The sequence below is a fragment of the Elephas maximus genome, chromosome 2 (assembly GCF_024166365.1).
Source record: "Elephas maximus indicus isolate mEleMax1 chromosome 2, mEleMax1 primary haplotype, whole genome shotgun sequence".
NCBI classification, from domain to species: domain Eukaryota; kingdom Metazoa; phylum Chordata; class Mammalia; order Proboscidea; family Elephantidae; genus Elephas; species Elephas maximus.
Window position 1 is genome coordinate 202,059,067 of NC_064820.1, and position 71,581 is coordinate 202,130,647.

General features: G+C 47.8%; 1 protein-coding gene across 4 annotated transcripts; it reads right to left on the reverse strand.

Annotated features, from left to right (window-relative positions):
- Positions 1–6,766: 6,766 nt before the first annotated feature.
- Positions 6,767–49,524, reverse strand: TBC1D9B (TBC1 domain family member 9B). 4 transcript variants are annotated; one of them, XM_049874554.1, is made up of 22 exons: positions 49,323–49,523; positions 45,733–45,843; positions 41,759–41,877; positions 36,277–36,505; positions 35,063–35,321; positions 33,308–33,515; positions 30,033–30,245; positions 25,894–26,064; positions 25,261–25,411; positions 24,541–24,755; positions 22,129–22,246; positions 20,477–20,762; positions 18,831–18,960; positions 18,603–18,701; positions 17,519–17,587; positions 16,193–16,433; positions 15,752–15,817; positions 13,477–13,548; positions 11,004–11,066; positions 10,378–10,484; positions 8,146–8,257; positions 6,767–7,435 (listed from the first exon to the last, which is right to left on the reverse strand). In XM_049874554.1, the coding sequence occupies exons 1-22, from the start codon at positions 49,438–49,440 to the stop codon at positions 7,392–7,394; spliced, it is 3,201 nt and encodes a 1,066-aa protein (XP_049730511.1). In that variant the 5' UTR covers positions 49,441–49,523; the 3' UTR covers positions 6,767–7,391. The 4 variants fall into 4 exon arrangements, with proteins under 4 accessions (XP_049730511.1, XP_049730510.1, XP_049730507.1 ...); XM_049874553.1 differs by having other exon boundaries at positions 8,141–8,257; XM_049874550.1 differs by having other exon boundaries at positions 7,343–8,257; positions 49,323–49,524.
- Between the last annotated feature and the right edge of the window lie 22,057 nt (positions 49,525–71,581).

The window sequence follows — 71,581 nt, forward strand, 5'->3', positions numbered from 1 at the left end:
GGTAACGCCCAATTCTAGCAAGGATGTGATGAAAGAGGGTAACCAACTCATAAGGTGTTGGTAGAGCCGTGAAATGGACAAAACATTATGGAAAGCAATCCGGCGATTATCTATTCTAAGAAGATAATCTGAATCACCCAGATTTATTTTAATAATATTATCACTAATAGCTAATTAATAATAATACTTTATTACTAGCTTAAAGGACCTGGCAGTGTACTTCTAAAAAAACTGGCTAGTGAAAACCTTAGGAATAGCAGCAGAACATGGTCTGATCTAGTGCTGGAAGATAAGCCCCTCAGGTTGGAAGACAGCCAAAATATAACTGGGAAGAGCTGCCCAAAGCAGAGTCGACCTTAATGACGTAGATGGAGTCAAGCTTTTGGAATATTCATGTGCTGATGTTGCATGACTCAAAATGAGAAGAAACAGCTGCAACCATCCATTAATAATTGGAGCATGCAATATATGAAGTATGAATATAGGAAAATTCAGAGTCGTCAAAAATGAAATGGGATGTGTAAAAATCGATACCCTAGACATCAGTGAGCTGAAATGGCCTGGCACTGGTCATTTTGAATTGTACAATCATATGGCCTACTATGCCGGGAATGACAAATTGAAGAGGAACAGCATCACATTCATTGTCAAAAAAACTTTTGAATATGTAGCCCTGGTGGCGTAGTGGTTAAGAGCTCAGCTACTAACCAAAAGGTCAGCAGTTCAAATCCATCAGCTGCTTGAAAACCTTATGGGGCAGTTCTACTATGTCTTATAGGGTCCCTGTGAGTCGGAATCGACTTGGCAACAACAGGTTTGGTTTTCGTTTTTATCCTGAAGCACAATGTTGTCTGTGATAGGATAGTATCCATACACCTAGAAGGAAGCCCAGTTAATATGATTATTATTCAAATTTATGCACCAGCCAGTAAGGCCAAAAATGGAGAAATTGAAGATTTTTAGCAACTTCTGCCATCTGAAATTGATCAAACATGCAATCAAAATGCAGTGATAACTACTGGTGATTGGAATATGAAAGTTGGAAACAAAGAAGAATCAGTAGTTGGAAAATATGGCCTTGGTGATAGAAATGATGCTGGAGATTGAGACCAATGACCTATTCATTGCAAATAGCTTTTTTCAATAACATAAATGGCTGCTATACACATAGAACTTGTCAGATGGAATACACAGGATTCAAATCAGCTACGTCTGTGGAAAGAGACGATGGAGAAGCTCAATATCATCAGTCAGAACAAGGCCAGGTACCAACTGTGGAACAGACTATCAATTGTTCATATGCAATAAGAAAATTGAAACAAGTCCACGAGAGCTAAAGTACAACCTTGAGTGCATCCCATCTGAATTTAGAGACCATCTCAAGAATCAGTTCGACACATTGAACACTAATGACCAAAGACCAGACAAGTTGTGGGATGACATCCAGGGCGTCATACATGAAGAAAGCAAAAGGTCATTACAAAGACAGGAAAGAAAGAAAAGACCAAAATAGATAACAGAAGAGACTCTGAAACTTGCTGTTGAGTGTAGAGTAGTTAAAGCAAATGGAAGAAATGATGAAGTGGAAGAGCTGAACAGAAGATTTCAAAGGGTGGCTCAAGAAGACAAAGTATTATAAGGAAATGTACAAAGACCTGGAGTTAGAAAACCAAAAGGGAAGAACACACAGCATTTCTCAAGCTGAAAGAATGGAAGAAAAAAAATTCAAGCCTCGAGTTGCAATATTGAAGGATTCTACAGGGGAAATATTGAACAGTGCAGGAAGCATCAAAAGAAGATGGAAGAGTACACAGAGTTACTGTACCAGAAAGAATTGTATGATGTTCAACCATTCAGGAGGTAGCATATGACGAAGAACTGATGCTATTGAAGGAAAAGTCCAAGTTGCACTGAAGGCATTGGTGAAAAACTGGGCTCTGGGAGTTGACAGAATACCAATTGAGATGTTTCCACAAAGAGATGCAATGCTAGAAGCACTCGCTGATCTATGCAAGAAATTTGGAAGACAGCTACCTGGCAAACTGGCTGGAAGACATACATATTTGTGTCTGTACCAAAGAAAAGTGATCCAACAGAATGTGGAAACTATTGAATAATATCATATGCAAGTAAAATTTTCCTGAAGATAATTAAAAAATGGCTGCAGCAGTCCATCAGTAGTACAGGGAACTGCGAGAAATTCAAGCTGAATTCAGAAGAGGATGTGGAATGAGAGATATCATTCCTGATGTCGGATGGATCTTGGCTGAAAGTAGAGAATACCAGAAAAGTGTTTACCTATGCTTTATTGAACCTGCAAAGGCATTCGACTGTGTGGGCCATTACTTTGGTGTAATGAATTACTTAATATGGCCTTCTAGCCGTAGCCTTTGTGACTGACACACAATGATTGGGACTATGTTAGTAAGGTATATGGAACCCTAATGAAGAGATTGCTCAGTTTTGCCATCCCACTAGGCTTAAAATGAGCCCTCCCAGAGCGGGGAAGAGAGGATCTCACTACCACCCAGAAAGAAGAGCTGGGAGTGGAGTGCATCCTTTGGAACCAGGATCCCTGTGCTGAGAAGCTCCTGGAAGGAACCAGGAGACCGAGATAGAGGAGAGAAAGCTGTAACATCTAAGAGGGCAAGAAGCATCAGCAGAGGGCCACAGAGTGAGAAAGCTGAGTGCCTTCAGGCAGGGGGCTTGCTGGCAGAGTAGGGTGCCTCCGGACACTTGGTAGAGCTAGATTTGCTGACCCTTGGAGTTAGAGCTGATGGGCCAAGGCTTACGGGTGAGTGGGGTACCTCTGGTACTTATCGGGAGAACTAAAAAAGCTTTTTAACACTTGCCTGAGCAGAGGCTGGCCTGTGGGGCTGCCAAGGGGCTGAGAGGCCAAGGGCTAGAGAGAGACATGCCTGTGGGGCATGGCTGAGACTGTCCTAATCAAATAACTGTATCCTGAGAGTTCCCGAACCTGAATTATAACCTGTTACTTCCCTAATAAACCCCATAATTGTGAATATTGTCTGTGAGTTTTCTATTTCCATTGCAATGAATTATCAAACCCAGTAGAGAAGTAGAGAGTGCCGTGGGAGGGACGGATGGTGCCAAAATTGGTAGACTGTGGAGAGAGGAGGTATGTCTGAATTCCACCTCATAGCAATCAGCCTTGGGCTGTTGATCTTGATTCTCTTTCCCCCTTGTGAAGTTAGAGAAGGTCAGATGCCACCGCCACGTCATTTTTACAATAACAAATTACGAATAATATTTCAAAGAATGGGAATTTCCAGAACAATTAATTGTGCTCATGTGGAACCTGTACATAGCCCAAGAAGCAGTTGTTTGAACAGAACAAGGGATACTGCATGGTTTAAAATCAGGAAAGGTGTGTGTCAGGGTTGTGTCCTTTCACCATACTTACTCAATTTGTGTGCTGAGCAAATAACCCTAGAAGCTGGACTATAGAAGAACATGGCATCAGGATTGGAGGAAGACTCATTAATGACCTGCAATATGCAGGTGACACAACCTTGCTTGCTGAAAGTAAAAAGGACTTGAAGCGCTTCCTGATGAAGATCAAAGACCACAGCCTTCAGGGTGGATTATACCTAAACATAAAGCAAAAATCCTCATACCTGGGCCAATAAGCAACATCATGATAAACTGAGAAAATATGGAAGATGTCAAGGATTTCACGTTTCGTGTTACTTGGATCCACAATCAACACCAAGGAAGCAGCAGTCAAGAAATCACAGGACCCATTGCATTGGACAAATCTGCAAAAGACCTCTTTAAAGTGTTAAAAAGCAAAGATGTCACTTTGGGGACTAAGGTGAGCCTGACCCAAGCCATGGTGTTTTCAGTTGCCTCATATGCATGTGAAAGCTGGACAGTGAATAAAGAAAACCGAAGAGAAATTGATGCCTTTAAATTATGGTTTGGTAAAGAATATTGAATATACCATAGTCTGCCAGAAGACCGAACAAAAATCTCTCTTGGAGAAGTACAGCCAGAATACTGGCTGGTGGTGAGAGGATGGTGAGACTTTGTCTCAATTACTTTGGACATGTTATCAGGAGGGACCAGTCCCTGGACCAGGATGTCATGTTTGGTAGAGGGTCAGTGAAAAAGAGGAAGACCCTCAACAAGATGGATTGACATGATGGTCCCAACAATGGGCTCAAACGCAGCGATTGTGAGGATGGCGCAGGACCGGGCAGTGTTTTGTCCTGTTGTACCTAGGGTTTATGAGTCGGAATTGACTTGATTGCATCTAACAACTAGTCTACTGAAGTTTAACAGAAAATGGAAGTAAATGTTCTAAAGGATGGTTGCTTACGATAAATCATACCATTGTGCAGTCATTACAGAGTTTGAAATGAAAATGCTAGCATGTGTGTTGTTGAGAAGCAAGGAGGTAAGGAAAATGTAATCTCTGTGTTAAATTGGCCACTATTTATTTCCAGGTTGGGGAATGGGCTAGGGTTATAAGTGATTTATTTTCCAAATTTGCACGATAAGCATATATCAGAAAAAACAAATTAGAAAAATTATGTTCGAGAGGCTGAATATACAAAGGGACAAGGGCCGGATCATATATGACAATAGAACTCTGACTGACCTGTAGCCTCAAAGCAAGCAGCCAATAATGGCCAAGTCTCCCTGTTTTTTGCATCATACTCCCCACTTGAATCTCAGGATCAAGCCAGAGAAAGCAAAACAAACTCCTCCAACTATGACATCCCCCTTTAAGCCCAGCTCCAGCTGTCCCTTGCCAACAACCTTCAATCAAGGCATACCTGAAGCCTCCCACCCCCACTTTTTTTATTGTAAAGCTCTCCCACTCCTCTGCCTGCTTTTAAGCCGCTCAAATGCAAGTGATAGTGACTGACTCTCTTGCTATAGGAAGCTTTGAATAACTAGCCTTTGTTCTTGTTTGATGGTCTTCATTTATTTTCACAATTCCATCTCATAGCAACCCTACAGGACAGAGCAGAACTGCCCCATAGGGATTCCGAGGCTGTAAATCTTTACAGAAGCAGCCAGCTACATTTTTCTCTGGTGGAGTGGCTGGTGGGTTCGAATTGCTGACCTTTCGGTTAGCAGCTGAGTGCTTAATCACTGTACCACCAGGGGTCATTTATTTTCACGTTTGAGTTATTATAGTGGCTGAGAGCAGAAGGCAACTTCGAAGAATGTTAAAAAGATACAGAAGACACCAAAATACTGAGTAGTAGTTTTAAGTACCAGGAAAAACTCTTTTTCTATTTACTTTTTCTGCCATAAACATGTGATCTATTATAATTCCTGACAGATTTTTTCTTCTTGGAAATTAGAACGATTCAATGAATGATTTTGGTACAGTTTATATCACTTGGTAAGCAGTTTAAAAATATTTAATTATTCACACTGATGGAATAAAAAGTACTTAAAATTTTTATTTGGATTATCCACATATTATTTAGTATTAGTGTTCTGGTTGTTAAATATTTTTAACATCATCCCAGGTTGAATGATTAATAGGTGAAAGTACTACTATATATTTTTGTTATTCTTTTATTTTGTGAAAAGGCTAGCATTCTTTTATTTTTTGTTTCTTTGATGTATTCACAAGTTTATACTTCTGCATGGTATTTAAAGCATTTATCCAAACTCCAAGTTATTTCAAATCTTTTTAATTGATTACAATCAATTTAAGATTTGAAATCGCCAAGTGTGTGGGATTCTCATGTGTATCTTTACTTAATTGCATTATGTCATAAGAACATAGCCTTTTTGGGGCAAGGTCTTTGAAATTTATTGAAATTACTTTATGGCAAAGCACGTGGTCAGTTGTATAAATACTGGAGAGGAAATTATATTGTTCAATTTATTATTCATTTTTTATAGAATGAGAACAGTTGTTCGTTCAGTTTCCTTGATGTTGTTTTGCTGCATTTATTGAAGATACGACACCTCAGTTGTGAACAAAGTCAAATCATGTAAGAGCATTTGCTACCTGAAAAACCAGCCTGAAGTCTAGAGTCAAAAAGATCAGTTGTTGCTGGGGCAGGTGATGGTGACAGGAATTGGCTGCAAATAGGCAGGAGTTGTCTTTCTGGGATGATAGAAAAACCGCAAAACCAAACCCATTGCCTTCGAGTCGATTCTGACTCAGAGACCCTTTAGGAGAGAGTAGAACTGCCCCACAGGGTTTCCAAAGAGCAGCTGATGGATTCGAACTGTTAACCTTTTAGCTAGTAGTTGAGCTGTTTGTATTGCTGTGCCACCAGGGCTCCATGGGATGATAGGAATGTTCTAAAATTGGATTGTAGTGATGGCTGCACGACTCTGTAAGTTTACCAAAAATCACTGAATTCCAAATTAAAAACAAGTGAATTTTATGGTATATAAATTATACCTCAATAAAGCTGATAAATTTAAAGCAAATGGCCACAGAGATACTTTAGTAGGGACAAGAGCAGCCCCATGTCCTGCTGCAGGTCAGGGGCTCTCCCGGCTCCACCCTCTCTGATGCAGCCTGCAAGGCCCACTCTGGTTACCCGTGGCCCCAGTCAGCTACTACAGCCCAGGAAGACTGGCCTCCCCCTGCACTTAGCCCTGTGGGGCAATCACTTGGGCGGTTCTCCATCACAGGTCAGCACAGGCCCTGCTCTCTCCCTGAGGCAGGGGACTGAGTGCTGCTGAGCCTCCTGACCTGCCAGGGAGAGCCCAGGCCTATGCAGGGCAGAAGAGATTTATTTAGGCACTGGACACAGTATGGTTTTTCTTTCTTTCAGGGGTTTATTAAGGCATTGAGCAGTGTGATTTTTAGCCGTGTGAAATGAGTACAAGGAAATCTCTCTGGACTGGGGGATGTGCTTTTGAAGTTAATGGTGAGGATGATGAGCTGAAAGGGCATTTAAAGTAACACCTGCTTGCCAAGCCCACGCTGCTCCCGTTTTCTGCCTCATGTTCCTCAATCCTCTCTCGGCCCTCAACCTCAGGGGATCCTGGAGAGCACCTTGAGGATTTCACCCCGTTGGGTGCCCAACAAGTACATGACCTCCCTGCCTGGTGCCAAGTGGCAGGCAAGGACCCTGGATTGCACAGCTGCGGGAGTGTCCTGTGAACAGAGACCAGCGTGGTCTGGCCACAGTGCGCCCACGCTAACTGCAGAGGATGCAGGGCGCAGAGGGCATCGGGCAAGCGGAGGCAGATCTGAGAACCTCTGAGGCTTTGCAGGCCGTGGCCCAGGCTCAGGTGGGTTCCAGCCGGACAGAGAGGAAGCTGGGGTAGGGAGGACCTCTTCTGTGCCTCAGGGGCAGCTGCCTGCCTCCAGGGGCTCAGGAGACCCAGGCCCGGGGAATCCATCTAGGCAACTGGGTCTGCACCAGCCTTCTTTCCATTTACAACTCTTGCCTCTCTTGGGGAGATCTGGAGGGGTGCATCTCTAAGGAGAGAACAGAAAGGGGAAAGGAGAAGGAGGGAAGTAGGAAACGAGAGGTCAGTCCCCACTTCCGCAGCCTGGTCTGAGCCACTCTTGACGCAGAGCTCAGCCGGAAACCCCAGACTGCTCATGGTCACTAGATGTGCTGAACTGCCTTTCCACCTTCTTTTGGTCCTTGATCTTGAGCCCAATGTCCACCCTTTTCTCAAAGAAGTTCACCAGCACAGACTCTGTCAGGATGGAGGCCAGGATCTGCTCAAAGGAGATGCACCAGTCGGTGTCAACAGTGCCCTCACAGTGGACCGTGGCCGTGTGGCTGCTAACCTTCCCGCCCACCAGCACTGTGTCATCCGTGAGGTCTTCACACTGCAGTGAGCCTGTGCTGACCACTGAGTAGGAGGACATGGACATGTCGTCTTTGGTTTCATCGTCAGACAGAAGCTGGGAGGGCGAGCCCTGCCCCTCGCTGCTGCCCCCTTCACCCACCACCTGGCTCTCCTGCAGTGCCTTCCCAAGGTGGGTGTCTCCGCCAGCTTTGGCTTGGGGGTCCCCTGCAGCTGGTGGCTGAGGTTCCCAGGCGGCGTCCTGATGGGGCTCAGGCACTAGGGATTCCTCCTCCACGGTGGCTGTAGTGGCTCTGTCATGGTCCCCACTGCAGGCACTGTCCCTGGGCTTCCTGCCTACCCGGACTGAAAACTTTTTACCGACCTCACCGATGCGGAGGAGAAGGCTGGCCACGGTGGCAATGGCATGATACAAGTCCTGCTCCATGGGGTCTTCACTGAACATATTATAAAGTGTTTTGCACAGCTCAATAAACTGCTCCTATTTAGGAGAAAAACAAAAAGAGAACAGGGAAATGGTAAATAATGGGGCGGGCAGCACTCGTTTCAGCCAGAATGATGATGCCCGTCATTCTAACTAGCACTGTCTTGTTACTCATCTCCACAAACCTGTGCCTTATTATTCCCATTTCACAAGTTAGGAAACTGACGCTCAGAATGGCAAAGTGACTTGACCAATGTCACATCGCTCTTAAAAGGGTGAGGATGTGGGGAATCCAAAACTCATTCATTGTTGATGGGACTGTAAAATGGTATGGCTACTGGGTGGAAGTTTCTCAAAAAGCTAAACACAGAATTACCATAAATCAAATCAAAACCAAACCCACTGCTGTCCACTGAATTCTGACTCAGAGATGCTATAGGACAGGGCAGAAATGCACCGCAGTGTGTCCAAGGCTGTAACCTTCATGGAAGCAGACTGTCACATCTTTTTCCTGCAGAGTGGCTGGTGAGTTCGAACCGCTGACCTTTTGGTTAGCAGCTGAGAGCTTTAACCACTGCACCATCACATGACCCAGCAATTCCACTCCTAGTATATACCCAAGAGATGTGAAAGCAGGAATGTAAACAGAGACTTGGACACCAACGTTCACTGCAGCACTATTCACAAGAGCCCAAAGGTGGAAATAACCTAAGTGTCTATCAACAAATGAATGGATAAAGAAAACGTGATACTATTCAGCCATAAAGAAAAATGAAGCTTTGATACATGGTACCATATGGATGAGCCTTGAAAATATTATGCTGAATGAAATAAATGACACAAAAGGACAAATATTACATGATCTCACCTACATAATGTATCTAGAATAGGTGATGGTATAGAGGCCAAAGTTTATTAGTGGTTACCAGGGTGGATGGGAGGGGAAATAGAAAGTTATCGTGTAAGAGGCACTGAATTTCTACTAAAGATGATGGAAAAATTTGGAAATGGATAGCGGTGATGGTTGTACACCATGGTGAATGTAATGTCACTGAACTGTACGTGTGTAAATGGTTGAAGTGGCATAGTGGTTAAGTGCTATGGCTGCTAACCAAAGGGTCGGCAGTTTGAATCTGCCAGGCGCTCCTTGGAAACTCTTTGGGGCAGTTCTACTCTGTCCTATAGGGTTGCTATGAATTGGAATCGACTTGATGGCACTAGGTTTGGGTTTTTTGGTTTTTTTAAATGGTTGAAGGGCCAAATGTTTTGTTACACTATATACCTTACCACAATAAAAACAACAAAAAAGGACTTTCTTTTCCAGCTGCCTCTCTTTCTGCATGTAGGGATGAGGTGTGATTTGGGGCTTCTCCCTTTCTGTACGTCCATTCAGTCAGCAGAGAAAGATCTATTTCTGTTGTGACTTTCTAAATGCAGTTGCCACAAGGCTTTCTTCATTGTGTTTAGGAATTGCCTCGGGCTTTTTACATTTTTAATCAGAAGCACTTCAGCTTTGTCCTTCAAAGAGGCTCACTAGGGGCCATGAGCATAACCTGGGCTGGTGGGGTGAAATAGGGTGGAGAGGTCTGGGTTGGCACCGCAACGTCACACTTGGTATGGGGCCTCCCTTCACGGGGCACCTTATTCTTTAGGCCTGTGGGTGGAGGCATCCTCAGGCTGCAGGGTCTTCCTCAGACATAGCCAGAGCAGGGCCTAGCCCATGGCTGTGGTTAGATGTCTCGAGTCTGAATCCAGGGTCTCACTCCCTGGTGGTGACACCCTGGATAGACACCGAGGCCCCAGTCTGGGACCAGCAAATGGGCAGGAGCCCTCCCTGGTTGTGTGGGGTGGGGGCCTCATGTGCAGAAGCCTGGGCAGGGCCTAGGAAGTCTTGGAAACTAACCTTTCCCAGTGTCTCTCTAGTTCATGGATATGGATTAAATCTAAGTACATCATAACCATGGAAATACCACCTGTACCACACCTTGAAGCCTTAGACACTGTCTTTCTCAAATCACTGCTGACCGCCATCCTGCACTGAGGGCTCTGGGTGTCGGGAAGAGGGGTCCCACTCTACTGGAGGTTGCTGGAGTGTGGGGGTTCAAGTAGGGGGTGTCAGGTTCCAGTCTTGGTGGAACTCTCCAGAAATGTCTTCTGTGGGCTCTGATTGAGCCTACCTGGTTCATCTTGGGAAGATCTTTGATGGTCTCCTTCTGAGCCTCCTTCTCCTTGGCCCACATTTGGAGGTAGTGCCGATAGTCCTGAGGGCTGGTCCCCTTCTCCTCTGCATGGTGAGGAAAAAAGAGATTAACCTCTGTCTATAAAAGGAGATACAGGGGGCTAGGGGCTGGGGGCTGGCAGCAGGAGCAAAGTGGGCTTGGCTGTTCCCGGGCATGGAGTGACGTGGGCCCTATTATTAAACACCCTAGAGTTTGGGGATGGTGATGGGAAAAAACACACAGGATACCCATGGGGCTCCCCTAAGTTTTGCTGAAGTTGGTCTGACCTAAGCTGATGAAGACGGCCCAGACTTCCCTCCCCAGGGTGGTGAAAGAACCACTCAGAAGGTTGGTGGGGGCACAGCATGGGAGGGACGATGCAAGCCAAGCTAGAGGGTCCTGGCAGAAAGCAGGCAATGGTGGGGTGTACAAGCCACCACAGTGACGGCCCAGGACTGATGGAGAACTGCGCCTCTGTGGGCAGCTGCTGAGCTGGGCCAGTCACACCTCAGCATCGGAACCACCCCACAGGTGGACAGGGCCAGGCCGGAGGCCAGGTGTGCCATCTCCCCACAGGCCTGTACCTCCTCTTTTTTCTTGAACATCCTCGTTGCTAGCTCCCTCTTGCTCTTCTTGCGGGAGTGTTTCTGGACCACCAGAAAAATAAAAGAACAAAGAGAACATTCTTCTTATGTTATGATTCCTTGAGAGGTGTGGTGTGTGTTCCTCCTGCAGAGCCAGGCTCAGGTATGGGCCTTTCAGTGGGGCCCGTCCCCATCAGCACCAGCAGCAAGGGCCTGGCTGTTTCTTCTGTTGTTGTTGTTGAGAATATACACAGCAAAACATTTACCAATTCAAGTTTCTACATACATAATTCAGTGACATTGATTACATTCTTTGAATTATGCAGTCATTCTCACCCTCCTTTTCTGAGCCATTTCTCCCCACATTAACATAAACTCACTGCCCCCTAAAGTTCCAATCTAATCTTTCAAATTGCTGTTGTCAATTCGATCCCATATAGATTGTTCTTAAAAGAGCATAATGCTCAAGGCAGATGTTTGTTGCTAGTTAAGCTAGACTATTAATTTGGTTTTAAGAAGACTTCGGGGAATATTCTTGGTTAAGATTTAAAGATTAGCTCAGGGCAACAGTTTCATGGGTTCATCCATGGCTCCAGAAAGTCTGGAGTCCATCATTTCTTCATCTGATTACATTAAAAGAAGTCACTGAGCCCTCACTTCCTCTTCTTCAAAGGAAGACAAGTCTCACCACACTGTGATTTTTTTTTTCCTTCCTAGTGTGTGTCAGTCTGGAAGCTCCACTGAAACCTATCTACCATTGGTGACCCTCCTGGTATTTGAAATGTTGACCACTCTGTCTTTTAAATGAACGATGATGCACATCGTGGACAAAAAGTCCAAGAACCAATGATTTCTGTAGTTTCTGCTAAAAAGGGCAAAAATCAGAGAAGTCCTAATTACCAATTCGACCTGTAACTGCCAGACCAACCAAGAGCCATACTAGGTGGGGGGGGATGTCTGAGGACAGGGCTCTATGCCACTGTCCCCAGCCTCTCCCAGGAGGGCCAGGGACAAGCCTTAAGCATCCCCGACTTGCTCAGGTTCTGAGTACAATAGTAGAAGGGGCACCTGCTTTTTTGGTTTTGTATACTTGAAATCCAGGTCCTCAAACTGAATATTCAAATTCAAGTAAGCCTTTGGCACCATCCACAGGACTGCTGTGGATATCTTAACACATACTATTTTTATTTTCCCTCTGGGGCCAATTCCTCATGAAATTACAAGGTTCAGTTACGGCTTGTTTTGTAGGTGCGTTACACACCACCAGTTCAATCGTCAAAACCCCAGGGCCCAGAATGCCCCTTCTTCCCTGGTCAGATGCTCCCAACGGGCACAGGGTTGTGTCCTAAGAGGTATCCAGGGTATGTATTTTTCCTTTAACGAAAAGATGATGTGGAACGTTAAAAAGTTTTCCGAGGCAAGCACCTACCAACCATCCCCTCTCCAGCATCCCCATGTCTGGCTCCATCTGTTGTTTCACGTTGCTACAATCACAGTATTTTGAATTCTTTTTCTAAGAATGTGACATTAGAATAAGTTGTGCATGTGGCCCAGAGCTGATGCCCTAATGCCTGAGCCATGCTCCATCATCCTGTTCTTGTTCACTAACCACCCCCACCAGACACTGAGGACAGAGGGGCAGACCAGCTCTTGGTCCTTTTCAAGGTGAAGTCCCGAAGGGCTTTTTGACCACATGGCGGGTGGCAGGAGGCTAAGCCAGAGGCTCTGGGAAAGCCCAGTGCCAGGGAGCATATCTGGCTGCTCCTGGGGACTGACCTTGTGCCTCCCAAGGCAGGAAAAGATCCAGATCTGAGGCCAGAGAAGAGACTGGAGGAAACAGCAGAGAGGAGGGCACAGGGAAGGTAGGCCAAGGTCCAAGGAGGCAGAGACACAGAGAGACAAGAGTAAGAACACAGAGGGGCTGGCTGCCTCAGGGAGAGTGGGGGTGCCCCAGGAGAGTGGCTTCACGGAGTGGGGGCGCCCCTAGGAGAGGCGACCTCAGGAAGAGCCTAATGCCCCTGGAGATGCCTCAGGGAGGGTGGGGGCGCCCCCAGAGAGAGGCCTCACGGAGTGGAAGTACCCTGGTAGAGAGGCCCCAGGGAGAGTGGGGTGCTCCAGCATAGAGGCCTCAGGGAGAATGAGGTGCCCCAGGATAGAGGCCTCAGGTAGAGTGGGGTGCCCCAGGAGAGAGGCCTCAGGGAGTGGAGGTGCCCTGGTAGAGAGGCCTCAGGAAGAGTACAGCACCCCAGGAGAGAGGCCCTCAGGAAGAGGGGGCACCTTGGGAGACAGGCTGTCTCAGGGAGAGTAGGGCCCACAGAAAAGGCCTCAGGTAGAGTGCCCTGGGAGAGAGGCGGCCTCCTCTTGCCCTCAGGGCAGGGCCTAGGCCTGTAGCCCCTCCCCGGGCAAGGTCCACCTCCGTGGACCAGGAGGAGACTGGGGCAGCCTGTGGCGTGGGGTGGAAGAGCTGGCTCACCTTCTGAGGACCTGTCCTCTGTGAAATAGCAGGCGGCCTCCAGGGCTGATTCGGCCTCCTCTGGGCTCAGAGCTGTGCTCAGGGAGGAAGGAAAAGTGAGGGCGGGAAGATACAAGTGGACTCTAGACTCCAAGCATACACTTGAAGAGAGCATGACTTGCGAGTCCTGGACTAAGGCTTCGCCTGCCCCCACGGCCAGTCCCATGACTTAGGGCCCACTTATCACAACACTTGGCAACGAGCTCACGGCAAGGGCTGATCTTAGTTATGGGTTACTTTTTCACTTTTACATTGTGATTGAAGCAGCCGCTACGAAGGGTGGGCAGTGAAGTTGGTCTCCCTGATAGCGATCCTCTCAGACACCTTCTGCTCCTATAGACACACTCACAGACCTCGGCCATGCCCAACATTCTCCTGTCACATTACATACTGGCCAACCTCCCCCCGTATTAGCTGATAGTGGTTAGGGCACTACATGGGGGTGCCGACCCACACAGTTCTAGGAGGGGGCTTCTGCGTCCATGGAACAGAGCTAGACAGTGGGAGAGGCTTCATCACTGCCGCTCATGAAGGAGGGTGTGTGTGGGTGTGAGCCACAGTCACCTGAGCCAACATCCCCTAGCCCTGCAGGGTGGGGCAGGGCAGGCAGAGGCTGGGAAGCAGCCCTGTGCACCCTTACCCATAGGATCCAGCCTAGATACGGTTTGTCCAGCACTGGCCTCCTCCCTCGGCAGAGTCAGACTCAAGAGGCAGTGGAGACCAACCTTCCACCCTCTCCTGGAGGTCCCAGAGGCTACTGCTCCTGGCCTCATTAAAGGGGAAAAACCAGCCACTGGGGAGAACACAGCTCAAGAGCAGGGCTTTTTGCTTCGTTGCACAGGACAACCACCCGGGGACTGTTAGGGGTTACGCTGAAGTCCCAGCCCCTGTATCTGTGACTGTGACCTTGTTTGAGGACATAGGGTTTTTCTTTGTAGATGATATCAGTCAAGCTAACCAGGTCACACTAGAGTAGAAAAAAAGTAGGTCCTAATCCTATATAATTGGTGCCTTACATAAGAGGAATATACCCTGGTAGCACACTGCTTAAGTGTTTGGTTGCTAAACAAAAGGTTGACAGTTCAAACCCACCAGCTGCTCCACAGGAGAAAGATGTGGCAGTCTACTTCTGTAAATATTTCAGCCTTGGAAACCCTATGGGGCAGCTATACTCTGTCTTACAGGATCACTATGAGTCCGAATTGACTCAACAGCAATAGATTTGGTTTTACATAAGAGGAGGAGCCCTGGTGGTGCAATGGTTAAGAGCTTGGCTGCCAACTGAAAGGCTGGTGGTTGGAACCACTGTGCCACCAGGACTCTGTAGGACACTAAGACAGGAAGCTTTCAAAAACTACCTGTCTGGGCCCATCCCTGAACAATCAGGTCAGAATCTCGGGGGTGCAGGCCAGGCACCAGTATTCTGAACATCCCTCTAGCTGACCCCTAGGGCCCCAAAGTCACCATGCAAGGGATCTTAGGTGGCTGGGTGCTATGGAAATGGGATAACCCCTTCCTTGGAGAATTCTTGAGTGTCGCCTGCCTTTCCTGAGCCAGTGTGAGTCCCTGGCACAAAGCAGGACCCTGGTGAGTGTGGGATTCGGCCTTTCCTCTTTGAGTCTCCCTCCCCGTCCCTGGCTTGGACCTGACCACGGTAGCTGATCTGTGCCCCCAGGGCCAGTCTCTTGGTGTCCCTAGTAAGGCCAAGGTCTGCTTAGAGAAGCCAGAGAGAAGCGGGCCCCCTCATGCCCACTTGATGTGATCCCTTGGGTAACCCTGCAGCCCTGGGCAGTGCCCACAGGCTGACTGTCTGGAAATACACAGGAATCCTTAAGAAACTTAAGACAAACTCAAGAGGCCCAGGTTCTGAATGTGAATCCCCCACAAGTCCCTCATGGTGTTTTCAGCTGAGCTGCCAGTTCTCTGTCTGGGACCCTTGTTTGTGGGGAGGGTCTACCTTGACCTCCTTTCTGCCACCCAGTGATGCCCAGCACTGACAGGACTCTCCTCCACATCCCTCCCCAGGTCATGGCCCTGCTCTCAGAGTTCTGCCTCCTCCTCCCCTCCGCCGCAAACAGCCTCATCGGGACCAGTGGCCTCGATCACGCTCTGCAAGCCCACTGTGCTCTCTCAGGCCCGTCAGTCACACAGAAGCATGTGTGCCCTGGAACGCCAGCATCCCAAACTCTGGACAGGTGAGAAGCCCACACCCAGGAGTGGGTAGGGAGGCTCTCACCTGGGGGAAGGTGCAGCTTGTACAGCACTTTGAGCTTCTCTGTCAGGTCCCCGTGGTACATCCCACCTGTGGAGAAAGCCCAGAGGAGAGCCCATTGGCAAGGGCTCCAAGGCCTTGCTGCTGGCTGCACTCGGGGCACCTCCCACCTTGTAGCTGGGCCCCCTGGAGCCCTGTTTCCTGCTTCCCCATGAGCACTGCCAGAAAGCCCAGCCTTCCTCTGGGCATGCAGACCTGGGGTGAAGCAGCCCTGGGCTGAATTAGGAATGGGAGCTGAAAAGGAGGGGACCCACTGATGTCTGCGAGTCTCCAGCAGGTACCTCCTCAATGGAGGAGGGCTCAAGGCTGCCCTCTGCTGGCTGCAGTGGAGTGAATGGGCTGGGGAAGGCACTGGACAGCTCCCCCAAGAAGGTGAAGGTAGGGACTGTGCCCTGAAGTACGCACTCATGCCCGTCACGAACTCCTTGAAGTTGATGAGCGAGTCCTTGTTCTTGTCCAGGAGCCGGAACATGCGCCCTGCCAGCACGGGTGTGTGCAAGCCGCAGGCCCAGGGCGTCAGGTTGGCGAAGAGCTCCTGGAATTGGCCGGCGTCAATCCGGTACTGCTCCAGGCAGGGCAGGCTGGGATCCCTACGGATGGCGGTGGTACGGCTGCCTCCCCAGTACTGACTCGCCAGGTGCTTGGCCTGCAGGGGACACGGTCCGATGAGCAGCCTGGCCCCTTGCCCAGGCTGTTAGGACAGCTGAGTTGGCCAGATGGTGTGTCAAACCCCGCTCCGTCCAGCCCCAGGGGTGGCAAACTCCAGGCCAGACACTTGGCACCCACAGAACCTCTCTTGGAGGTGCCACTAACCCCACGTTTAACACGTTTACAGGTGCCGATAGAGCACTTGGCAGCTCATGCAGTGGGCCACAACCTAAGCACAGCGGGCCACGGCAGGCAAATGGCAGAGCTGGGGCTTGACTCTTCTGACCTAAGGCCATAGCACTGCAGCCACCTCACGGACTGAACTAGAGGTAGCTGGAGAAACAAAAGGGAAGTGGCAGAGAGAGAGGAAAGGCCGTGTAGCGTTTGCTGTTTGTGCCCCCTCTTCAACACCCTTTCTCCTTCTTCTGTTAACAGCACCTCAAATTTTCTGGGGGAGCTCTTCAGCCCCACTCTCAGACTGTGGGTTGAGAGGGGTACTGAATAGCCCCACTGCTGGTGACGGGTGGGGTGGCCACGTGACCTGGGTCTGCCTAGCTGAACATGCCCTCCTCTGGCCAGAGTATGTCTTAGGGAAGGGGACCCAACTTGAGTCAGTCCAACAACTGATCCTGGGTCTTTTGCTAAAATCACTTGGGAAAAAAAATTCTTTCCACTGGGGTTACCGAGAGAATGGGATGACCCTGGAGCTGCTGCCAACACCCTTCTACTCTGTAGGAAGGGCAGTCCAGGGAACACGTGAGGTGGGGACGACTGACAGAACATTTCAGCACCTGGATCCAGCCATGTCCGAGGCTGTCCAATCCTAGACTTCTCAGTTACTCTTCTGTGTAGGCTGGCTTGATTTGATTTTCTGTTCCTGAAGCAGCATCCTGACTAAACTCTAAGAATAACTAAACTCTACCATGAGAGGTTCACGGTCGTTACATCTGAACGTGCCTTTGTATCTACTCTCCTGGCAGGAGGCTGCTATGCTAAGGATGCATCAGGGGACCAGAATGGGGCACTAATACTAACTGCACCGGGGTGAAGGGGAGGTGATGTGTGCCTGCTCTTGGCTGTCACCTTAAACACCACGTACAGGTCCTCCAACTCTTCAATCGAGAAGCCAACGTCTCCAGGTATAGCTCGGACCTAAGAGGAAAGAGAAACAGGATATGCTGGTGGATTCTCAAGTTCCTGCTCCAGTACAAACGAGACACTGAGACAACCATCACCCTGTCGATAAGGACAGAGACACCAATCACCCTTTCGGTGTCTCTAGCTGGGCATACACATGAGGGTGGTCCAGTGGCTGGGGGGCATTCAGGAGCCTACCCCTTGTCACCCATTCATTCAGGTCACACTCCCCGAGCTCCTTCTTGGGGTGGGCACAGAGAAGCCTCAGTGTGGCCTGTGACACACTGGTAACTGGTCAGCCTTTCTCTCCTGGACATGGAGTGAGTAGTAGTTGTTTAGCTCCTGTTGCATGGATCCCTAGAAAGACTCTGGTACACGGTCTATGGAAGGTGTTCTAGAACTTCCCAGATAATTCTTTTTTACGTTAGTCACAGTTGGTTTCTGGTACTTGAGACCAAAGTGCTCTCACAGCTACTGACCTGAAAAGAAGGGTTGGGAATACTGAGACAAAGCAAGAAGTCCCTGGCTTGGTGGGGTGGGGTGGGGTGGGGATGGTGGGCAGAGAGACGGTGAACAGGTCACGGCAGCACAGGGTGGCAGGTGCTAGGCAGAGGGCATCCCCAGAGATGACCTGACTCCTTCCAGGGATGAGGAGAAGGCTTAGGGCGGAGACACAGCATGCTGGGCAGCAGAGGGTGGCAACCCCAGGGGAAGGGACGAAGACCAGGCTGGTAGGGAACAGCCTACAGGTAGTGGGGCATCAGAGGTGTTTTTCCACAGACTAAACCGTGAGCAAAAAAATGACTGGGACCTCTCCCACTGCCTCAAATCCACACCTACAACCCTGGATTCCAGTCACACACCACATCCTCAAATGTAGACCCAGGACACCCAGGCAGGCTCCCAGGCAGAGCTCTGCAGTCTACCCCGCTTGCAAAGGGGTCTGCAGATGTCAAGCTGCCCTCTCCCCAGGGCTTGCACCCTACCCTGACCCCTGCCCGCAGCCCTAGGAACGGAGCCTCATCCATACCACGCTTCGCTTGGCTGTGTCTTCCAAGGACTGGATCACTTTCAGCCTCTGTTTAAACCGCATCTGTTCAATGTCGTTAGCCCGCAGGCTGCTGAATTTCTGCAGGCCAGAGAGGACTCAGTAAGACAAGGCGTGACCACAGTGCCGAGCCACGGCCAGCCTTCTCACTGCCCCGTGGAGCCCATGTGCCCTGGAGCACCCTAGCCAACTGGACCCAGAAGTGCTGACCTCATATGACACTTTCAGTAGCTCAAAGATGTCCACCTCTGCAGGAGGGTCGTCACCGCTGGTCAGCAAGGCATGGAGGTGTGGGATAGGAGGAGAAACACTTTGCTTGTTGACCACATTATCCAGGTATCTGCAGTGGCACAGGACAAAAGGTAGCTATCAGTCTAGACAACCCATAGGCACACAGGTCTTGTCTGCATGTAGACTCCCACTGAATGAGCGTGCAAAGGACTGGGATTCCTCAAGGGAGGGGACTGGGATTCCTTGAGGGAGGGGGGAAATGGGCTGAGGATAGGAGAGAGGCGCGTGCCCTGGCAAGGCAGGATCTTCGCTGGAGGCCTGAGGAGAGAAGCCCCACCATGAGGCATGATCACCAACTCTGAAGAGTAAGGCCACCTTCTGGGCTGCATGGGCAGGAATCCCTTATAGGCCCAGACCCTACCACACCAGGATAAAGTCTTGTCCCATCTGGAAGGGCAGAGGCTGACCTGGGGTCAGACACAGGGCACTGGGCAGAGCCGCTGGCTGCTGCAGGGCTGCAAATCAAGCCACAAGGGTCCCCTGGGGCCTGGGGGAGCCTTCTCCTTCTTGCCCTGCTGAGCCACTGCCCACCCCAGCCAGGAAGAACCAGGCCCACAGGAGCAAAAAGGCACATAGTAGGAGGGACCTACTATGGCAGTACCTGTGAGTCATAGCCTCCAACAGTAACCAGTTGCCATACCAACTGGCCCAGCTTCACTCCCAGCTGCCTGGCTCCTGAGGAGGGCCCAATCTGTCTAGTAGTGACCAGCCATAGACGCTGGTCATGGGCTGAGTGGTCTAACATGAGTGTGGACAAAGTGCTACCTGAGCCTTGAGCAGGGATGTGTCAACCCCACAGCACCACAGAGCCCCAGTCCAACAGATGCCTGGGCTGGCTCCATGGCGGCAAACACGTGCAGGGACAAGCAGGACTGTGCAGCCGCAGAGCATGGGGCCGAATGAGGCCGGGAGGGGCTGGAGGAGGCCAGGCTGGGGAAGGCCAGGGTCAGATCCTGGTTAGAGAGAGACCTGGCAGGTGTACACCCGGAGGCAGGGTAAACGTGGTGAAGGAAGCCGGGGTCCAGGTGAGGGTGTGGTGGCTGCACTGGGCAGTGGGGATGGCAAGAAGCCATGAGGGATGGGACATGGGATGCAGGGAGGACAAGACGCAGAGGCCTAAGCTGTAAGTGAGGCTGGCTGGGTGTCAACGTGTTCAATGTTGGAGAAGGCCATGGAGCCACTCCTTCGGGGTGGAAGGGGGGACACTGCTGTTGAGCCAGGGAAGCACAAAGCAGGCTGCTTTCCTGACCCAAGGGCACTCCGCCTCCCTTGGCTGTAGGCCTGCCATCCCAGCCGTCTCTTGATCACCAACAGAAGTCACCTTGTTTGGACCTCAGCTCCCGGCCACGCCCTCCAAAGTGTCCCTGAGAACATGGCTATGTGGTGGCCCCACTCGCCATGTACTTGCCACTGCCTTGCTGTAGTTTCCCCAGCATTTATTGTTCTCCCCAGGGTGGAGGTTCTCTCCTGCCCTGGGAGCAGCCTGGCACATGGTGACCACAGTCACTGCGGGACAGTGTGTGGCCGCTCCCTGGCAGGAGGGAGGTGGAGCAGGCGGTGGTCACCTGCCCAGGACCGTCATGGCCTCGCCCTCATCCATGCAGCCCAGCAGCTGCTCCGTGTTGGCATCCAGGATGGCCAAGGCCACTTGCAGAACCACCTTGATGCCCTCGTAGAAGAAGCAGTCAACAACGACCACGGCGCTCTCGAAGGGCATGACGCTGAGGAAGAGGGTCAGGAACCAAGAGAGTGAGATGCTGGAGATCACCCCCAGGTCTTGCATCTTCTCTGAAAGCTGCGGCAAGAAGTCTCTCGTAAGCTCCTCGAAGATGCCTTGGTCCACCAAGGCACCTGCAGAGAGGATGGAGGAGTGTGAATGGGCTCCCACACCCAGGCCACAAGCAGGCATATGTGGAACCCCAGGGCCTGAGGGACAGCAAGCTGTCCAGCCTCACATATGGTGAATGGCTGAAGGGAGCAGGGAAGGTGAGAAAGATGACAAGAAAAACAAACAAATCCCGTAAGTATTCTGTCTATAAATTCATATCATTGTGTGCAAAGAACTACTTCTTCTATTACACTTGGTTTTTCTTTTGGGGAAATTCTCCCTAAAAGAGCCTAAGTAAACAATTGCCATGGTGATTTCTGTGTGTCCTGTCATAACTCTCGGGAAACAGGATGAGACCTTAAAGGACTACAGGAATGATAACTCCAAAAACTAAACGGCAGGTACTATGGATTGAACTGTTTGCCCTTAAAAGGTGTGTTGAAATCCTAGCCCCTATACCTGTGAACTTGACCTTTACTGGGGAAATAGGGTTTTTCATTACAGATGTTATAAGTCAGGTTAACATGAGGTCATACTGGAGTAGGGTGGGTCATATTCCCTTCTGGAGAGAAGAGAGGGAGTCACACAAGGGAAAGATAGCCATGTGGGGATCACCTCCAAGCCAAGAAACGCTCAGAGCTATCAGAAACCGATAGAGACAATGGAAGATCTTCCCCTAGAGTTGAAAGACAGACAGCATGGCCCTGCTGATACCTCGAAACTGGACTTCTAGCCACCAGAACTCTGAGAAAGTAAATTTCTGTTCTTTAAAGCCACTCACTTCGTACTATTTTGTTATGACAGTCCTAGGAAACTAAGAAAGTTAGGGGAAGAACATCTTAAAATAACAGACTTAATTACACAAGTGATTACATGTATGTGTAAGCCAATTTCCACTGAATAACCCAGATCTCATGGGCTGAGTTCATAATTATTGAAGCTGGGTAGTAGGTACAAGGGGGTTTACTATGCTCTCTACTTGTGTATGTTTAAAATTCCCTATACCAAAAAACCTTTTAAAAAGTCAGATGGGAATTTAGGCCCAAAACCGATTTAAAAAAAAACCGAATATGTACTATCTTCCATCACTGCCAGTCACTGGTAGGGATCCACACAAAGTGTGGGCCGCAGTGTGGAGTATTTGGGGGCTGTCTTTGTCCCTCTAATTTCAGTGTGTGATTGTCTCAGTTTCCTGATCTGCAGATGGGACTGCAGGATGATGGTGAGAGCTGTGGGAGCTCACGCAGAGAGTGCTCAGCACAGTGCCCCGCCAGAGGAGGCCACTGGCCCATGGAGAGCCATCGCCAGCTGGAGCCTCAACTCAGGGCTGGGTGGAGGGTGCGGGGGACATGCCTCCTTCTTGCCCTGGCCAGCCCTCAGGACACTCACCCACTACCCTGGTGTTGTAGTAGTCGGGCAGCATCCGCTCGCAGAGGGCCACCAGCAGCCAGAAAGCCTCCTCCTCACTACCGTAGAGCAGGAGCACAGACGTCACGATGTTCATGGCCTGCAGGCACACGGACAGGGAGAGGCAGGTGTTACAGACTGAACTGTGATACCAAAAGGATATGTGGAAGTCCTAACCCCTGTACCTGTAAATATGATCCTGTTTGGAAATAGGGCTTTTCTTTTTTTATGTTAATGAGGGCATAAAAACAACAACGAAAAAATGAAACCCGTTGCTGTGGGGTCAATTCCAACTCATAGCGACCCTACAGGACAGAGTAGAACTGTCCCATAGAGTGTCGAAGGAGTGCCTGGTGGATTTGAACTGCCAATCTTTTGGTTAGCAGCCATAGCACTTAACCACTATGCCACCAGGGTTTCCTACCAGAGTAGGGTGGGTCCTAAGCCTAATCCCATCTCAGCAGTGTTTTATAAGGGGAAGAACAGACATAGAGAGACACACACAGAGGGAGACGTCACGTGAAGATGGAGGCAGGTACAATCGCAAGCCCAGGAGCCCCAAGGATTGCAGACAGCTACCAGAAACTGAAGGAGACAGAGAAGAACCTTCCCCTAGAGCTGATGCCTTAAATTTAGACTCCCAATCTCCATAACTGTTAGAACATAAATTTCTGGTCTTTAAAGCTGCCTGTTTGTAGTGTTTTTGTTACAGCAGCACTAGGTAACTAAGACAGTAAGGTTCACACGATTGGCTACCAAGTCAAACTGTCTTTCCAGCTTCCTTCTACAAGCAAGTCTGCCCCTTCAGGAGCACCCAGGGATGCAGCATCAAGAAACTGTCCAAGTCCAGCTCCAGGGAAATGTGCCAAAAGGCAATTTGCAGGAAATCAGTTTGACAACAGCAGTCAGAGTCCACACTCAAATGGGACCAGAGGCCCTGAGAAACCAGAGAAGGCAAGACGCTAGCACAGAACACTGCTGTGGAGCCACATCTGGTACCTGGGTGAGGAGTGGAGCCAAGCTGATGCGTGACTGTGCTAACCGGCCAGGTCCCCACACCATGGACACAGGGAGGTCTCTAACTCATGGAGCCTCTGACAGACAGATTTAAAAGAAAAAGCTCCAATCGGTTGACTAACTGATTTTCAGCACACTGGCTTTCTGTGAATGGGAAACCGGTCATTCAGAAATGATTTTTAGGGAGTTGGCCTGTTTCCCTGAGACCCAGGTGCAGGTGAGGGCAAGAAGAAGCCATATGACATGGCCAGGAATGCTCACGAGATTTAAAATCAAATGCTGCCAGGACGCAGACTAGAAAAGCACATGAAGTAAAACGCAGTATACAGCACAGGGATGAGATAATAAGCAATTTATACATACATATACAAAAAAAAAAAAAAAAAATTTTTTTTTTTTTATACAGATACACACACACACACGTTTTCCTTTCTGGTTCCCTACGTCATTTAAAGAAAATTAAAACATGCCATTATAACCATTTTAAGCGTACATTTCAACGGCGTTAACTACATAATGGTATATAACCATTACCACTACCTCCAACATTTTTCATCACCTCAAACAGAAACTCGGTACCCATTAAGGCATAAGTCCCTATTCCCTCGCCCCATAATAATGTTTTTTTTTTTTCTCCCCTGCATCATAATTTTTATTTAAATGTTTCCCTACTAGACATAAGGCACCCTGGTGGTGCAGTGGTTAAAAGTTCGGCTGCTAACCAAAGGCTGGCAGTTCAAATCCACCAGCTGCTCCTTGGAAACCCTGTAGGGGAGTTCTACTCTGTCCTTATAGGGTTGCTATGAGTCGGAATCGACTTGATGGCAATGAGTTCGGTTTTTTAGCTTTACTGGACATAAGGACAAGAAGGGCAGGAGATGTGCTTGATACATAGTGGGTATTGTATTAAGGTTTTTTAAAAAAAATTGTGGTGAACATATACGTAACAAAACATACGTCATTTGTCATTTCAACATTATTTTACACGTACAACTCAGTGACATTACTTACATTCCTCATGTTGTGCAACCATCGTCACTGTTTCCAAATTTTCCCATCACCCTTAACAGAAACTCAGTACCCTCTAAGCAATGAATCCCCTTTTCCCCTGTCCCTAGCTAGTAAACATGAATAAGCTTGATTTCTATGCATTTACCTATTCTAGATATTTCAAATAAGTAGGATCATACACGATATACCCTTTTGGGACCAACATTTCACTCAGCATAATGTTTTCAAGGTTCATCCATGTTGCAGCACGTACTATAACATCGTTGGGATTCCCTGGTAGCATGGTTGCAGGCCTAGGCCGTGGGGACCTGCTCCTGGGAGCCCTGATGGGGACATGCTGCTTCCAGGCCTTGCCACGCCCCTTACCTGGCAGTAGCCAATAGTGGGGTTCCGGAAGGCATAGGCGGTCAGCACCCGCCGAAGCGCTGCGATCCCAAGCTCGTTCTGGAAGGCAGGGTGCTCCGGCATGGAACGGTGCAGGTCTCGCTCGATCTCCTCAGTGGCCAGGCTGTACTTCCCCATGGACTTCTCCACCAGCTTGGCATAGTAGCCGGGGTGAGTCACCAAGTCATTCCAGGCCCCTGTGGAGACACTGGCAGCTGTCTCTCTACTCCTCTGGTACTCTGGGGGCCACGGCAGGGCAGGCTGGAGACGTCAGTGCACCGTAGAGGAGGCGCACCTTTGGGGTTCATTACAAGGTGTGGGCAGAGCTTCCCTCATGCACCCAGGAAGGTGCATCCACCCAGGACGTTCCCGTGGCTAACTAGCCCTCTCCCTGAAGCCTTCGAGCAGCCCAGAGTACAAATGTTGCCAGCGTCTGTCCCGAAGGAAGGAAGCTCAAGGGAGCCTACTCGGCCTGCTGTGGGTGGAAGGCAATCCCTTGACATCTGCTTCCCAGGACCCCTCCTGGCTGGAGCCTGGGTTAGGCTGCCCCACTGCTTGGAGCTCTGATTTCCCCTCTGGAATAGAAGGCAGCAGCTCCCACCTGGCCACCCAAGGAGATGGCCCAAGATCAAATAAGCTAATGCAGGAGGGGAGTGTGTCGGCTGTGCTCACTGTGCGAGGCTGGGAGTGCACCCTGCTCACCAGAGAAGAGGAGCCACAGCTCCCCTCGCAGGCCCTCGGGGATGCCCTTCAGGACCAGCTCGCGGGTCTTGGCGGTGCGGTACATGCACATGCCGCGCCCGTACTCAAAGAAGTGAATGTTCCATGACTCCTCTTTCATCTTCTCCTTGGCCTGTGGGAAAGGAGGTGAGGCTTGTGGGCGAGGTGCGGCCACCTCAACAGGCCCTGACAACAAAGCCCCGCCCCCACTACCTCCCAGCAGTGCTGGAAGACTCCCACATAAATCATCTACAAGGGCTGACCAGCAACCTCAGATTTCATAGTCACTACTGGAAATATGCAGGCTAGGCCCAGGCTAACCTGGCCACATACCCTCCTAAATCATCAGAAAAGAAGACGCTGTGGGCTTTCCCCTTTCAGAGCTCCAGAGCCACACGGTGAGGATTACCCACTCATCCGCTGAGAAAGTTGGGCTATTGGCCGACACTGACTGCTCAGAGCTCCATCTTACAGTCCCAGAAGGGTAGTGCCCATAGTGAGCCTGGAGGGGGCCCGGCAGAGGCTGTACCAGCTGTAAGACACAGCCCCCAGGCTGAACCAGTCTTGCCCTGACTCATCGCTGTTCCCATCAGTGCCCTCGTCCGAAACACCAACCTTAGCGCTTACCCCTTTGGCCCCCAGGACTTCTGTGGACGAGTTCCTCTGGAAGAGCTTGAGCAGGCCCTGGGATGCAGTTGGCGCCTCCTGTGTACAGCTCTGGCAGCCACTGGGGGTGGAGGATGGGCAGGTGGGCTGCTCTAAAACCTCCTGAGGAGCTGAGGGAGACTAGAAAATAAAACAGGGAAGGCTAGCACCCAACAACTGAGGGCCCCGACACAGGTCCTTCTACGTGCACGTCAAACCACAGAGGTGGACCAAGTCACCTGGCAAGCAAGGGTTCTGGTGGGGTGTGTGTGTCCAAGAGAGAACCTGGTCTGGCAGGCAAGAGGGTGGCCCACATCTCCTCTCTGGCCAGCTGTACACCTACACTTGCCTTCCCTGTAACCCAGCCTATCTACAACGGTGAGTCAGGGTCTTGTACAAAATGGGCTCAGGGGCACACTGTACAGGACTTCTCCAGGCAAAGGAAAGAAGACCCCTCCCTCCTGAAGCTGCTCCTGACCTCTCCCTGAGACCGGGCGCCCCCTGCAGGGTGAGGCTGTCAGCGTGGGCAGCCTGACTCCACCTGCTTCCCATCCCTTGCTCCCTGCTCCTTGAGGCCCCTTCCTCCTGCTGAACCTCTGCCTTGGGCAGCTACTGTTGGTACCTGCCCTGTGCCCACTGTCCTGATTTCCCACTGGCTCCAGGAAGCAGCAATGCTGAGCCCTTGGGCACAAGGCATGTCCCCTACCCAGACCCAGCCTGTCTAAGCACCCCCTCTGCCCGCTGCAGTGCCCAGTTCAGGTGTGGGCATCAAGCCATGCCTGTTGGGACTGTTGGGAGAGAGCACACAGCAGGAGAGGAGTGGGACCCTGGAGGTCCTGGGGCCCCCACAAGCCCAGGCACAGAGCCCCTGGGAAAGGCCATGCAAAGGGATGGACCCTGAGCATGGAGAGTGCTGGATGCGCCACAGGGCCATGTTCACTCTGATAGTCAGGCCCTATAACTTGTGTTGAGCCTCCTAAGGGCAGAGGCAGCTCAACAACCCTGCTTATGTACCCTTTCACCCAGTTCTGCCTCACCCTTTCTTGAAATTCCAGATCAAACCCCATCTCTCCGAAGGAACCATTTTCCATAAAAAAGAAATTTACTATGATGAAATATATATAACAAAACATTCTCCATTTCAACCATTTTTACATGTACAATTCAGTGACATTAATTACATTCACTACGCAGTGCAACCATCACCACTATCTGTTTCCAGATTTTTAAGAGCCTTTCCTTAATGTCTCCAATACACATGGACTCCACCCATCCTCTCCCCACACAGTACTAATCTACTTAATAATTTACTGAGCATCTACTACAGAGCTCAGAAATTTAAAGGTCTCCATGGGCGAGACCAGGCAGGCTCTAGAGAGCTGGAGAGCAGAGGCTACCTCTCAGCTCCAACTGGCTGCCGCCCAGTGGGAACACGGGCCCTGGAATGCCAGCACTGCTGATCTCTCCAGGGGACTAGATATGTGGGTTTTTACATGAACTCTCTTAATGTATTAGTGTTTCACAAATTCAGACTGAACACTAACACACCCACTTTGCCATAACAGGAAGCAAGGAAGCTATCAAAGACCACTAGTGTTGTGTCAAAAGGACTCAGGAGCTGATCTGAGTAAGCTTCCCCTGGTTCAAGATGGGACAATTTAAACATCCTTAAGGATAACAATTTTAATGGCGTGAAACACACCTGGCTGTTTAAATCTGTAAGCTCATAATTATACTAAAATAAAATAAAAAACTAATAGGTTACATTTGGAGGACACTAGAAAACCAACTCATTATTTTGACACTGGTGAATACAAGAACAGAATAAAATATTTACTCTGCCCCTCCTGTATAAACTGTGCCTCAGGGTAACCAGTAGTTGAGAAGGGGAGGGTTATCTTTCTAGAGGTATTCCAGCTCATGAACAGGAGGACAGAATCAGAGTGCCGCCATTTTGCAGTCCTGAATGAATGACTAGATCATCAATGACTGATGGTAACACATGAAGAGGAGATGGCCAGGTGCTGTACACACAGCGCCTCTACCCTAAGGAACAGATCTGACCAAAAGACCCCAGCTGAACCTTATCTGATCAACACTCAACTACCAACTCACAAGGAACAGGAGACAAAGGAAGGTATTAAATGCATACAGAATATGCAATCAGCAAAAATCAGACTACGAGAAACTGTCCTGTAAAAATGACCCGATTCCTTCAATAAAATACTGCAAGAGAGAAATGGAGCAGAAACCTGTAAGATTAAAAGGAATTTAAGAGACAGGCTAAGAGGAAAGGCCTGGTGATCTGCTTCTGAAAAATCAGCCAAAGAAAGCCCTACAGATCACGATGGTCCAATTCCATTGTGCCTGGGGTCACCATAAGGTGGGGGCTAACTTGACAGCAGCTAATGAGGGACACATGAACCAATCATAATGCATGCATGGCCTATATGTATCTCAGTTCAAACAAGCAAACTCTAAAAAGTGGGGAAACGCGAATACAAGTGTTTGATGATACTAAGGAATTATTGTTAATTTTGTTGGTACAATAATGGTACTGCTGTTAAGTCTTTTAAGAGGTCCTTGCCTCTAGGAACAACTGCCTCCTTTGCCATGAGACCAGAAGAACTGGATGTGCCTGACTACCATTACTGAAGATTTTGATCAAAGACTCTACAGAAGAATCCTGGTCAAAAGGGCAAAAATGTAGAACAGAATTTCAAATTCTCATGGACTCCTGACTTTCTGGAGCCATGGAGGCTGATGAACCCCTGAAATTATTACCCTGAGGTAATCTTTAAACCTTAAACCAAAAATATTCCCTGAAATCTTCTTAAAAACCAACAATAATTTAGCTTAACTAAAGTGAAAAATGTCTGCTTGAGCATTATGGTCTTTTAAGATCTATACGGGATCAAGGAAACCCTGGTGGTGTAGTGGGTAAGAGCTACGGCTACTAACCAAAAGACTGGCAGTTTGAATCCACCAGGCGCTACATGGAAACCCTATGGGGTAGTTCTACGCTGTCCTACAGGGTCGCTATGAATCAACTTGACAGCGATGGGTTTGGTTTTGGGATACGGGATCAAATTGACAATACCAACACAAAAGATCAGATAGGAACCTTCCAGAGCAGTGAGTTTATGTTAATGGGGGAGGAACAACCCAGAGAAGGAGGATGAGAACAGCTGCACAACTGGAAGAATGTAATCAAAGTCACTGAATTGTACACAAAGAAATGATTGAATTGGTATATGTTTTGCTGTGTATATCCTCAACAACAAAATAAAAAAGAGGGGCCTTTATTTGTAAGCACTCCATATTGTATGACTGACAAGTGAAATGACAGGTAGACAACAAACCCAAGCTGAACAAGTCAAGCCAAACCAAACCAAACCTACTGGCAGGCCCCCTCTGGCCTGCAAACTGCTGGTCAATAGCCTCTGGCCCATCAGGGGTTCTTTGGATTTGGGAGATCTTACGGCTTCAGACACAACACTGTTGTTGTTGTTAGGTGCTGGTGAGTCAGTTCCGACTTGTGGCGACCCCAAGCACAAGAGAACGAAACAGCACCCAGTCCTGCACCATCCTCAATCGTTGCTATGTTTGAAGCCATTGTTGCAGCCACTGTGTCAATCCATTTTGTTGAGGGTCTTCCTCTTTTTCACTGACCCTCTACTTTACCAAGCATGATGTCCTTCTCCAGGGACTGGTCCGTCCTTGTGAGATTAGCAACCATGAAAAACAGAGTGCTGTCTGAGGCCTAAACAGGGTGGCTCTTGCCCTGGTGCAGCAGAAGTTCGGGAAGGATGGAGATGAGGGTGGCCAGAAGTTTCTCATGTGAAATGGGACATGAGGGTGATGCTTAGGAGGAGACAGGACCCCAAGTGGGAGGAGGATTGGGGGGGTATGGACAGGGTGCAGGGAGGCCTGTGACCTCAATGACAGGTTTCTGGCCCTAAATTAGGCTCTCCAGCCAAGGAGCACAGAGCAGGGGCTCCTCCAGCCAGGGGACCCCATCACATACCATGGGGTCAGACTCCAGGGGATGCCCAGGGCTGCCCCTGGCTCTTCTCCCAGCCCTGCTTCTCCTGGTGGCCTCCTCTCACCTCGGGGGCTGCATCCACTACGCTGGCTTTCCTTTCCCCGATGCTGCTGCCTGGCTGCTTGGAGGGCGTTTTCTGGAGGAAGTCCGAGATCCTCTGAACCAGGAAATCTCGGTCTTTCAGGTTGGCAAACAGGAAGGTCATTTTACTCTTGGTGCTAATGGACAGAGGGCTGGGCAGGACACTGGAACTGTCAGCTTTTTCAACAATGGTCACCTGAGAAGGAAAAAGATCTCCCTTGGTTATTTACATCTTGGGGATAAAATTTGGGCTTTTTTTATGGTATTATGCGAAAGATTTACTTTCCACTTTTAGAAACTAAAAATTTCTTAGAGCTGACAGCAGAGTTCACACACACACACACACAAACACCTCATTATCAACATCTTACATTAGTATTAGACATTTGTTGCAATTAATGAGCCAAAACTGATACACTATTATTAACTAAAGTCCATGCATTATTCAGATTTCCTTAGTTTTTCTCTAATGTCCTTTTTCTGTCTCAGGATCCCAACTAGGATCCCACGTTACATTTAGTCGTCGTGTCTCCTTAAGCTCCTCTTGGGTGTGACAGTTTCTCAGACTTTCCTTGTTTTGGATGACTTCGGCAGTTTTGAGGAATACAGGGCAGGCATTTTGTAGAACCTATTTGTCTGATGTTATTCTCACGATGAGACTGGGGCATGGGCTTTTGGGAGGACAACCGCATGTATTAAGGTACATATTGTTAACATGACTTATCGCTGACGGTGCAGACCCTCATCGCCTGGCTGGGCTAGTGTTGGTCAGGTTTTTCCACTGTGAAGTTACTCTTTCCCCCTTGCCGCACTGTCCTCTTTGGAAGAAAGTCACTGTGTGCGCGTAGCCCACACTTAGGGAGTGGGGAGCTGTGCTCCACCTCCCTTAGTGTGGAGTATCTGCACAAATTATTGAGTTCTTCTGTCCAGGAGAAGGCTGGGCATTTTTAGGAACATGAGGAGACATTTGTGGTCCTCAGGCTGTCCTCCCTGAACACAGTGGTGAACGGGAGGGCCTTGTTTTCCAGGCCAAACTGTATTCCTACCCTGGCTCTGCCACTTTTTGCCTGACCCTGAGCAAGGTACTTGACCTCCTTAAGACTCACTCTCTCACCTGTCAGTGGGGTGAGCACATCCACCCTGCAGGGCTGTTATAAGGATTCCAACGTACAGTATGGAGTTCCCTTATAAATGGTTAACATACATGGCTGCTAACCTAAAGACTGGAGGTTCTAGTCCACCCAGAGGCACCTTGGAAGAAAGCCTGGTGATCTACTTCTAAAAAGTCAACCAATGAAAATACCACGAAGCACAGTCCTACTCTGACAAACACCAGGCCGCTGTGAGTCGAAGTGGATTTGACAGCAACTGGTTTTAATGTAACATGTAAAGGGCTGAGCCCAGCTGCTGGCAGTTACTGGCTTCCAAAAGCCTCCCAGTTGTTCCCTATTTTAGAACACCATGAACAGCCCCCGAGCTTGAAGGTTTTCCCCAGCCCTTGCTCCAAGTGAGCACTCTTTACTAGCATGTGCATGTGAGCTCAAAGGTGCCCCTCTGAGGTGCAGAGGGTCAGGACTGACATTTCTGTGGGCACCTCTGCAGAGACCACCGTCCAGTGGGGGAACAGACTGCAGACCTATGTGAGGAGGTGATGAGTGCTGTCCACAGGGGGAGCTGGGGAGGTAAAGGGGCTCCGTTCGGCTGACGGCAGCTCTGAGATAACAACTGGGCTGAGACCTCACAGCGGTGCATGGTGGTGGGTGAGGCTAGGGCAGAGTGCCCAGGCAGAGGACACAGAAACCAGCTGAGGTGGCAGTAACAGTGACTCTATGGAGAAGAAGAGGCCGAAGAGGCTGGGCCAGAGTGAGAAAGATGGGGAGGGAGGCCCTGGGTCACTGAAGGTTTCCAGGTCACAGTGGGAAGATGGGGATTACTCTAATTTGCAGGAGAAGATGCTGGAGGATCCTAAGCAGGCACCAACATGATCTGACTTCCACTTTAAATTACTTGGGTGGCCGTAGGAGAACAGGTCAGAGGGGTCAGGGTGCGGTTAGGACACTCCTGAGGTGCCTGCACAGAGAAGGGCGTCTTACAGGTGGAGCCGGCTCTCCCCCAACACACCTGAACAGGCACCTGTGAGCAAGGGAGGCACCAAGGCCCCCTGGCTGGGACCACAAGGAGTAGGACAGTTTAGGACAGTCAGTGCTGGGCCAGGACGTCACCTCAACTCTCTGCACATCTGTGCCCCAAGATGCTGGGCCCAGACTCATGCAAGGCAGTCCTGCTGCCCCAGCTCAGCAGAGCTTCTCTGCCATCAAAAAAACTGGTTTTTTGAGTCCTTTGCTGTTGACTGCCCTCAGGGAAATTGAGGCAGCCAACTCTCCCATACCTACTCACAGTTGCACTGCAGCTTAAGGGCTCTGCACAAGTGCCAGGGAGGTCTCACTGCTCCAGGATTTTAATAAAACCACAACACGGAGATTTCAGCAATGGCCGACAGTGAAAACCCTTGCTTTGCTCATGGCATTAAGCACCGGCCTTGCCTTGCTGAGATGCGCCTGATCCAGAGTGTCAGTGCCTCCATGTGGGCAGGGTCCTCTCCACTGCTGCCCAGACTCCTTCAACAAAGCCACTGAGCCATGCCTTCCATGCCCCAGGGTCGCCGGGGAGCCCCACAAACTCAAGAGTACTTGGACTTGGGAGACGTGCCAACTGATGGCACGGCTGGGGCCTGAGCCGTAGCTATACATGTGTGTGGGGGCAGGGACATGAGGGGTTGTCCTTCCAGAGGTCACGGCAGGATAGGGTCCTCCAGCGTACCTATGGAGTGGGGCTTTGCCAAACCCCAGTGTGGGATGGGGGAAGGCAGGGCTGACAGATACTGCACAGATGAGGAGGAAGCTTCGTCCTTCCCTTTCTGTTGCAGTGTGTGCTCTCCTGGCACCCTCAGTGTGCCCTAAGGCCCTTGTACTCTGTCTCCCCAACTAGGCGAAGCAATTCCTGAAGGGTACCAGTGCACCCCACTTCCAGCCTTGAGCCTGGGGCCTGGCACAGGGCAGGTGCTTGGGGAGAGGTTGACTCAACCAGCTAGGCCCTTCTACACTGCCCCACACTCCCCAAGGATCCCGGGAGCCACCGCTGGGCACTCCCACTGATGGCCCCCCGTGAGTCAGGTAGTTCTGGGAGGCCGGTTCATGGGCCGTCCGTGCCCATGCCCCACATCCGTGTGGCCTCTGCCCCTGAGCAGAAAGCTCTCACCTCCCTCAGGGGTATGATGAGGTGGCACGTGTCCTCCTCCTTGCTGGCGAAGCAGATGTAGTTGTTGGAGATGTACATCTGGCCGGGGATGTGCAGCTTGTTGAAGGGCGTCCACAGGGTGCAGCTTGTGTGGCCATCTAGGCGCTCATCCCTGGGCAGCCGGAAGGTGGCCCGGTAGCACTCATTCTTGGCACGGGCATCCAGGTCCCTGGGAGGATGAAAGAAAAGGGGCAACAGTCAGGGTCAACACTCACATGTGGGAGGCCCAGGACCTCACTGGGCCTTAGTTTCCTCATCTTTACAGAGAAGGGTGGAATTTGGGGTCTCGGGGGGGGTCATTCCATGAGGAACACCTGACCAGGGATATCAAAGTTCAATAAAAATGTACCCTTAAGTGAGCAAGTCAAATGTAGGCTATTCATAAGACAAGCTGAGAAGTGGTTATAACATGGCCCTGGGACCCAACTCCTTTGGCAGAAGACCCAGAGGTCACCCCGGGCAGTGATCAGAGGTCCCTGCACCCAGCCCCGCTCAGACTGAGGACATCTAGGCTAGACTCTGGCCCCAAGGCTGCTTCTTTAAATTGGGGAAAGCCCAACCCTATCTAGAAACCCTAGACAAGAGCTTCCAAGTTTAAACTGAAATATGCGGTGGCTGTGAGGCTGTAGCCCAGCACCTTGGTCCTTGCCCCTTGGGTGACTCAGTCCATATAAACTCTCTCCACTCTCCCCACGGGGCCTCTCGCCTGCCGTGGGCTGCTGCAGGCGTGCCCAGTGTACCTCACTGATTGGTGCCAGGGACTGTTGAAATAACCCAGCCCTGCTCATTTCTTTCCAGAAGGTCCTAAGAGCCACACCTTCTCTCCCATGGACACCATTGCAGTCCAAAGGTGCACCCCAGAGTCTAGGGCCTAGACTACATCTCCAGCTATGACCCGGGAGAAGTAGCCTGGGATGAGGGCTCCCAGCATTTGGCGCCACACACTGCCTGTGGGATCCCAGCGCATCACTGAGCCCTGAGCTCTAGGCCGGCCCTGCAGGTTTGCTGTAACACTACAACCTGCATGCCCAAGCAGAAGTGCTCCAAGGGGTTGGCTATCCCCAGTCAGGCCAGCGATGAACTCAACCACATACATAGTCCATCTCCCCAGTCTGGTGTGAAAGGAGACCCAGGAAGCCTGGCCCCCAATTGTGAGGGGCCCTCTGGCCAAGAGGATCCCATGTATAGTGGTCACTCATAATGGGATGGAGGTTGTGTGTACTGAGCCCAGATTCACTGGAGTGTTCCATGTGTAGCCTTCTGAGGGTCTCAGAGCACCTGAGGGTACCTTGACCCAGGTGGTGGGAAGACAGGGTCTGGGGCCAGCTTCCTGGTTCACATACTGGCTCTACCACTCAGTAGCTGAGTGACCTCAGGCAAGTTACTTAACCTCTCTGTGCCTCAGCTTCCTCACCCAAAACCTTGGTAAAAGCACCTACTCATGATAGGGTTGCAAGACAGGAAGTGTAAAGTGCTTCCTTCACATTAGTGGCTATTTTATGATGCACCACTGCCAATTTCCCTGGTGCCCTCCGCATCCAATACTGTGATGACCCTTTTCCTAAGTGGCGAGCCTGTGAGGGGTGAGGAGGTTAGAACCGTCCCTGAGTCTCCATATTTGGTTGTAGGCCGGGCACCATGCAGGAGCAATGAATCTTGCCCGGGTGAACCCACCCATGCACACTGGAGGCCCTCCTGCTCCAGGGGGCAACGCACCGCTTCAGAGCCGAGATGTTCCTGCGCGGCCGGATAGGCCTGGGCAAGGCCTTGTCCTCCAGGAAGCCCTCGCTGTCCAGGAGTTGCCGCATGGCCAGGTTGGCCAGCTGCTCCATGAGTTTGAAGGTCTCGCTGATGTTGAGGAACATGGAGAAGAAGAGTTCCTGGTCCCGGGTGTCCACGCGGATGCTCTCGGGAAAAAGCAGGGTGGCATTCTTCTCCAGCCGCGTGACATCCACCCACTGCACCACGAGGCTCACTGGACATGCAGGCAGACACACTGCTGGTTACCACAAGCAGGGAGCTTTGCTAGGGGGCTCTGACTTCCACCCGCACCTGGACCTGCCAGAGGGCTCTGCTGGTTCCACTGGGACACATGCTCTGTAAGGAGGGGCTGCCCACCAGGTCTCCACAGCATTCCAGTCCCACCCAGAACCCAGCCGGGGAATATACTCTGTAAGCACGTGCCCAGTGAGAGGACGAAGAGTGAAATGAGTGCAGGCAGAGAGGTGAACTAGAGAAGACCCTGGCCCAGAGAAGCTTAGAAGTCCCAAGAAGGTGTGACCAGGACAGAAAGGACACTGCTGCCTGGTGAGGACCAGGGGAAGCTCCCCCAGACCCAGGAGGGGACCGGCATCCAGATCTTGACAGGTGTGAGGCATGCTGCCAGGTGAGGAGGGCAAGAGCAGGCAGAAGAAGGCTGTGTGCCGAGGTGGAAGGGGGGCTTGCCAGGCTTGGGAAATGGCAACTACTTGCAACAGCCAAAGCCCTGGGTACTTTTCTGGGGGGTGACAGTGGCAGAAGGGAACGGACAGGCTGGTGGGGGGAGAGGCTTGTCTGCATCCTGAGGCCAGGGTTTCCCAGAGGGAGGGACTTGCAGAAGGGGACTGCAACGGCACAGGGACAAGGCAGAGTGTCACCTGGAATCACAGAGGAAAACATATGCCCTCGAACGCATCGACTTAAAGGAAAAAGAGGAAGCCCTTTAAAGACAGTTATATGTAAAGCATCATCCTAGTGGGCTACAGACACACTAAGAGCCCCAGGAGCCAGGAGTGCCAAGCTCAAGTTTGGCTGTTCCAGCTGTGGGCTGCTGAGAGGAGACCCTCTGGTGGCTGTGTGGGGACCAGGGAGACAGAACGGGAGCCTTCACCATGATTCCAAAATGGTGCCCACTGCTCTCCCTACCCTGTGAGCACCTGGTGTGTGCTCACCTTCCTTCCCCAGCAGGAAGGAGTAGAAGCACAGGTGATTGACGGTGAGGTAGAGCCAGCCCTGCCGGGGCACACGGCCCTTCCAGTAGCTGCAGGAGTAGTAGTTGACCAGTTTTTCCCCCTCGGGCATCCCAAACTGCTTCCGCATCTTCAGCTCAGCCTCCTTGAACTTCCCAGGGTTTTCATCTCCCTGGGGCTGCAAGTTCTTGTTTTCCTCGGCAATGATACCCTGGAGGGGACGAGAGGGATTGGCTTGCCTGGGCATGTTCCCTGAGACGTGCCATGCGGCAGAGATGGCTGGTCGGGGGAGTCAGGGAAGACTGGGACACCAGATGGGAACCCAGGACTCTTGGGCTGCCGTCTCAGGGGAACGAGAACAGGTGGGCATGAAATTGGCCACTCTGGGTGACAAGGCAGCTATACTTAGGCTGGTCTGTGGTCTAGACACACGGACAGATGAACAAATGGACAGCTGTCCTCTGCCTGTGTGACTGGGCAAGTTTCCTCAACTCTCTGAACTGAGATCTGTTCGTTACGACAGGGCAAGCATCTGTCTCACAGAGGGGCCAGCCCAGTAGGCTGGGTACTTTGTCATGTTTTTGAAAGATGTCCAGAGGAAATTAAAAAAAAAAAAAAAAATCAAAAACATTAAATGGTCACACAATGGCAATGAAGTCTTGATACATACCATGACATAGATGAACCTCAAAAATATTATGCTGAGTGAAATAAGTCAGTCACAAAAGGACAAATAGTGTATGATTCCACTTGTATGAAACATCTAGAATAGGCAAATGCATAGAGATCAATGTTTATTAGTGGTTCCCAGGGGCAGGTGGGAGGGAGAAATTGGCAGTTATTACTTAAGCCGCACTGAGTGTCCATTTTCAGGATACTGGTGGTAGCTGCATAACGTGGTAAATACAATTAATGTCACTGAACTGTACACTTAAATATTGTTAAAATGGCAAAAGTTTTGTTACAGATATTTTACCACAGTAAAAAAAAAAAAAAAATTATCACGGGTTCTTATAAGAGGGAGGCAGCGGGGTCAGAGAAGGGGATGTGAAACAGAATGAGAGAGAAATTGGTTGATTTGAAGATGTTACGCTGCTGGCCTTGATGATAAAGGAAGGGGCTGTGAGCCAAGGAATACAGGTGGCCTTCAGAAGCTGAAAAAGGCAAGAAATGGATTCTCTTCTAGAGCTTCTGCAAAGAACCAGCCCTGCTGACACCCTGATTTTGGTCCAGTGAGAGCCATTCCAGACTTCAGACCTCCAGAACAGTAAGGGAATTTGTGTTGTCTGAAGACACTAAGTTTATGGTGATTTGTAGCACCAGCGACAGAGAACTAATATACATTATTCTAGGCAAGTACCCGTTTTGCCTAAATTTTATAATTTATTAGCTTTAAAAAAAATGCTTTTTTAAAATCCTGCATTTTTCTCATATTTCATTTCCAAAATTCCTTATTTCAGGTCTCTACTTCCCTTGATCAGTCTTGTCACAGGTTTGTTTATATTATTTGTCTTTTTGGATTTGCTAATCTTTTCTACTGTTCTTTTGTTTTCTATGGAGTCAATTTCTGCCCCTTATTACTTCCTTCTTTCTAATTTCCCAGTTTCACTGTAGTTCTTTTTCTAACTTACTGAATTGGGCACCTGGGTCACTATTTTCGCCTTTTCTTGTTTTATAAGATTTAAGGCTTTAAATTCCCCTTTATGTGCTGCTTCAGCTGCATCCCACAAATTCTGACATGTAGCTGTATTTCAATTGTCATTCAGTTTTAAGTATTTTCTAACTTCCATGTCTTCTCTGACCCCTGAGTCATTTACAACTGTTTTGTTTTTTTGATTAGTTTGTCTGGGCTTAGAACTCAATAGTACCACTATTATTGTATTATAACGCCTACTGCCCAACTTGCTCTCCAGAAGAGTAGAGGCTTACCTCTGCCCTCTCTGCCTGTTTTCATGGAGCTTCTGGCAACACAGGGCTGTCTCTGGCCCCCAAATACGTACAGAAGAGCAGAGACTCTTGGCGCATCTCATCCGGTCTACAAAGTTCTGGTATAATGAATCCACAAGAGTTTGCCCAAAGCAGCTTTGCACCATGAAACTCTGACCCTCCCAGAAATCTAATCTAAGGCAATAATCTAGCAGAAAGTAAAACCGCACATATAGACTCAGATAAATGTTCATTCCAGTGCTGATTATCCTCAAAAGAGGAAACAACCTACGTATCGTAGTATGTTTTTACGCAGTGAAATAACTGTCATAGAAACTTGGGTGATAGAATTTTGCAAAACCAATGACTTCTTCATTGCAAATACCTTTTTTCAACAACATAAACGGTGACCATACACATGGACCTTGCCAGACGGAACACACAGGAATCGAATCAATACATTTGTGGAAAGAGATGGAGTAGCTTGATATCATCAATCAGAACAAGGCCAGGAGCCTACTGTGGAAAGACCATCAATTGTTCATATGCAAGTTCAAGTTGAAGCCAAAGAAAATTAGAGCAAGTCCACAAGAGACAAAATACGACCTTGAGTGTATTCCACCTGAATTTGGAGACCATCTCAAGAATACATTTGACGCATTGAACACTGATGACTGAAAACCAGATGAATTGTGGAATGACATCAAAGACATCACACATGAAAAAAGCAAAAGGTCATTAAAAAGACAGCAAAGAAAGAAAACCAAAATGGATGTCAGAAGAGACTCTGAAACTTGCTCTCGAACACAGGGTAGCTAAAGCGAATGGAAGAAATGATAAAGTAAAAGAGGTGAACAGAAGATTTCAAAAAGGGCAGCTTGAGAAGAGAAAGTACTATACTGAAATGTGTAAAGACCTGGAAGTTAGAAAACCAAAAGGGAAGAACACACTTGACATTTCTCAAGCTGAAAGAACTGACGGAAAATTCAAGCCCTGAGTTGCAATGCTGAAGGATTCTATGGGCAAAATATCAAACGGCACTAGAAGCATCAAAAGAAGATGGAAGTAAAACAGTTACTGAAACAAAAAGAAATGGTCGACGTTCCACCATTTCAGGAGTAGCGTATGATCAAGAATCGATGGTACCGAAGGAAGAAGTCCAAGCTGGACTGAAGGGAGTGGCAAAAAACGAGGCTCTAGGAAATGACGGAATACCAATTGAGATGTTTCAACAAACAGATGCAGCACTGGAGGTGCTCAGTCATCTACATCAAGACATGTGGAAGACAGCTTCCTGAGCAGACAACTGGAAGAGATCCATATTTGTGCCCATTCCAAAGAAAGGTGATCCAACAGAATGTGGAAATTATCAAACAATATCATTAAATCATACAAAAGTAAAATTTTTCTGAAGATCTTCAAAAGTGGTTGCAGCAGTACAGGGAACTGCCAGAAATTCACGCCGGATTCAGAGGAGGATGTGGAATGATGGATATCACTGCTGATGTCAGATGGATCCTGGCTGAAAGGCATTTGACTGTGTGGATCATAACAAACTATGGACAACATTGTGAAGAATGGAAATTTCAGAACACTTAACTGTGCTCAAGAGGAACCTGTACATAGACCAAGAGGCAGTCATTCGAACAGAACAAGGTGAAACTGCATGGTTTAAAATCAGGAAAGGTGTGCGCAGGTTGTATCCTTTCACCATACCTATTCAATCTGTATGCTGAGCAAATAATCTGAGAAGCTGGACTATATGAAGAAGAACTATATGAAGGAACAGGGTGAGAGTAAGACTCATTAACAACATGCAATATGCAGATGACACAACCTTGCCTACTGGAAGTTAAGAGGACTTGAAGTACTCACTGATGAAGACGAAAGACTACAGCCTTAAGTATAGATTACACCTCAACATAAAGAAAACAAAAGTCCCCGTAACGGGACCAATATACAATATCATGATAAATGGAGAAAAGACTGAAGTTGTCAAGGATTTCGTTTTACTTGGATCCACAATCAATGCCCATGGAAGCAGCTGTCAAGAAACCAAAGGATGCATTGGGTAAATCTACTGCAAAAGACCTCTTTAATAAAGTGTTAAGCAAAGATGTCACTTTGAGGACTAAGGACTAAGATGTGCCTGACCTAAGCCGTGGTATTTTCAATCACCTCATGTGCATACAAAAGCTGGACAATGAACAAGGAAGACCGAAGAGTTGACACATTTGAATTGTGGTGCTGGTGAAGAATATTGAATATACCATGGTCTGCCAGAAGAACAAACAAATCTGTCTTGGAAGAAGTACAGCCAGAATGTTCCTTAGAAGGATGGCAAGAATTTGTCTCATGTCTCTGGATATTATCAGGAGGGACCAGTCCCTGGAGGACATCATGCTTGTTGATAAAGTAGAGGGTCAGTGAAAAGAGAAAGACCATCAACGAGATGGACTCACACAGTGGCTGTAACAATGGGCTCAAGCATAACAACAAATGTGAGGATGGCGCGATACAGGGTAGTGTTTCCTTCTGCTGTATGTGAGGTCACTATGAGTCAGAACCGACTTGACGGCACCTAACAAAAACATAACTGTCATAATCATTATTTTGATGGCTGCAAAATATTCAGCTAAGCATACCATATGGGACTTAGCCAGTGCCTTGGATATGAAGTGCTTAGCACAGTAAGCATACAGAATCAAAAAACCCAAACCAGTTGCTGTCGAGTCAATTTCAACTCCTGGCGACCCCAAGTGTGTCAGAGTAGAACTGTGTTCCATACGGCTTTCATTGGCTGATTTTTTTGAAGGAGATCACCAGGCCTTTCTTCCAAGGTGCATCTGGGTGGACTTGAACCTCCAATGAGCTGTTTACACTACCCAGGGACTCCAAGTATACAGAAAGTACTCAAGAAATATTAGCAAAGTATTAGTACTCTCATTTTTCAGAGACGAGAACAGCCACTTTCCTCTCTTATCATGTAACAGGAGACACTGTTTCATCTTCTTGCTAATATAGTGCTACAAGAGAACACCCTGATACACACATGCCATTTTGCACACATGAATCTACTGTGGGGTAAATTCCAAGGAACTGAATTGCTGGGCCAAAGGTCACGCGCATTTAAAATTGCTAGTTTTATAATACAAATACACCCCAAAATATCCTATCCTTTCCAGCTTCTTGCTCTATTAGTCAAAGAATAGGTAAACAGAGTTGCGTATCTGGATATTTGGTCTAAGACACTCTGCAAAGAATAAAAACTTCAAGCTAAGCTTTAGCCAGAACACAGTGGCTGGTTGGGATAAGAAAGGACCTTCATGGGCAGAGTTCAACTGTCCCCTTTACTTCTAAGGGGCTCTCCCAGCCTCTACTGAGCACCTCCAGTGAATGGGAACTCAACCTCAGTTTCCACCTCTGCAAAATGGAGGTGAAATGTACACAATGGCTATTTCAAACATTAAATAAGATGACCTACGTGAACACTGCCAGAGAAGGGGAACGATCACTGTGCACTGAATGGAAATCTTACGTGTATCTTGCCCTTGATAAAGGTGGTGATATCTTCTTCATTGTCAAAGATGGAGAGTGTCTGGAGCAAGTTATTTTCCAGCCATTCCCAGTGTTTCGTGATCTCTTTGCGAGAAGAACCTAGGGGAGGTTTGGTGAAGTAAAGAAAAGGAAAATCATACAATCATCAGGCTTTAAACATAAATTAAAAGAAGAGAGATTAAATGGGTGACCTCATTTGCTATAGTCAAATGCCTAGAATCTTCAAGGTACTTACTCTTTTTCTTCTTAAATGTTACATAGATCACAAAAGTAATAAATGGTCTTGGTAAAAAACCAAAAAATAAAATTCAGGCTGAACTGCAGAGATTCACCAACCAGGAAAGTGAAGCTTCCATTACTCCCCAGCCCCAGGAGTGAACGCTGTCATTAGATTCCTACGTGTCATCCCAGAAATAGTTTAAGCACCTGCAAGCTGCTTACTTACATAGATTTTTCTTTGAGCTGAAAGACTATCTGTGCTTACTCAGACACAATCAAACTTGGTTTATATGATTCTGGCCCTCTCCTGAGGACTCAGGTGTCCAGGATACCAACTGGAACTTCCTGCAGGACTCCAGGCCCCTGGTGCTGGCTTCCTGCTGGGTGGGCAGGTGGCTATCGTCCATCTTTCTAAAGCCAGGTGTGCCAGCTCAGGCCTTCACCTGCAATGCTCCTCCTCCCCATCCTGGCTTGCATTCCCGCCCGCTCCTGCCTCCTCCAGGAAATCCCTCCCTGACCCCTTCAGCCTTTCCTGGCTGGTCCTCTCTCCTTGTGTCTGCGCCACGTAGCTGGGGTCCCTGTGGACATGAGAAGTCTCTACCAGACTCTACAAGGCCGCTGTCTTCTCTCTTCCCATCCAGGAATTGAGAAAGGAGCCTGAGGCGGGAAGCAAAGTGACCAGGGATGTTTTCTACCTGGCCCAGCTTCCTCCTACCCTCCAGCGCCCCATGCCATTTTGCATGTGTCTGGCATGGGCTCTGCAGACAAGCACTGTTTTCTGAATGAAAGAACATGAGAATCAGAAAAAGAACGGTATCCTGCACCCATCTCCAGCTGTACTGGGGAGGGACGGTCCACGGGCTGGGAGTGACCAGAAAGCCAAGTCGTTCACATGATGCCCAGTAAGGCCACACACTGGGCTCGGAGGGAGCCTTTGCAGAGGAACAAGGTCAACACGACTGCTGAAGGCAGGCATGTGAACTGGGGACCTGACTCCTTACCACCCCACCCTCTCTGTCTGGCAGCATTTCCGCCGCGCTGATGACTTAGCCCAGACTGCAGCCCTGACCACCCGCGCCGACACCCTGACTGCCAGCCCTGAGCACCACCCTGATGTCCTGACCATCCACTTCGATGCCTGCCAGGCCAGGCCGGGTCGGACCTGCCATCTCCATCAGCCCCTGGCATCTATTCTGTACAGCCCCATGGTCCTTGTTAGGGTTCATTTGTTTTTTCTTTACCTTGGCTCAAGCAGCTCACCACCCTAACAAAAAATTCCACAGGAAGATCCTCTCCCAACTGGCCAAGGGGAGGGTGCCCACGTGAAAACTATTAAATCCTGACTCGCATACAATTTACAGTGAGTCACAATTGCCAATCAAAATTAGCACTGAAAATCTCTTAAATCATCCATCAATAGCCTTTTTTTTTTTTTTCATTTTCCTTTGCATTTCTTTCATGGCTGCCTCCCCCTGGTGCCTGGTGGTCAAGGTCTGGCTGGTAGTTGGGGAGAGATTTCTCTCTCTCTGCCAAAACCCATGTTTGAATTCGGAAGTTAAATTTTCACACGCTGCAACTCTGTCTCATTTTCTTGTACACACATACGTTCTTGGCAAGCTACAAACAAGAAATTTTGCCCACACTGCTGTGTGGGTCTGTCTGCACTTTAATTATAAATATTTATACACGTGCATTTAAAATAATTAGTAGTTAAAAGTAACTCAATCTTCATTTACTACTAAGGAAACACTTAAACTATGGCATTGCTATGCTAGGTGCTGGGAAGTCATAATAAAAATATAATAACTAATTATTAAGCGCTACATTTTGTGTTCCTAACATTTCATGATTATCTTAACCCTTAGAACATCTCAAAGACAGGTACCATTATTTTCATTTTACGGGATGAAGCCGAGGCACAGAGAGGTTAAGTAACTTGCCCAAGGTTACACAGGTAGGAAGTGACCAACCCCAGGCTATCTGGCTGCAGAGCCTACCCCTGCCCTCAGGGAACTCCTGGTCTAATGTGAGACGCAAGGAGTGAAAGTGCTGGCAGAGACATATAAACTCTAGAGGAGTAGGAAGGCAGGGTGTGGGTCTGGGGATCTGGGAAGGTTTTACACAAGGTGACATTGGGCGGCGTCTCAACAGAGCAGAAGGAACAGGTCAGGAGGATGAGGATGGCCTTCATGCCTCAGGACTCTGCATGCTCACCAGTCAGGGCAGTGTGGCTGGGAAATTCATGCCCCTCAGGTGGTCTGGTCTGCCTGAGACCAGGGTATGAGCTGGGGAGACAGGTCAGAAACATAGGCAGTGCCAGGCCCCTGGAAATCCTTAAATGCCAAGCTTAGGAGTGCAGGATTCATTGGGCAGGGGCCAGCAGGCATGTCTGGGTTTTGAAGAGCGGCTCCTGGGGCCCAGCTATTGGAGAGGGAGGCACAGGTAGATGTGTTGCAGGGGAGGGGAAGACCTGAACCAGGGCTGGGGCTGTGAGTCCAGTAGGAGTGGAAGGAGGTCAGCATGTGAGCCAGGAGGCTAAAGACTTGGGCTTCTTGGTGTGGCTGGGCCTCTAGCCTGGGGCCAGGTCTGCTGCTGCTCAGAGGGATGCCCACTCTTCTTTCTCCTACAGAGGGAATGCCTTGCTGCCACTGCCCCCTCCCCATCTGCTCCTCATGTAGACAGAGGTGACCATCCCCAGGGCCAGTTTCAGAGTGAGGCACCTCCTTGTGGTCCAGGCACACACCGACTTCCCCGTCCCCAATCGGGGGGACAGCCCCCCTCTGGGCTACCCCCACAGGTCTGCTTGCTATCCCAGGCATGCCACGCAGGCTCTGAAAGTAGCAGATCTGGGGCCTACCAGGCTTGGCTTTGTGCAAACTCACCTCTCTAAGCCTTCAATTACCCATTACACAAAGGGGAAAGGACACCTGGGCTCAGGGTGCCCAATAGGATGGCAGATACCGTGCACTTGCTCGGCCAGGCCTGAATGAATACACCCCAGTCAGCTGAGGCTGTTCCCAGGTTGCTGCTACCCTGTGCTTTACTCAAGTCCCTTGAGCTGGAGTCCAGCTACAAGCTCTACCAATGTTTGAGTCTCATCACCTCTTCACAGGCCCCAAAGGCAAATCATTCGCCCAGAGGCCAGTGACACTGAGGCTTCTGGAATAGCACAGGGGTTACTGGGCCTGGACTTGAGCTCTGTCTGACCTTGGGCAGTTCCATAATCCCTCTGTGCCACGGTTTCCTCAGTTTCCGAAATGGGTAAATTCTACTTTCAGGAGTTGCTGGGAGGTTCACCTAAGTGCCTAGCACACAGGGAGTGCTGTCTGCGTGGTGGCTATTACTGCTATTTTATTAGAGCCCCCTTGACTTACCAAAAGGGGACTTCCTCCCCAACTCTCCGGAAGGGTGGGTGTACTCCCTCTTAGTGGGACACCTATCTACCTTGAGGAAGGGTGGGCACTACAGAAATCCCAGCTGAGCATGCAGGGAGGCACGCAGGTTTCCAGAACTTTCCTGCATCTGCCCTGTACCTGTGAATACCAGGGCTGCCTTCCTAGGCTGAAAATGATGGCTCTTTCCGCATCCCTCCTGTGGGTGTGAGCTGTGCTGTCTCAATGGACATGTGCTGTGGCAGCACAGGTTCTCAGTAAGTGACCCCAGCTCAGGGATCCCTACCTCCCAGATGCCCGCCTCTTCTGGGAGTCCCTGCCTACTCATGACCCCAGCACCTACCGCAAGCCACAGTCCAGTAGACTTGCGAGTCCTGGGTCTGGTGCAGAATGCGGTAAGGGGCCACGCGGGCGCTGGAGTCCAACACCACATCCAGGGTGCCGACGAGAAGACCTGGAAGTAGGCAGAGAGGGGGTCAGGAAAGGTCAGTGGGCACCCAGCTGAAAGAGGCCCCTGGTGTGGGACACTGCCCTATATGTCCTAACCCAGGAGAGAAAGACAGACATCCTGAATCACCCCTTCAGTCAAATGACTTCTTTTTCCTCAGACGCCTTCAGCCTGGGTCTAGTCACTACCAAAAAAGCTCTCCCTACTTCTTCCTGGAAGTTTCTGCTTCTGCTCCTCACTCAGAAACACCTGCAGGCAAGGGGAGATCCAGGTTTTACAAACCCACAGCTTTAACAATTTTGGAAGGCACTCTTTAAGAAAAGTACAAAATTAAGTTTGAAAATGAGTATTTCTTTACAATGAGAAAGTACAACAAATTCAAAATTAAAAACAAGCAAGCAAGACCACAAACATTCCCAAATCCAGAAAAATAACATGGTATTTTTTACTAACTGCCAGACACACAGCTCTTAAAATACGTTTTGCCCCTGAATTTTTGGCTGTGTACTCTCATTGCTTCTTCATAAGACAATGATTTTTTTATAACATCGTTTTCCACATAGAGAACAGAATGATGAGGTAGTCTTGCTTCTGCCACAGGACCACAATTTTCTCTCACTGAAAGTTTGGGGAAGTTTCTTTCAGCCTCAAAGGTCATGACCGAGAAGAACATGTACATTTTGAGAACTGTGAAATTTGGGAAAATATTGAGCCAGTTTTTTTTTTTTTTTTTTATCTCTGAGCTGAAGCGTTTTAGGGCATTATAAATTTTCCTCCTCCTCACACAGACCCTTCGGACTGATGCCACGTTAACCAGTTTGTGGTAGCAAGTGCTAACTTCTTCAGTGTCACTATTTGCTGACGGATCAGTGGGAATACATATCTCCTACCATTGTGTTTGTCTGATTCAATTCTCTTCACTGAATTATCAAGCAATCTCAAAACCTGTTCATTGTTCCTACTTGAAATTTTTCTTTTAATAAAGTGCTGTTTTTGCTATGATCTGAAAATATCTTTTTTTCACTTTCCTGTTGATGTCAGAATACTTCCTATTGATTTTATTAGTTGACTTCAACACTTTTTTCATATTCTGTTAATTTTTAATTTGATTTTTTTCTCTAGTCTTTAATAAATAAAATTAACAACTACAAGAGAAAGTACTCTTCACATATATCCAAATCAGGAGTCTGTAATTTCTTTAGTTTTACTGAAATGTTCTAAAATGTCTCTCTACATTGTTTATATTTTTTTACATTGCAGTTAAAATGGCATACAAAAAACAAAACCAAACCCAGTACCGTCGAGTTGATTCCGACTCATAGCGACCCTGTAGGACAGAGCAGAACTGCCCCAAAGAGCTTCCAAGGAGCACCGGGAGGATTCGAACTGCTGACCCTTGGTTAGCAGCCGTAGCACTTAACCACTACGCCACCAGGGTTTCCAAAATGGCATAGTCGAGCTTTAAAAGTGTTTGGAATAAATTTTTTCACTGTGTTGGAGTTATTCTTCTAGTCTTGGAAATTTTATTGGGAAGCTGTTGGCATATCTATGTTGCAAAATTTGAAAAGCTTTTCAATGGGCAGACCATCTTGTTATACTTAGACCCTTTAATGAAAAATCCAAGTTGACATCTGTCTTAACAAGGCAAACTTGAATAAAACCACAGAATTAACTGTTCCATTCCCAGGAGAGTCTTCAGGAGGCCAAGAGACCTATGAAAGCATAAGGAAGGTCAAGCAGAGGGAGGCATGGTGAGATGGGGTGGGGGAAGGCAGGGGGCTCAAGGAATCGTTCCCTGAAGGAGGGACCCTGAAGGCTCAGTCTCGGGGACAGAAAGAGATGAGTGAGGCACAAAGGAGAAGAACAAGGAAGGCTTCTCTGCATCAAGAAGGGTGCATTTCGAAGCCTGGCCACACCTGTGCCAGCACCCACCCATCCACTGAGATGACCTATGAAAATGTGCCTAGCCCAGGACAAGGGCTCAACACACACTGGCCAATGATGCATTGGACCTTGGCATAACAAAAGGCACCATGCACCTGGCACCTCCACTTTCCAAAGCAGGCTTGAAGCAGCTTCCAATGCTGACCACTGGTCTCTCCAAAGGGGCCGTCTAACCACCATAGAACAGCTTGGTTCAGGAGGAAGGTCCAGCCCTAGCTCCATGATTGGTAGAGGCCCAGTTAAGTGCAGAGCCCAGAGCACTGAAGGGAAGGAACACTGAGTTTCCTGGGGATAGTATAGCCTCTTCCACATTAAGAGGTGTGGCAAGTGGCTCACAGTAGGACAGCTCTGTCTGTATCTGGCAGGGCTACATTAGGTGCTCACATTTAAAATCAGGGCATATCACAGGAGATTCTTTTGATAAATTGGATGACCTGGCAACACTGGCCCCACATTCTTGTACAGGAACAATCAGCAACCCCGAGGAATGGCTGACCCCGCCCCCGGACAGGCCATGTGTACCCCAGCTGGCCACAGTCCCCATCAGCCACTTGATGCATTTATGTGGCTGCCCAACCTCTGTCTTACAGGCAAGGGTGTCACAACATCTCAGATCTTAAATGACCCAATGTGAGGCTTCCAACTTCTCCCAGCTGACTGAGCTCATCCTTTTAAAACGCAGTGTATGGGACTTTACAGAACACTTCCACAGCGACTGACAGGGCGCGGTTAGGAGACCCTGCTTGTGCTACACAGTGCCATGGCCGTTTTACTCTCTGGGCACCGGTGTCTCTCTGAGGGCAGGTCTGTGCCTGACTCATCTCTGCACTGCCTGGAGCAGAGGCGCACGACGCAGACCCCCGAAAGAGGGGCCTCGGACAACATCGTTCCTTGGATCCAACAGCCCCCATGCCGCACACCTCCAAGCCCAGTCTCATCCTGTGTAAATGGAGCCCCACGACGTGCAAAGGGCACCTTGGCCCGCACACCGCATCCTGGCGACTGTCAAGGCCGAAACTCTGAAGGCACCAAGGAGCAGGTAAAGTAGTGAGGAGAAGGTGGAAGATGGGGGCAAATCAGGGACCTCTGGTCTTGCTTACAGGGCGATTCCTTGGTGAGGTGGGAAGGAAGAAGGGGGCAAAAGAAAACGTATGCTCTTGTCACTTCATTCATTGTGGCAAGTGGTGAAACTGAGGAGTGGAGAAAAAGGACAGGGAGATCTCGCTGACTTTCAGCGATGAAATCCCACTGGAGGACGCCGTGCACCTCACGCCCGCCTCGGCCAGGCACGAAAAGCTCAAGGGGGCAGAGTCTGGGCAGAGGCCACTGCCAGCCCCTCCCCCGGGCCGCATCGGGGTCGGAGGGGCAGCCCAGCCCCCGGGGCAGCCTGCGGTGCGCCCTCGCCTTCCTCGCGCACCCAGCCCGCCCGCCCACTCGCCCGCCGTGCTGACGTGCTCGCCCGCGGTCCAGCCCAGCCCGTCCCGGCGGTCCTGTCCCGGCCCGGCCCTCGCCCCAGGCCCGGCTGCCGCGCGGCCGCTCACCCGTGAGGCCACCGCCCTTGCCGTGGCCGCGGCGTCGCTGCAGCACGAAGAAGGGGTTGGCGCGCTCCGTCACCCACAGCGCGTTGGCCCCCAGCACCTCCTCCGGGCCCAGCCACATCGCGGGCCGCTCGCACCGAGACGAGGCCCGCCAGACGGAAACGCCCGCTGCCGTCGCCGCGCAGCGCCGCGCTGAGCCGGGCGGGGCGGGGCCGGCAGGGTGAGCGTAGCGCGGGGCGGTGCCCCCTGGCTGGCCCGACCCACACCGGACGCCTGTCGGGCCCCGTCCAATCCCGGAGCCTCAGGACTCGCTGGCGAGGCCCGCCGCCCGGGGCCGATAGTGTCCGCCTCCCCTCTCTTCCGAGGGCCCAGCGCTCAGGCCTCGCCTCCACTGAGTGGTCTAGTCCCAATGCCGTGGGCCTCTCCGCCCAGAATGGCTAGAGAGACCGGAGGAACTGGTTGTGCGGAAAGCAGGGCCTCTGGCGTTACGTGAAAACACTTCCAGGGTTTGGGAAAAAATGTAAAGCAATAGCTTTTGGAGATACTTTTTTTCTGATTGTGGAGTACAACACAGTAGCCTGTTAACATTGCAAAGGGCAGCTTGGAAAAGGGTTAGATGATTTGATGGTTCTTAGAATTCTGACAGGCTTAGACTTGAAACCTTGAGGAGCAGAGACAGGTTTTTGGGAAGCCCTGGGGTTGGCAGTTTCCTCAGAAATAAGTGTATTTGAGTGTAGTCCCCTCACATGACAGATGGAGACACAGAGGCTGGGCGGCTTCGGGGTGGGGACAGGGCCAGCCCTGGGACAGTGGAGGGTTCTGTTCTGGTTGAGGGTTCGGATTCCAGTGCTGCCTTGTCGGGAGCCTGAACACCTTACAGTCCAGAGACTGACACTTTTGAAGGACAGGGTGTGCTGTTAACTATTCCGACTAGGAAAACAAACACTAACCTGGGCTGTCCCAGGCCAGTTGGGATGCGGTGTCGTGGCGTGTGCACCCACCAGGATCTGGCAGGAGGGCACAGGGAAGGGGGGCACATTAGAATCATTCTAGGCAGGCTTAAAGAGGTTTTGAGTTGGGTTTCCGTCATTTGCATTCAAGAATCCTAACAGAGATGTAGGTATAAAACGGTGGCTACGTGGATGACAACTGGAGTGACCACCAAACCAAAAAAACAAATCATTGCCGTCCAGTCGATTCCAACTCATAGTGACCCTGTATGACAGTGTAGAACTATCCCACAGGGTTTCCCAGGATGTAAATGTTTACGGAGGCAGACCGCCACATCTTTCTCTCACAGAATGGCTTCTTGAACCGCCAACCTTTCAGTAAGCAGCCAAATGCTTTAACCGCTGCACCACCAGGGCTCCTTAAAGTGACCACAGTCCTCTGAAATGTTGCCTGAGACTGAATCAACTTTCAAGACGCAGAGGCCGATTTTCTTTAAGACCTTGGAAGCTTAAACGGATAATGTCATTGTGCTCTCAGAGAAATCTACCCTCAAGAATGTGTAAGTTCTTGCTAACACTCTGAAAGGAAGTAAAAGGTTATCTCGTTCCTTCATTCCAGTGGTCCTCAAACTTTAGTGCGTATCAGAAATACACGGAGAGCTTGTTGAAACACAGACTGCTGCACAGTATTTGCATTTGTAACAAGTTCCCAGATAACAGTGATGCTGCTAGCCTGGAGATCACCCTTTGAGAACGATTCTTTATATGAATAAAAAGAACAAACATTTATTGAGCACCTAGGATGTGCTAAGCTGTCCAGGCATGGATCAGTAATGTGAAATTTGCCTCAAAAAATGGAGGACGCCGAGAGAGACCAAAGAAAGAGGCAGGCAACTCCAGGGTGGCAGGAAAAGGGTTTATTAGGGAGACTTACATATGAGGTGAGTCTGGGCTGGCCACAGGACCAAAGCAGATCTCTGTGCCCCCTGCAGTGGGAGGGCAGAGGTTTTATAATGGGGGTGGAAAACAGTGGCTACAAGCCAGGGGCTTACATAAAAATGGCTCAGTAAATGGTAGTGAACTAGGAGACCACATGAGGGCGCTCATGTTTGGCCTTGCAGAGTCCATTTCCCCTTCAGTCCATTCCTCCAGACCAGCTTCTACAATCTGGCAGGTTCCTCCACTCATGCCAGGGCACAAGAGACCCAGTTCCCTCCCTGCCAGAAACATACAGAAGTCGGGGTGGCCAGATGCTGTATGGTGCCCCCGCATGTGCAAGAGACAGAGAAAGATATTGTGTGCCCAAAACAAGGGGAAGGCTGCTCTGGTAAGGGAAGGAACTGGGAGAGAGAAGGTGACCCAATTTCTAGCCTCCTTATCAGAGAATGCTCTGGCCCAAGGCCTTTAATTAGGCAGTCTGGATGGGAGGCTTAGACAGACCATTCCTCAACATAAGTATTATTCCTTTTTTTATTTTTTTGAGATGCAATTTACATACCATGAAATCCACCATTTAAAAGCAATTGAGTGGTTTTCAGTATATTTGTCAGGTTGTACAAAGAATGGGCTCAAACACAGCAATGATCATGAAGATGGTGCAGGACCAGGCAGGATTTTGTTCTGTTCTACATACGGTTGCTATGGGTTGGAAGTGACTCGACAGCACCTAACAATAATTGTTGTTGTTACTTGCTGTGGAGTAGCCCTGACTCATAGTGACCTTATTTATAATGGAAAGAAACACTACCCAGATCTGTGCCATCTTCATGAACACTGGTGTGTTTGAGCGAATTGTTGTGGTTATTGGGTTGATCTATTCCCATTGAGAGTTTCTCTCATTTTCGCTGATCTCTACCTTACCAACCATGACGTGCCCTTTTCCAGTGACTAGTCTTTCCTTTTTAATTGCTGCATGATATTCCATTGTGTCGATATACCATTTTATTTATCCATTCATCATTTGATAGACATTTCAGTTGTTTACACTTTTTGGCTATTATGAACAAAGCTGCTCTGAATATTTGTGTCCAAGTTTTTGAATGAACGTTGTTTTCTATTCTCTTGGGTATATACTTAGAAGTGGAGTTGCTGGGTCATAGGATAATTCTATGTTGAACTTTTTTGAAGAAGTGCCAAACTGTTCTCCAAAGTAGCTGCACCATTTCACATTTCCACCAGCGATGTATGAGGGTGGCAGTTTCTCCATATCCCAGTCAACTCTTGTTATTATCTGTCCTTTTAATTACAGTCATCCTAATGGGTGTGAAGTGATATCTCACTGTGGTTTTGATTTCCATTTCCCTAATGAATGATTTTGATGAGCATCTTTTCATGTGCTTGTTGGTCATTTGTATATCTTCTTTGGAGAAATGTCTATTCAAATCCTTTCCCTATTTTTAAATTGGGCTATTTTTCTTTTTGCTTTTAAGAGTTCTTTATGTATTTCAGATACAAGACCATTATCAGATATATTAAGTCTACTTCTTATATTACTTTAAATTTAACCCCTCTAAAAACTTTATTAGGTAGGTATCTTACGATCTCTATTTTAGAGATGATAAAACTGAAATCCAGAGAGGTGAAATGATTTGCCAAGTTCACGAGAGTATGTGGCAAAGGTGGTAGTAACCTCCTGGCCTTTCTGGCACCAACTCTTACTCTTTTCTACATGTAATGGACATTTGCTGCTTTTGCCCCCCAACATTCACATCCACTTCCCCTTCAGGTACAGTGTGATTTTGTGTGGGAACCTCATCTTAGAACTCGCAGCTCCTGTCTTCCAGGTCACGCTAACTGCACTCCTAGGCTACAGAAGTGGAGCCCGTCCCGGCTAGGCAATCAGTGCATCCCACCTCTGTGAACATCCGGGGTGGGTCAGTTATGACCAGGTGCCTCCGACGAAGCCGAACAGAGTCAAGGAGATGCCATTTCGAGCTCTCTCCTGGAGAAGCAGGCCCCCTCTTGTGCTGATGGGGCTCCCATTACTCTGAGCCTGACAATGGCAGGAAGCAAAGCTGGGAAATGCGTCCTGGTGTCAATGTTTGAAGGCCAAATCGCGACATACCTGCCCCTGGGCATTTTTGGCTTTGGTGAGCCAATACATTCTGCTTTTGCTTAACCCAGTTTTGGTTGGGTTTTCTGTCACTTGCAACCAAAAGAGTCCTCACTGATACACATTACCACCAACAGTACTCCACGTGGCCAGAACAGCTTTTTCAATAGGTTTTTATTGAAATGGCTATATTAGCAAAACCCACACATACAGGTATACACTATCAGCATACAAGTTCACTACTTAATTATACTTACATCAACCATGTTGACCTAGGAGTTATGCTGTCCAGAATATTTCAAAGTGTTTGTAAGATCTGATTGTCACAGTCTACTTGCAAGTGTTAGTTTTCTAGACAAGTCAACTGCCCCGATAGTGAGCCTCCAAATTAAACTAATTACCAATTTTGCTTCTTGAATATTTGATGTGTGTTCTTTCTGGAACAAGCTATCCAACGGTGAACTGAAATTCAAATGCATAGTTTTCCTTTCATCCCTCAAGTCAATTGTCACATTTAGGAATATCCCAAGCCTCCCCCGCCCCAAATTAGCTATGCTATTGTTAGAAAAATATTTTTGTATGCCATCCTCTGAGACATTGTGCATAGTTAGCAGTAACCCAGAGTAAGATAAGCTCTTTGAGTGACCTAAATATGAAAGGGGTAACTTTAGTATTTTCTATGAGTACAAAAGCTACTGAGGGTCAGAAACAATCGTGATGTATGTGGCCTAGGCTTTGGACCAATGCCTTGTCTTACAGAAACAGGTTTTTTCTACTAGGTGATGATGTTTCACAATACTCCAAACTGTTTCCTAGCTTGGAGTTTTTCCTATTTCTGTGATCACATTTGTCAAGTTCTCTTAGAGATAGATCCTTCTTCCCATTCTTGACTTAAGAGACCAGATTCTGGCCCCAAGCACCAACCAATAGAGCCCCTTCTCCTACTGGGCCAGCAGGTCAGCCCTGGACGGTCAGGGAGGATGAAGGGAGATAATCCTCCTTCTCTTCAGGGCAGCAGGTGTCATCTCAAGCTGGACACCCTAGCAATAGTGCAAGGAAACTTGGAATCAGGACACATCTAGTGACATGGTGCACACAGCTTGGCTGGCCAGTCAACTGGCATTAACTTTTCTACTGTGAGAAGAGCTTACTGAACTGAACGAAAAGCAATGGCCTGAGATGGTTATAGGCACCCCCCCGACCTTTTTTTTTTTTTTTAACAAACATGTCTGTTCAGTACCTCACTAGAGCACTCCTTTAATATCACACAGTACCTACTTTAAAATCACATACTGTAAATGAACTTATGTGGATGAAGGACAATCCCGAAAGCAAATTAGAATTAATTTCACATTGGGATAAATTTCTAACAAATAGCTCAGAACAATCATCTATAACTCTCTATAGTTTTCTGTAAAGAGAGGTGGATAGAAAAGGTGTTAATCCTCTGAGAGGGGTAAGGCTGAATCAGGTTTACTAGGTGATCAACCCGCCCTTCCTTACTGCTCAAGAGGGAGATGAGTCGCTTCATCCCACGTCAGGAAGCTGTGTCCCAGGGGATTAAGGGTCCCTTGGAGTTTTTTTTTTTTTTTGGAGCTGAGGAAAAAGAGCCCTTGTGGCGTGGTGCTTAAAACACTCAGCTGCTAACCAAAAGATCTGCTGTTCAAACCCACCAGCTGCTCCATGGGAGAAAAGATCTGACAATCTGCTTCTGCAAAGATTATAGCCTTGGAAACCCTATGGCCAGTTCTACTCCGTCCTATAGGGTCACTATGAGTTGGAATTGACTCCACAGCAACAGATTTGGTTTTGGCAGCAGAGAAAGTATGCTAATGATATTCCCCAGCTCTGAGTTTAGCAGGAAGCTGTGTGGTTTATGAAGGTGCTCACTTCTGAGCTAGATGGCCACCCTCGGCTCAAGCACACAAGCTTTTGCAGCTGCCTCTGGGCTGCCAGCAATGCTTTCCCAGGGCTTGCTGTTTCTGAGGAAGTCAGTCCTTTCAGGCTGTAAACTGGGGGTGTGCTACCTCAAGCTTCTGTCTTCGGTGGTATGCGCATGCGGAAGATTTAACAGGAGGAACTAAGCCCAGGGCAGAGGTCTGGGCAACTCCAGCAGCACTGAATCCTTCTGAAAGTCTTATTTATACTCAAGTTGCATGAAGTGCAAAGTTTTTTTTTTTTTTATCATAAAGCAATTTCCTTCTTCGCCAAATCAGAGCCTAGAAAACAGAAAAAATGGCTTGAGCAAGGGTGAACTGCAAGAAGGAAATGCCAGATAATCCTGGAGCACAGGCTGGATGGCCCCCAGGTCTTGGGACCATAACAGCCAAGCCGTGGGTGTAGAAGCACCATTCTTCCAGCAGCTGAGGCTGGTGGCAGCCCTTTCCCTCCACAGTTCCTGAAGGCTGGAGAGATCAGCAGCTCTGGAAACACACAGGTGACTACTCTTATCCCCACTTCTGCTAGAAACCCACCCATTCTCTCTTCTCCAAGGCTAAGTTTGTTGGGATCTTCCAGGACATTCAGAAGGAAGGTAAACCTTCCAACTCCCCAATGCCCCAGAGGAGCTCCACAGCCACCAGGGGTCTCCTGACCCCAACCTCAGGCCCCTTACTGAGTCGTTGGGAGGCCTGTGTGACCTGGGGACATGGAGGGCCAGAAAGGCAAGGGGTCTGCCAGTCAGGGACATGGCTTCTATGAGAGAAGATCCTCCTTCCCCAGCATAGGCCCTTTGGCTTCTGCGTGGCTTGCTGTCCCTGCTGTGTCTGATAGTAAGGAAAGCGCAAGTCCACCCAGCAAACACAGGCATCTTACTCTCTGTCAGCTTCTCTCTGCATTTGTCCTGATGTTTCAATGCTTAAAGTATAGAGGGTGTTTTCCCAGTGCTTCTGAAGTGATCTTAACCATATATAAAGATACCATGTAAGTGTGCATACTCAACAGATTCATCCTTTTCCAAATGGGCTAAAACCAGGATGTGTCGATGATTTGGAATGACTGTCCAACAAGGCCAAGATGAAAGACAGAAGTAGACACACCTCATTTGTAACAATCACCCTCAATGGAATCTGGGAACAGAAGATACTTATTTTAAGCTGTGGGAGTCTGTCATCCTGTGACAATGTTCCCTTACTCACATGCACAGCTGGTTATCTCCCCACACTCCCTCAGAATGGGGGCAAATGTTGAGTTTGCCCAGAACCCAGTGCTGTCGAGTCGATTCCAACTCATAGCGACCCTATAGGACAGAAAATGTTGAGTTTAGTCATATTAAACTCTTTCTGGATGACTCTCTGAATATGGGAGAATAAGTGAGAGCCAGTTGGCTTCTGGCACCACTGTTGAGTATCACCTTTCTTAAAGGAACTATGCTCAACAGTTTTTCCACACCGGTTGCCTGCAGTAGCTCCTTCTGTCCCTCCCTTCAATGTTGGTGTTCCCTAGGACTTTATCCCAAGCCCAGTGCTCATGTCACTGGGCAATTTCAGCCCCACTCTGATTTCCGGCCTCATCTGAACAGATGGACCACGCCTGGCTGCACACCCACTGGGGAGTCTAACTTCAACATGTGTGTGTGCAAGTGTGTGCCTGTGTACCTACCTGTGTGCATGTGTGTACATATGTGTGTGTGACAGAGAGAGAGATGGAAAGAAACACACTAATGAAGATTGGCCCATCTGAAAAAGGGGGGACTATAATTGCACAGAGACTACTTCAGTAGGTCTGGATGGCACGTACATTTAAAAGCAGCTTCCCAGGAATTCTGATGCATAGGGAGCCATGCTCTGACCACCTGGCCCCCATGTAACTTCTGTCCTGAGATTCAGGGCTGCATCTCCATACCTTCCTCTAGAGACCCTGCCAGTTCACAGCCCTAAAGTGCTCCCACAAGGGCTCTCCTTTGTCACTTGTCTTCCTGGGCCTAGAAACCTGGGCTTCCACTTCAGTCCCGATGTACTCCTTTTCTATTTTCAGTCAGCCCCAGTGTTGGGGGCTCTAGCAGTGCAATGCTTCTTCTTTGCGGGGTCCCTAAGACAGGCCCCAGACCCAAGGCTTTGGAGTCACCTACCTGGCCTCTCATCCTTACCTCACTCTTTCCAAAAAGATTGGAAGAGTGTGCCCTCCCTACTGCAGAAGCCTGTCCCTGCCCAGGAAGCAAAACCCAAGCCTCCTGGCCTAATGTCTGCCCTTATGGTCCTTCCAGTCTCAGGCTCTTCCTGCTGTCTTCACTCCAATAGGTCCTTTGGGGCCTTTCTACGGCTGCAATGCCTTGGGAAATCACCCTCTTCAAAACTCACCCTAGTTCATTTGGCCTCGTATCCCAGGTGGCTGTTTAATGTTCCAGTTTTCTATAATAGCCAAAATCTTATTGATCGTCAGATTCATCTGAACTCCTAGTGTGCTCGGTACACAGTGAGAACTTAATAAAGGCTTACTGATTTTCTAATCTTACTTTGTTTTTTAAAGCCAATTTCCTGGAAATCCATGTTTTGATTCATGACATTTATAAGCAGCAGTCACTTGTCAAGGTGACACTTGGCATTAATATCACCTCCTTGCCTAAAGAATTAAACCTCCGCCTAAACAATAATAAAAAGTTAATACTAAGAGAACATTTTGATTTTGTTCAATTAAAACCAGTTTCATTTTACATGAGATCAATGAGAGAATTGGATGTGAGAGGCAAAAAGAACATGAGAGGAGCTTACAAAGCCCATACAAGGATGGAGTTATCTAAATTTTTTCACTGTGTTTTGTTTAAACTTTCTGCTGCATCCTCAGGGCAGACGGCAGATACAGTCTCAGCCGGTGTCCAAACTGGTGATCAGGAGAAGTGCTGAGGATTAGGCCTGAGGGTGACCATGGAGCCCTGGTCAGATGGAGCCTGTCTTCAAAAGTGGGACCCTTGCAAGGTGTTTAGCCACTGAGTGGCAGTGCTGGTCTTCTGAGAGGCTGCTTTCAGCCTCACTTCCCAGTGGGGACAGAGGCTGTCAGCCCTGGCATCAAGCCCAGCCCCTCCTACTGCTGATCCCTTTGCTGTGGTCTGGCCAACCACCTCTCCTCTTTGAAAGGAGGGCTGGGCAGCCCTTCCCTTAGAAGTTAAAAATCACCAAATCTTAATCATTTGCATTTTAACTGTCACAGTCCAATTTCCAGCTGCTGCTTCTGCCTGCTACAGGCCCCTCTGAGTGCATCCTGCTCTGCCTTGGGGAGGGGGCAAAGGCCTGGGGCCAGGGCAGAAGGGGCTGAGACAAATAGTTCAGAGCAGTCCACTGAGGGACAGCAACTGCCACAGGGATGGCAATGCCTGGAGAACACTGCAGGCCCAGCCACTGGCTGGCCAGAGGCAGGTATGCAATGTAAGTAGCTTGCTCTTCTGCCTCTTCCTTTCTTCAAATAGATTTTTTCCCCCCAAGAAAACAATTAGAGGTTATCATACATTTCCTGGCTAATAACCACTGCTGGCGATAAGGCTTACAGCAACTGAGATGCTAATACATTGCGGAAGCAGTGTCTCTCCACACCCCCAAGCATGCTTGCATTTGTCAATAAACTCTGCTCCACAAACTTCAAGCTTCTCAGTGACAGGGTCCCACCCCCCACCTCCGCTCCAAGGCCCCAGGTGTGGCTCAGTGGAGGATTTCCCCTTAGCACAGCGGCTAGTAAAGAGACAATTGTTATTTGGGATAAATAATGCCATCTTCTCTACTCCTCAAGTATATGACCTTCATGGAGAAGTCAGTGCCACTCCTAACAAAGGCCATTCTGTAGTTACACAGGGAGGCAGCCCCAATTTTTCAGGAAAAGGGTGTCAAGCGGGGACCTGAAGCACTGCTCTGAGTAAATTCCCCTGTAAGAAATGCCTTCCTGGTAATTCTACAGTGAATGCCTTTTTTTTTTTTTTTTTTTAACTTTTTCTCAAGTAATTTTATTATTTTCAGTAAATAAACTGTCTTGAGAGGAATTTGATGTATACGCCTTTGTACTATACAAATCAGAAGAAAATGCTACGATAATGGGAGGTGCATTTTGGTTCAGGAAAACAAGGTCATGCTGTGAACAACATGGGCATAATCAGACCCAGTTATCTTACTGGTCAGATGAGCCAAACCAAACACAGGGCAGGTGCAGGTCAGCAACCCTGCAGACAGTTCTAACCTCCTGGAGACGTGTTTTCTCACTGCAAACCCAGGGAGGGCAAACTTGTCTTTCTGAATGATGTGCTGTCCAAACTGTTTATCAAAAATATTTTTATAGTACAAAGACTATAAAAAGGAAACAAACAAAAAGCCCTTGGTAAAAGGTGGAAAGAAAAAGCTGCTAAGACCTTAAAAATCTGCACTGTCCCAATCTCAAATTATTAAAAATAAAATGCTGCTACTCACTCCCTGGTGACCTTCTTAAAGGCTGTGACCATCCCAGACCTCTGAGAGTTTCTGTGTCAGGCACACCTGAGTCTGAGGAAGATAATCCTGGAGCACATGTTACAAGAAAAGACACTGTTAAAGAGGAAAAGCCGCACGTGGAAGGATGCAAGTGTTCACTTCAAATTTATGTTCCACGGAGTCAAAAAATAACAAGGCAGGGGATTCATCTGTCTGCTTGGTTTGCTGTCAAATTTAAGTCCAGGCATAAAGAGACTGAAGTCTCTATTCTCATAACAAGGACCTCAAAGCATTCACACATCTATATAACTCACGTTAATAAGGAGAAGCAGACTAAACTATGGCATGTCCTTTAGCAAAAAAGGTGCTTAGATTTGTTTTACAAATTTATTCATCATGGTTCAGTGTTGGCAGTTCCTCGTAAGATAAGCATTTCTCTTGAAGTCGTTAACTTGCTGCCATCTGAGATGTGTGGAAAGACAATGTGTGTCCCTGATGTCCACCAGGCTGCGCCCTCCACGTCTGTCTGTACACCTGGCTGCTGATCCTCCTGTGCCTTCTTCATGCTGTTGCTGGCAGGAGGCGACTGGGCTGGGCCAGTGCAAACTGAAGAGAGGTGCTTATCTGGCATCTAATGGCATGAAGGTGGCTTTATCTTCACCATAAAAAATTCAAAATTGTTTTGATTTTGACCTGCTGGTCATTGTCCATGAGATCAGTGTCCCCAGAGGGGCTACCTGACTGGGCTCTGGGTGCCACCTCCTCACAGAACAAGTCCACAGGCTAAGGGCACAGGGAAGCCTTCAGTATTTTAGGGGTTGTAAATGCACTGGCCACCATACGTCATGCTCAACAATGGAGGCTGGAAAACGACAGCGCAGATGACTACCCTCCCCCATGCCCAGCCCCCAGCCCCAACACTGCTGTTTCTTCCTGGTGGTGCTCTGGCAGGAAACTGGGCCAGAGTCTCCAAGGAGACGCAGACAGCACTGCTTTCTCTCAACTCCCTTTAGAATGAGGCCTTTTAACAGTAAGAAAATAAGAGGCAGAGGAAAGTATGGAGCATGTCAAGCGGCAGCAGCTTGTGATCTTCTGCATCAATAAGAAGCTTCACCGGGCAGGCTTTAGTATGCACTAAGTAGGGATCACAAAAAGGACTTTTAAAACTCCAACTTCACACCTACCCAGAAGAGCACGTTATGGTTATCATTCAAGAGACAATGTCTGCAACATTAACCCCTGGCCCCGCCTCTTCTCTGGAAACAGCCAGGAGCATTCAGGGCCAGCTTTGGGTGGGTCTTCTGTGCTGCGAGGCTCACCTGGGCAATGATGCTGTTCTCAAAGGCCCACATTGGGGGAACTCTGCAATTTAGCCCCACGACCCAACCTGTACTTGGAAAGCGCTGCCATTCTTCCGAAACAGAAGCTGACAGGAGAATACAAAATAAGAAAGGTGATCATAAACCAAATCACAAAAGAAGTGACCCCCAACAGCCCATTTTTTAAAATCAGGTTTTGTTCTCATCATACATGTCCAAAGAAGGTTCGATCGTGGAGAATTCACTCTCATATACCAGACTCCGAGGGGACAAAGAGTTTCGATGAAAGAAATGGCCACCTGAAAAAGGAACAAGAAAAATAGACTTACTAGGTCATCAGGTCTACATTTCCCACATGGCTTGGAGGAAGAAGTGCAGATTTCCTTTGGGGCATCACATTTTCTCAAATATCTCCTTCATTTTGGGTGCTTATCATGAGAGAAATGAGAAGAACGCAGGCCTCCTCCAATTTAAGCACACTTTAAAGGTGTAAATTCCAACACTCAGGATCACAAGATTAATTACTGAAGCTCTACAGCTTCCTGGTGCTATTACAAAGATTCTGCTTTCAAATTTTAAGACTTCTTCCTAGGGACACATGATCATATGGTGAACTTCCTCCATGTACCCTACCCCCAGTCTGAAAACCTGTTCTGGGCTGAACCTCCATTAGCTCTGGGGTAGGCAGACTGGGGGCTGTGGCTTCAAGGCTCTCATAATGTATTTTAAAGTTCTTATTCATATTAAGGCTATAACTTCACAGGGTTTAATTAATTCCACAAGTGTTAAGAATAATCTCCGGAAGGGACAGAGCCAAGATGTTAGTCACAGGCACTATAACGTCCCCCTGCACACACACAAAAAAAAAACCAAGAAAACAGAAGCAGAAAAAAATCCAGGAACCCTAAACATCAAAAAAGAAAGTAAGGACTGAACTGAATACTGACTGGAAGAAATAAGGGCAGCAATGAAAAAGGAGTAACAGAACAGTAGAGCTCAGCCAGCTGTCCTGGCTGCTGCAGCTAATTTAGGACAAAGCCAGCAGCGAAGTTGGGTGAATAAAACGACAAGGCAATTTCACGACTTTCTCAAAGCGGATAGAGAAACCTCTTTAGACACATACGGAAAGAAGCAGAAACAAGGGTGGGTGCCAGATCCGGAACTGGAGATACTCAAGAGTGGCGGACCTTGACCCCAGAGAGTGAGCGCATGCACGAGGTGGTGGACTTGCAGTGTCGGCGGAAGCTCTCCCACCCAACTGGTTCTTGGGCGGTCCCTTTCCTCACACTCAAGGGAGGACAGGTCCCACTCACTGGCTGCAGCGGACATAAGGTGCCCTGGCACCTACATATCCTAGCTGAAGGGATGCACTCCCCTACACTCCAACCTCCTGATCAGGGGCGGAAGAGGGCTCCATATCCCAAATGCTTTCTCTGACTGGGGGACCCATAACATGAGCATATCCTCTCCCCCCACCTCAGCCAACCCCGTTCACTAGTTCACTACTCCTCTTTGTCCACCTGACAACAAGACTGGGTGTGCCCCCATGTGTATGCCCGCTTGCCACCTACTCCCTGCCCTGAGGGCCAGGCAGAGGACAGCAGCAGCGGGATGGTGAGAGAGCTCACTGCCTGCTCCCTCCTCCTTCCCCCTATCTGGTGCAAGGAAGCACTTCTGCGGGTGCAACCGCCAGGTGTGACTCCATCCCTTAACCTGCCCAGTGAGAGGCAGAAGAGCCATGACTGTGCAGGCATACCCCCGTAGCCCCTTCTTCCCTCCCCTCATCCACCACATGGTGGCACTTCTGTGAGCTCAACCACTGGGCGTGACTTTCTCCCTTAACCTGCGCAGCAAGGGGCAGAGGAACTGTGACTGTGTGCACAACCCACCACAGCCCCTTCCTCCCTCCCCACCAACTGACACAAGGTGACATCACTGCGCTTGTATTTGCCAGGTGCAACCCTCTCCCTTAACCCACCCAGTGAGGAGCAGAGGATATGCGACTGCACGTGCATCCTCCAGCAGCTTCTTCTTCCCTCCCCTTGCCTGATGGGAGGAAGCACCTCTGAGCATGGCACCCGCCATATATGACTCTATCTCTTAACCTGCTTGAGGAGGGGCTGAGGAGATGCAATATGCGTGCATCCTCCACAGCCCCTTCCTTCCTCCCCTTGCCTGACATGAGGCAACACCACTGTATGTGCAACAGTGCATCCGCCAGGATTGAATCTATCCTTTATTCCACCCAGCAAGGGGCAGAGGAGCTGCGGACTACACCATCCTTTGTCCTGCCCAGCAAGGGGCAACGGAGCTATGACTACATGTGCATCCCCCCCCCCTCCGCGAGGCCCTTTCCTCCCTCCCCTTGCCCAGAGCAGGGCAGAAGAAGAGTTGAGTATGCATGTACCCACTTGCTCACTTGCTGTACCTTCCTCCCTCTTTCTGCAACTGACAGATGCAGTGAGACTGAGTGAACACCTGCCTGCTGTTCCTTCCTCCCTCCCCCTGCCCAGGATGAGGGGAAGATAGAACACTGTGTGAACATCCCCTTGCTGCTCTCCCTCTACCACTGCCCCTCCAACTAGGGAGAGGAGAGGAGTATGCTCCCACTAGCTCCACCACACCCATAACATGGGCTGTTCCACCTGCATGGAGAGCATTACAGCATTATTCCCCTTCCTGAGCCACCAAACTGAAGACGGACGGAGGCCAAAGCCAAACCAACCCACCCTTAGCTGCCCTGCAAGATCAGTAAACAGACCCGAGCTCCCATGCCTACCCACAAGTCAACCCACCCAAAGAAAGACAGGTAGGGAGGGCTCCAGCACGCCTAGTCCAGTGACCAGAGCACCACTTCAGCCACACCTGCCAGGAATCACCAAAACAAAGCAAAACAACAACAAACAAACAAAAAAGGAAACAAAAACAGGACCCTGCAAACAATTATACAAATAAAAAATAAACACAATAACCCCTAATGTCTTGGAGACAACAGGCAATAGCAAACCAACTAATGAAGCAGGGCAAGATGGCCCCAGCAAGTGACCATAATAAAGAGCCAGAAATCCTCCCAGAGAAAGAAAAGGTAATGGAGCTTCCTAATAAGGGATTTAAAAGGCTTATGTATAGGGTCCTCAAAGGAATGAAGGAAAACACAGACAAAACTATGACAACATAGACAACACCAAGGAATGCACATACAAAATACTAGAATAATTCAGGAAAAACAATACAAGAACAAAAGGACAAAATAAATACACAGTTGGAAACGATACAGAAGCAGCAACTAGAAATCCAGAAGCTTCACAATAAAACTGCAGAAATTGACAACTCAATGGAAAGTCACAGGAGAAGAACTGAAACAATGGAAGACAGGGTCAGTGGAACAGAAGACCAATCTCTTGACACTAATCTGTTCGAGGAACAATAAAAAAAAAGAATGAAGAAAACCTAAGAGTTATGCAGGACACCATGAAAGAGGAATAATTACACGTGACTGGGATCCAGAAGGGGAGGAGTCAACAAAAAGTACAGAGAGAATTGTGGAAGATGTGTTGACAGAAAAATTCCCTAATATGAAAGACGAGAAGATAAAAGAAGCACAACGAACCTCATACAGGATAGATTCCAAGAGAACACTGAGACATACAGACTTTCCAAAATTGCAGAGAAAGAAAGAATCCTGAAAGCAGCTCAGGAAAAATAAAAGATCATCTACAAAGGGGCACTGATATGACTAAATTCTGATTACTCAGCAGAAACCATTCAAGCAAGAAAGATAATGTATATAAATACATATATATATAAATTATATTTATAAAAAATATATAAATATAAAACCTTGAAAGAAAAAAAGCTGCAAACCAAGAATTACATATCCAGCAAACTTATTCCCCAAATATGATGGTGAAATTAGGGCATTTTCAGATAAAAAGAAATTAAAGGAATTTGTAACAACCAGACCAACTTTAAAAGAAATATTACAGAGAGTCCTTTGGACAGAATACTAATAACATAAAATTTTTTTTTATAACATACCAGACAAAAACTTGAGATTAAAATACATGACAACATCAGACAAATATCAATCCAGATAAAAAACTTTCAAAAATAAAATAAAGCTAAAAGATGGAAAACAGGGAACCGGTGACGTTAATCTGTAATTGACGACTATTTCAAAACATAAAGGGGGAATAAAGGGGATAGGTTTAGAACTTCCATATGGAGAGGATGTCAAGGTGATATCAAGAAATAAATTACTGCTTTAAACTTAGGAAGACAAAGGTAAACTTCAGGATAACCACAAAGTCAACAAACCTACCCTTCAAATTATAAAAGATGAAGTTCATGAAGATTCAGTACACACAAAACCAAGGAAATGAAAAAGCAAGCCACAATTAAAAAAACCCAAAAACTCAGCACAGAAAATTAAGTGGAACAAAAACACAGTCAGCAACACAAAAAAAATCCTAAGAAAATGACAGCAATAAACTCACACCTATCAATAATCACACTGAATGTAAATGGCTTAAATGTATCAGTAAAGAGATGGAAAGTGGCAGAATGGATTAAAAAACCACAACCTATCTGCAAGAGACACACCTTAAACACAAAGATACAAATAAACTAAAACTGAAAAGGATGGAAAAAGATATATCAAGCAAATAATGACCAAAAAAGAGCAGGAGTGGCAATACTAATCTCTGATAAAATAGATTTTAAAGCAAAATACACCATAAAAGACATAGAAGGACATTATATAATGATTAATGGGTCAATCCACCAAAATGACATAACCATAATAAATACATATGTACCTGACAGAGCTCCAAAATACATAAAACGATATGTGTAAATAAAACAAAAACTCTAACAACACCCAAAAAAGAAGCAGACACTTCCACAATAATACTAGGAGACAGAACAAATAAAAATAAACTCAACGAAGACACAGAAGATCTAAACACCACAATCAACCACTTGACCTCATAGACATACAGAGAACACATCACCCAACAGCAGCAAAGTACACATTCTTCTCTAATACTCATAGATCATTCCACAGAATAGACCACATTTTAGGCCACAAAGCAAGCCTCAACAAATTAAAAAACATCAAAATAATACAAGGCATATTCTCTGACCACAATGCTATTAAAGGAGAAATCAATAACAGGAAGACCAAGTAAAACAAATCTAATAAATGGAAACTAAATAACACCCTGCTTAAAAACTACTGGGTAATAATAGAAATTAAAGATGAAATTCAAAAACTCCTAGAATCAAATGAGAACAAAAACACAACATACAAAAACCTTTGGGACATAGCAAAAGCAGTGCTCAGAGGTCAGCTTATAGCAATAAATGCACGCATCAAAAAAGAAGGACAAAAATCAAAACATTACCCCTACAACTTGAACAATTAGAAAGATAGCAGCAAAAAAAAAAAAAAGCCCAGAGTAGCCAAAAAAGATGAAATAACAAAAATTATAGCAGAAATAAATGAAACAGAACAGAAAAACAGAATCAACAAGATTAAAAGCTGGTTTTTGAAAGGATTAATAAAATTGACAAACCACTGGCCAAACTGACAAAAGAAAAACAGGAGAAGATGCAAATAACCCAAAGAAGAAATCAGATGGGTGACATTACAATAGAACCAACTGAACTAAACAGGATCATAATGGAATACTATGAAAAATTGTACCCCAACAAATTTGAAAATCTAGAGGAAATGGACAAATTTCTAGAAACATACCACCTACCTAAACTAACACAAACTAAGGTAGAAAATCTGAACAGACCCATAAAAAAAAAAAAAAAGGAACCATAAACCCCACCCCCCCCCAACAACAACAACAACAAACATCTTGTCCAGATGGCTTCACTGGAGAATTCCACCAAACATTCACAGTTGACATCAATTCTACTAAAATTATTCTGGAACACAGAAAAGGAAGAAATACTCCTGAACTCATTCTATGAAGCATAACCCTAATACCAAAGCCAGGCAATTACAACACTAAAGATGAAAACTACAAATATCCCTCATGAATATAGATGCAAAAATTCTCAACAGAGCTCTACCAGATGGAATAAAACAGTATATTAAAAAAAAAAAATTCATACTAGGCATGCAAGATTGCTTCAACACTAGAAAATCAACATAATCCACCATATAAATAAAACAAAGGAAAAGAATAACATGAACCTATTAAAACCTATGCAGAAAAGGCATTTGATAAACTCCAACACCCATTCCTGATAAAAACTCTCAGCAAAATAGGAATAGAAGGGAAATTCCTCAACATAATAAAGGGATTTTACACAAAACCAACAACCAATATTATTCTCAATGGAGAGAATCTGAAAGCAATCCGTCTGAGAAAGGGAAACAGACAAGGATGCCCTTTATCACCACTCTTATTCAACATTGTACTGGAAGTCCTGGCAAAAGCAATAAGGCAAGAAAAGGAAATAAAGAGCATCCACATTGATAAGGAAGAAGTAAAACTATCCCTGTTCACAGGTGGTATGATTGTATGCACATATAGACTCCACAAGAAAGCTACTGGAACTAACAGAAGCATTCAGCAAAGTCACAGGATACAAGATAAACATACAAAAATCAGTTGGATCCCACTATACCAATAAAGAGAGCTGTGAAAAGGAAATCAGGAAAATAATACCATTTACAATAGCCCCCAAAAGATAAAATACTTAGGAAAAAAATGTAACTAGGGACGTAAAAGGCTTATACAAAGAAAACTACAAAACACCATTGCAAGAAACCAAAAGAGACTTACATAAACGGAAAAACATAGGATAGAAAGACTTAACATTGTGAAAATGTCAATACTACCCAAGGCAATATATAGATATAATACAATCCCAATCTCGACAGTATCCTTTTTCTTTTCTTTATTTTTTATTTATTGTGCTTTAAGTGAAAGTTTACAAATCAAGTCAGTCTCTCATACAAAAACTTATACACAGCTTGCTATGTATTCCTAGCTGCTCTCCCCCAATGTGACAGCACACTCTTCCTCTCCACCCTGTATTCCCCGTGCCCATTAAGCCAGCTCCTGTCCCCCTCTGCCTTCCCATCTCACTTCCAGACAGGAGCTTCCCACATAGTCTCATGTGTCTACTTGAGCCAAGAAGCTCACTCCTCACCATTATCATTTTCTGTCTTATACTCCAGTCCAATTCCTGGTCTGAGGAGTTGGCTTTGGGAACGGTTCCAGTACTGGGCTAACAGAAGGTCTAGGGACCAGGGCCTCCAGTGTCCCTCCAGTCTCAGACCATGAAGTCAGGCCTTTTTACGAGGATTTGAGGTCTGCATCCCACTGTTCTCCTCCATCAGGGATTCTCTGTTGTGTTCCCTGTTAGGGCAGTGACTGGTGGTAGCTGGGCACCATCTAGCTCTTCCGGTCTCAGGCTGATGTAGTCCCTGGTTTATGTGGCCCTTTCTGTCGCTTGGGCTCATCTTTACCATATGTCTTCATTCTCCTTTGCTCCAGGTGGGTTGAGGCCAATTGATGCATCTTAGACGGCTACTTGCCAGCATTTAAGACCCCAGGTCCCTCTCACCAAACTGGGATGCAGAACATTTTCTTAATACATTTTCTTACGCCAGTTGACCTAGATGTCCCCTAAACCATGGGCCCCAAACCCCCATCATTGTTATTCTGGTCTTCAAAGCATTTGTTATATTCAGGAAACTTCTTTGCTTTTGGTTTAGTCCGGCTGTGCTGACCTCTCCTGTACTGTGTTATCTTTCCCTTCACCTAAAATAGTTCTTGTCTACTATCTAATTAGTGAATACCCCCTCCCTCCTCCCCACCCTCATAACCGTCAAAGAATATTTTCTTCCGTGTTTAAACTTTTTCTTCAGTCTTCATGATAGTGGTCTCACACAATATTTGTCCTTTTGCAACTAATTTCACTCAGCATGTTATGAGATGTTTCACTGATTCATCATTGTTCTCAATCATTGCGTAGTATTCCATTATGTGAATATACCATAATTTATCCATTCATCTGTTGATGGGCGCCTTGGTTTATTCCACCTTTTTGCTATCGTAAACAGTTCTGTAATGAACATGGGTGGGCATATATTTGTTTGTGTGATGGTTCTAATTTCTCTAGGATATATTCCAAGCAGTGGAATTGCTGGATCGTATGGCATTTCCATTTCTGGGTTTTTTATGGCATTTCTATTTCTAGCTTTTTTTTTTTTTTATTAACTTTTATTGAGCTTCAAGTGAACGTTTACAAATCAAGTCAGTCTGTCACATATAAGTTTATAAACCCCTTACTCTGTACTCCCACTTGCTCTCCCCCTAATGAGTCAGCCCTTCCAGTCTCTCCTTTCCTGAAAATTTTGCCAGCTTCCAGCTCTCTCTATCCTCCCATCCCCCCTCCAGACAGGAGATGCCAACACAGTCTCAAGTGTCCACCTGATATAATTAGGTCACTCTTCATCAGCATCTCTCTCCTACCCACTGTCCAGTCCCTTTCATGTCTGATGAGTTGTCTTTGGGGATGGTTCCTGTCCTGTGCCAACAGAAGGTTTGGGGAGCATGGCCGCCGGGATTCCTCTAGTCTCAGTCAGACCATTAAGTATAGTCTTTTTATGCGAATTTGGGGTCTGCATCCCACTGATCTCCTGCTCCCTCAGGGGTTCTCTATTGTGCTCCCTGTGAGGGCAGTCATCGATTGTGGCCGGGCACCAACTAGTTCTTCTGGTCTCAGGATGATGTAGGTCTCTGGTTCATGTGGCCCTTTCTATCTCTTAGGCTCTTAATTGTCGTGTGACCTTGGTGTTCTTCATTCTCCTTTGCTCCAGGTGGGTTGAGACCAATTGATGCATCTTAGATGGCTGCTTGTTAGCATTTAAGACCCCAGACGCCACATTTCAAAGTGGGATACAGAATGTTTTCATAATAGAATTATTTTGCCAATTGACTTAGAAGTCCCCTTAAACCATGGTTCCCAAACCCCCGCCCTTGCTCCGCTGACCTTTGAAGCATTCATTTTATCCCGGAAACTTCTTTGCTTTTGGTCCAGTCCAATTGAGCTGACCTTCCATGTATTGAGTGTTGTCCTTCCCTTCACCTAAAGCAGTTCTTATCTACTAATTAATCAGTAAAAAAACCCTCTCCCTCCCTCCCTCCCTCCCCCCCCGTAACCACAAAAGTATGTGTTCTTCTCAGTTTATACTATTTCTCAAGATCTTATAATAGTGGTCTTATACAATATTTGTCCTTTTGCCTCTAATTTTGCTCAGCATAATGCCTTCCAGGTTCCTCCATGTTATGAAATGTTTCAGAGATTCGTCACTGTTCTTTATCGATGCGTATTTCTAGCTTTTTAAGGAAGCGCCAAATGGATTTCCAAAGTGGTTGTACCATTTCACATTCCCACCAGCAGTGTATAAGTGTTCTAGTCTCTCCATAACCTCTCCAACATTAATTATTTTGCGTTTTTTGGATTAATGCCAGCCTTGTTGGGGTGAGATGGTATCTCATTGTAGTTTATTTATTTATTTAATTAATTTTTATTAAGCTTCAAGTGAACATTTACTATTCCAATCAGTCTGTCACATGTAGGTTTACATACATCTTACTCCCTTCTCCCACTTGCTCTCCCCCTATCGAGTCAGCCCTTTCAGTCTCTCGTTTCGTGACAATTTTGCCATCTTCCCTCTCTCTCTATCTTCCCATCCCCCCTCCAGTCAAGAGTTGCCAACACACTCTCCAGTGTCCACCTGATTTAATTAGCTCACTCTTCATCAGCATCTCTCTCCCCCCCCACTGACCAGTCCTTTTCATGCCTGATGGTTTGTCTTTGGGGATGGTTCCTGTCCTGTGCCATCAGAAGTTCTGGGGAGCATTGTCTCTGGGATTCCTCTAGTCACAGTCATACCATTAGGTATGGTCTTTTTATGAGAATTTGGGGTCTGTATCCCATTGGTCTCCTGCTCCCTCAGGAGTTGTCTGTTGTGCTTCCTGACAGGGCAGCCATCGATTGTGGCCGGGCACCAACTAGTTCTTCTGGTCTCAGGATAATGTAGGTCTCTGGTTCATGTGGCCCTTTCTGTCTCTTGGGTTCTTAGTTGTCGTGTGACCTTGGTGTTCTTCCTTTGCCTTTGCTCCAGGTGGGTTGAGACCAATTGATGTATCTTAGATGGCCGCTTGTTGGCATTTAGGACCCCAGGCGCCACAATTCAAAGTGGGATGCAGAATGTTTTCATAATAGAATTATTTTGCCCATTGACTTAGAAGTCCCCTCAAACCAAGTTCCCCAGACCCCAGCCCTTGCTCCGCTGACCTTTGAAGCTTTCATTTTATCCTGGAACCTCTCTGCTTTTAGTCCAGTCCAATTAGGCTGACCTTCCTTGTATTGAGTGTTGTCCTTCCCTTCACCCAAAGCAGTTCTTATCTACTGATTGATCAATAAAAAGCCCTCTCCCTCCCTCCCTCCCCCCTTTGTAACCACAAAAGTATGTGTTCTTCTCCGTTTTTTCTATTTCTCAAGATCTTATGATAGT

Bases quoted from the DNA above. Each gene is read 5' to 3' on its own strand.
- TBC1D9B (XM_049874550.1), bottom strand. From the start codon at position 49,440: ATGTGGCTGGGCCCGGAGGAGGTGCTGGGGGCCAACGCGCTGTGGGTG. The intron at 35,322-36,276 runs GTGAGCACACAC...CTGCATGTCCAG, and splicing joins CTTCCTGCTGGGGAAGGAAG to TGAGCCTCGTGGTGCAGTGG. The intron at 18,961-20,476 runs GTGACCACCGCC...GTGCCACTGCAG, and splicing joins GCCATGACGGTCCTGGGCAG to ATACCTGGATAATGTGGTCA.